We start from the raw sequence: 60,948 nt of genomic DNA, 5'->3' as shown, positions 1-60,948 counted from the left end.
GCAAATGTGGGGGAAAAAAAAAAAAGAAAAAGAAAAAGAAAAAGATACCCACAGGGTTGGTTCCTTCTGAGGGCTGAGAGGGAGAATCTGCTCCATGCCTCTCTCCTAGCATCTGGTGGTTTGTTGGTAATCTTTGGTGTTCTGTGGTTTGCAGACGTATCACACTGATCTCTGTCTTCATGCTCACTTGGTGCTCTCCTTGTGTGTACCATGTCTCCAAATTTCCTTCTTTTTTTTTTTTTTAATGATACTAGTCATACTGGATTAGGGACCCACCCTATTCCAATATGATCTCATTTTAATTAATTACATCTGCAATGCCCCTATTGCCAGATAAAATCACATTCTGAGGTACTGGGGATTAGGGTTTCAACATATGAAATTGGGGGGGGCACAATTTAACCCAATATGTTTCCACCATGTTTTCTTGCATTTAGTGTTTCTGACTACATCTAAGATCCATCCGGTCTGGGCCTGAATGCTGAAACCAGCTGCCTCCCTTTTTCCACTGCATGGGCTAGGAGGTTGGATGAGACCATCTCTAGGGTCTCTTCCATATAACTTTGTGATGCAGTGTGTGGAGCCTAGGAATCAGTCCTGCTGCCTGACTTCACATCACAGCCCACACTCACCTAGCTCAAGAACTCTGGGAAAGGGACTTAATCTCTGCAAACCTCAGGCTCTTCAATCAGTAAAATGAGGATAACAGTCCTTCACTGACTGGGTTGTAAGCTAGATACATAGCTCTGTAAATGTCAGTCAGTGTGACTGTTCCACCTTTTCAAAGATGTGAGGAGAAAAACCTGCCATAACCCCCAGAGTTCTCACCCTCTGGTGATAATTCAGCTCAACCTCTTCCCCCTGAGGTTCTTTCAAAAGAACATCAAGAGGGGGAAGAGTGCTTTGTTATCCTGTAAACAGGAATTCAAATTTGGTTCAGGGAACACAACGTATTTCTCTCTCTCCTCTAAAGCCAGATGTCATAAATTCTGAGCCAACTGCTTTTCTCCTAGGCAATGTGATTATGAAATACCTGTCCCCTTCAGTTCCCACTTATCTTTCTGGTATCTTGTTTTCTCTCTTACAATTTGATCTTTCTCACCATCTTTCAGATGTGGGCTGGAATCAGTCATTTTATTTACAGTCTCTTTCTTTTTGGCTCCATAAATTTGGGGAAATAGAACAGACATTTATTTCCCGCTTTCCAAGGTGCCACATCTTTAGTTCTTTCATGACTTTCCTACATAGTCTAATTTGGCTTGTCTAAATGCTAGGACTTCCAGTTCTTGCAGGTAGCAGAACCTATTTGATAGAGGTGTGTTAGGCCTTCAAGATCAAAACACGAGGAGGTGCAGATCAACTTTAAAAAATGTGATCACTTTCATTTAGTGCCAGGTGTTGTTCTAAGCACCAGAGCCATAACAATGAACAAGAGAGCCACCATCCCTGCTCTTGAGTGCACATTCTGGGGACATTTGTTCCTGCAGAAAATATACAATGAGAATTTACTACATGTCAGATATTGTTCATCATTAAACAAAACAGAAACAATACCTGCACTGATGGTTATGTTGTCTGTGGGGGTGGGGGAAAAAAGGGCAGAATACAATACACATAAATAAGTTTCTATATCATGTTAAAGGTGATAAATGCTATAGAAACACATAGAGCAGGGTAAGGGAGATTAGAATTTTGGAGGGGGTTTGCAATTTTTTTTTTTTGTCTTTTTCGTGACCGGTACTCAGCCAGTGAGCACACGGGCCATTCCTATATAGGATCCGAACCCGCAGCGGGAGCGTTGCTGCGCTCCCAGCGCCGCACTCTCCCGAGTGCGCCATGGGGTCGGCCCGGGTTTGCAATTTTAAGAAGGGTGGCCAAGGTAGGTCACATTGAGGAGGTGATACTTGAGCAAAGGCTTTAAAGACGATGAGGAAGGGAACCTCGATATTTTGGGGAGGAGAAAGTCCAAAGGCCCTGGGATATGAGTGTGTCCAGCTTTTTCAAGGATAGCAAGGAGGCCGGTTTAGCTGGAGTAGAGTGAGCAAGGTGAGAACAGTAGGAAATGAGGTTAGGGGCAGATGAAGCAGAGCTTTCACCCGAGTGAAATGAAGAACCACTGGATAAGGGCTGAGCAGAGAAGTGACCTGATCTCAGACTTTGAAGGATTGATCTGGCTGCAGTGTTTAGGCTAGACTGTGCAGGGTGGTGGCAGGGAGGCCAGAGTACCACACGGGCGAGGCGGTAGTGATGACACCAGAGGGGTGACGGGTGGAGATGGTCAGAAGTGGTTGGATTAGGGATCTATGTTGAAGACAGGGCCAACAGGATTTTCTGGCAGACTGGAGGTGGGGTGTGAAAGAGAAGCGGCAGGGATGACTCCAAGATTTTTGGCCTGAAAGAACGGACTAGCCATTGATTGAGACGGCGTAGCCTGGCTGAGAGCGTGTACGTTTCGTTTCCGAGCATTGGTCCAGGAGCTCCGTTCGGACTTGTTAAGTTTCAGGGGCCTATTAGCTATCCGAGTGGAGCGGGCAACTGGATTTTGAAGCTGTCTGGGGAAATAATTTTGGGGACATATCTAAAGCCTCAGGAAGTGAGACCCTGCCCCAAAGTCTCGAAGACCCTGTCGAAACTGTTTCAGAACTGGCCACGTCCCCTTCCTCTCAACCCTCCTAAAGGCCGGAACAGCCCTGGGACGGCAGCTCGTCACGCCGCAGCGCCTTCAGCCTGCCAAGCCCTTCTTTTCCCTCTTTGGGGAACGGCGAGAAAAACGGGCAGCACTGCCGGCGCGCCGCGGAACGACGTCCTTTCCGGAACTCACTACGGGGACACAGGCCACACCCGCCGGCCCCCCTGCCTCAGGCCCTCGTGCGGCGACCGTGAAGCCCGAGCCCCGGCGGGTAGGCGTGGCCTGGCAGGGGGCGGGGCCGCGGCGCGAGCGCACGTCATGGGCGGGGCGTGGCTGTTCCGGCGCGCGCGCCCGCCTGCCCTTCCGCGAGTGATCAGCTGGTCTGCGCTGCCCTGACGTGGGCCGGGGCACGTCACCGCCGAATGGCAGCCTCCAGAAAGCCACCGCGAGTAAGGTGAGGCGACTCTGCCGGGGAGCCGGCGTCCGGGCAGCGTGCGGCGCCGCCCTCCCGGACGCGCGTGTTGCACCCGAGAGGTCAGGGACGAGCGGGTAAAGAACGGCGGGTCGCCAACAGTGTCGGGTGAGGGTCCCGGCTCGCGGGAGCCCCCTGAGCGGGAGCAGGGGGAGGGAGCCATGCCGCCGGGCAAGATCCGGTTCCTTTCAGGCGGAGCCGCGGGCACCTGGGGCAGCCCGAGTCCGATCCAGGACGAATGTGCCCGCGAAACTGCAGCTCTCGGCCCGAGGGGGTGGTGGCCGTCGCCGCCCCCCGACCCCGCAGGAAGGCCCTGCTGTTGCAGGAAGTTGGTCCCTATTGGCTCCTCCCTAGTCCAGGGAGGTGGGCGAGCCCCTGCACACCCCTCTCTTCCCTAGGAATCTAATCCTCAAGTTACAACCCTGAAGATACTGACACCTGCAATTTGCTTTACTGATGTCATCGTCACAAAGACAGGCAGCCGGGGGCTCTTCCCCACCCAAATGGCTATAGAGGCATTTTAAGGGAATATAGTATAACTGCCAGGAAAATCCCACCAGTAGCCTGCTCTAGGCTTTTCTTGGGCACCGAGAGGTGAGAAGGATAATCCTCGGTCCTCACATTAAACATGCTTTAGTTAATTCTACCCCCACCACCATGGTACACTTATTATCAGAGCAGCTAACAAAGTGGGAAACAGAGAGATGCTCGGAGTTCACAGAGGTCAGAAGCCAGAAGCCAAACACTCCCTGGCGATCCACAGGGGTCACCCACTCTCTAATCGGTTGAGACTTGAGTGAACTCACTTGGCAACGTGGCCAGGCTTACTTGCTGAACACAGACCATGGCTTGTGCTTGTGAGTAGACAGATCCCGAGCCCACCTGGCCTCGACTTGGCCTTGCCACAGCATGTTAGGGGTGAGCAGAGAACCAGACCTGCCCTGTAGAAGGTTGTGATGAGGAGTGGCAAACCTCCATGTGGAAGAAGCTTACTGTAAGTTAAGTGCTGGAAATGCAGTCGGGCAAGTGGATAATGATGAGTTAGGCTATAGGCTGAGAGGTAGCCTTTGAAGACCAAGGTGGTCTTTGCTAGATTCACAGAATCACAACATTTTAGGGGCAGAAGAGTCAACAGCTGCTGGTAGAGCCTTCTTACCATACCCAAGAATCTACTAGAAAGGCTGTGAGAGGGGAGGCTGTTTACCCCAGTATTTTAGTCTGTTTTGTGTTGCTATAACAGAATTACCTGAGACTGGGTAATTTATAAAGAAGAGAGGTTTATTTGGCTTATGATTCTGGAACAGCTGCATCTGGCACGGGCCTCAGTCTGCTTCTACTCATGGCGGAAAGCGGCAGGCAGCCGGTGGGTACAAGCAGATCACATGGCGAGAGGAAGCAAGAGAGAGAGAGGGGAGGTGCCAGCGTCATTTAAACAATCAGCTCTCTCAGGAACTAATAGAGCCAGATCTCACTCACTACCCCTCCTCCCCCAGGGAGAGCATTAATCCATTCGTGAGGGATCTGCCCCCATGATTCAATCATTTGCCAACACTGCCACATTGGAGATCAAATTTCCACATGAGTTTTGGAGGGGACAACACATCCAAACTCCATCACCCAGACACCTCTCCTAGTGGTAGAATTTGAGGGCCATCCAGTGTAAAAGAGGACTTCTTTCAGTTTAGGTGCTGGAAACTGAACTCAAGTTGATTTAGGTAAAATGGGGTTGAGGTGGCTTGTAGTATAGCCAAGTCCAGGAACAGCAGCACTGGCTGGCATCCGACTTGGCTTCCCTTTTGTATCTCTTGGCTCTGATTTCTTCAGTGTTGGCTTCATTCTCAGGCAGACTTTCTCCTTATGGCAGGTTATGACAGTCTTAGGCTAATAGCCCCAGCAGAAGTAGAGTCTTCTTCCCTACTGGTTGGTGGAGAAGTCCCAGATCTGATTCGTTCTTATGTCTGTCTATACTTGAATCAGTTATTGTGGTCAGAAAGATGAATTGACCAGGCCTGGGTCCCAGAACTCAGTGGACGAGTGGGTGAGACTCATCTCCAACCACTTGGACTGAAATGGAGAAGGGACATTTCAGAAGGAAAACCAAGGTACCCATCAAAAGAAGGAGGGATGGATTCTGGGTAGGCAAATACAACATCACTTACTTTCCCATTCTAGAACTTTTTCCATTTTATCCTGTCTCATTTCACTAGGTGAGACTGAGTATCTTGGTCTTTGTTTTGTCCCATCCTCAGCACTAGACATGTATGATTTTCATCATGGACTGTGGGTGAGTGGGGGTGATTGGGTATTTAGAACCCTGCTGGGATATCTTTTAAAAAGAGAAAGGGAGAAAAATGTGTAGTTTTTAGTAGTTTGTCATATCCATCTTGTACAAAGATTGAACAAGAAGTGCTCTGCATGCTTCTTACCCATGGTGTGGCTCATCATGACGTTGAGAAGGTGTAGGCTGAAGGAGTCTGGTAGGGGCAGAACATTGAGCTGGCAGTTGGGAGCACTGGACTCTTGTTTTAGCTCTGTCACCAATTAGCCTTGAGTTCTTGAACAAGTCATTTGATCTCTGCTTCTCAGTTTCTTTGTCTAGAGGAGGGAGTTGAGTTAGGTGGTCGCTGAGGTACATTCTTCCAGCTCTAACATTTAATGATAGTCCTGCTTTGACAGGGAGCTTGAGAATGTTAACTGTCCAAGTAAGTGAAGGGTGGATGGATGTTGGACTCTGCAGAGATCAGAGAAAGACAAGAGCAAAGCAACTGTAGTGTTTAGCTGCTTCATGGCTCCTTTGATTCTGAAGGAGGTAGTCATGCTCACATAGAGGGCTTGAGCTCACCTGTCAGACCCGGTTTCTGGTTTTGGTTTTGCAGATACTGAGGTGTATGGCCTATGGTAGTGTATCTTTGTCTCTTATTCTGTAAAGTGAGTGAATAGGACTACCTCTGGATAACTTCCTTCTACCTCTCTAGTCCTGTGTCTGAACCACTCGTTGGGACCAGTTAGCTTTATATATGTAGATAGGAATTAACTTCTTTCACTCACCATCTTGTAAACTTATATATGAAGTTATGGGAAATTGGGTGAGAATGAGACTTGTATTTCTGTAGAAGAAAAAGAGGTATCTTATTTTGTAAAATTTATTACAGCTTTATTGAGATACAATGCACACACCACACAATTCATCTATTAAAGTGTACAATTCAGTAGTTATGAGTACTTTCAGAGTTGTACAACTATCACCACAATCAATTTTAGGACATTTTCATCACTACAAAAAGAAATACTGTACGCATTAGCAGTAACTCCTCATTTCCCCCAACCTCACCTAGTCCGTGGCAACCACTACTCTACTTTCTGTCTGTATTAGATTTGCCTATTCTGGACATGAAATGTAAATGGAATCGTACACCGTGTGGTTTTTTGTGATGGGCTTTTCCCCTTAGCATGATGCCTTCAAAGTTCACTTATGTTTTAGGTGTGATTTCTTTAATGTTATTTTTTGCCAAATAATATTCCATTGTATGGATAGACTACTTTTTTTGATCCATTCATCAGTTGATGGGCATCTGGGTTGTTTCTACTTTTTGGCTATTACAAATAATACAACTATGAATATGTGTTATGAGAATATGTTTTCAGTTTTTTTGAGTATAAATCTAGGAGTGTAATTGCTGGGTTATGTGGTAACTCTGTGTTTAATCTTTTAAGGAACTGTCAGACTGTTTTCCAAAGCTACCACACACCATTTTACATTCCTACCAGCAATATCTGAGGATTCTAATTTTTCCACATTTTCACCCATACTTGTTCTTGTCTGTCTTTATTGATTATAACCTTCCTAGTGGGTGTGAAGTGGTTGGTACCTCACTGTGGTTTTTTGATTTGCATTTCCCTAAAGACTAATGCTGTTGAGCATCTTTTCATGTGTTTCTTGGCCATTCGTATATCTCTGTTGGAGAAATGTCTGTACAGATTCTTAGCCATTTTAAAATTAGGTTGTCTTTTTATTGTTGAGTTGTAATCGTTCTTTATATATTCTGGATACTGGACTCTTACCAGATTTGCAAATATTTTTTTTTTCCATCCTGGGAGTTGTCTTTCCACTTTCTTGATGGTATCCTTTGAAATACAAAAGCTTTTAGTTTTGATAAAATCCAGTGTATCTATTTTTTATTTTATTGCTTGTGATTTTGATGTTGTATCTTAAGAAATTATTGCCTAATCCACGGTCAGGCAGATTTATGCTTGTGTTTTCTTTTAAGAGTTTTATAGTTTAGCTCCCATGTTTATATCTATGATGCATTTTGAGTTAATTTTTGTGTATGGTGAGGTGGGTCTAACTTCATTCTCCTGCATGTGGATGTCCAGTTGTCCCAGCACCTTTTGTTGAAGAGACTGTTCTTTCCCAATTGGGTGGTCTTGGCACTCTTGTCAAAAATCAGATGACAGTAAATGTGAGGGTTTATTTCTGGACTTTAGTTTTATTTTATTGATCTGTAAGTCTATCCTTATGCCAGTGCTACACTGTCTTGATTACTGTAGTTTTATATTTAGTTTTAAAATCGGGAAGAGTGAGTTCTTTTCAAGATTGTTTTGGCTATTCTGGGTCCCTTGTATTTCCATATGAATTTTAGAATCTGTTTGTCAATTTCTGCATAGAAGCCACCTGCAATTTTGATGGGGAAGGCATTGAATCTGTAGATAAGTTTAGGAAGTATTGCCACCTTAATAATATTAAATCTTCCAGTCCATGAACATGGAATCTTTTCACTTATTTATGTCTTCTTTAATTTTTTTCAACAATCTTTTGTAGTTTTCATGGTATACATTCTGCACTTCTTTTATTAAAATATTTACAGGAACCAACCTTGTATTCCAGGGATAAATCTGACTTGAGATAGTGTATGATCCTTTTTATATTTAAAAATATTTAAATCATTTTGTTAAAATATTTATTCCTAAGTATTTTATTGTTTTTGATGCTAGTGTAAAAGGACTTCTTTTTGAAGTTTTCTTTAAAAAAATTTTTTTTTAATTGAAACATAATTGATTGTACATATCTGTGGGGCACAGTGTTGAATATTAATACCTGTGTGTGCAATATGTGATGCTCAAATCACCATAATAGTATATTCGACCTTACACATTGTAATTATTTTTTGGGGCCCTTTACCAATTTATTGCTAACCACCCCCTCCTTTCCCACCTCTGTTGGCCTCAGTTCTGTTCTCTCCTTTTGAAAGGTCAACGAATTACTGTGATTATTGTGTCTTTCTTTTTAAAATTTATTTGTTAATTTTTTTAGTGCCCATTTATGAGTGAGGGCACATGGTATTTTTCTTTGTGTGCCTGGCTTATTTCATTTCACATAATTTTCTCCAAGTTCATACATGTTGCTGCAAATGGCAGAATTCCCCCCCCCCCTTTTTTATTGCATTGTGTATGTATACTACATTTTCCTTATCCAGTCATCCATCCACGGACATTTAGTTTGGTTCCAACTCTTGGCTATTGTAAATAGAGCTTTGATATACATGGGAGTGCAGGTTTTCCTTCTACATGATTATTTCCATTCTTTGGATGTATACCCAGCAGTGGGATTGTTGGGTCCTATGGTAGTTCTATCTGTAGTTGTTTGAGAAACCTTCATACTGTTTTCCATAAAGACTGTACTAATTTACAGTCACACCAACAGAGTAGAAAGGTTCTCCTTTCTCTGCATCCTCGCCAGCATTTGTTATTCTCTGTCTTTTTGATAATGGCTAATCTAACTGGGGTGAAATGATATCTCAGTGTGGTTTTGATTTGCATTTCCCTGATGCTTAGTGATGTTCAGCATTTTTTCATGTGTCTGTTGGCCATTTGTATATCTTCATTTGAGAAATGCCTGTTCAGGTCTTTTGCCCATTTTTAAATCAGGTTACTTTTTTTTTTTCTAAGTTGTTTGAGTTCTTTGTATATTCTGGATATTAATCCCTTGGATGCATAGTCTGCAAATATTTTCTCCTGTTCTGTAGGTTGTCTTTTTGCTCTGTTTCTTTTGCTGTGCAGAAGCTTTTTAGTTTGATATAATCCCATTTGTTTATTTTTTGTTTTGTTGCCTGTGCTTTTGGGGTCTTATTCATAAAGTCTTTGCCCAGTTCTGCTTCCTGAAGTGTTTCCCTTATGTTTTCTTTTAAGTGTTTTATAGTTCAGGTCTTATATTTAAGTTTTTAATCCATTTTGCATTGATTTTGGTATACAGTGAGAGGTACAGATCTAGTTTTCTTTCTTCTACATATGGATGTCCAGTTTTCCCAGGACCTAAATTGACTTTTCTTAAAATCATTTTTGGATTATTCATTGCATGGGACAGAAAAAAATAGATTTTGTATATTGATTTTATATCCCGCATTCTTAATGAAGTCATTTATTAGCTCCAATTTTTTGTTTGGATTCTTTAGGATTTTCTGTATTCAAGATAATGAATGCCATTTGCAAATAGAGATAGTTTTTCTTTTGTAATGTAGTGCCTTTTGTTTCATTTTCTTGCCTAATTGCCATGGATAGAACCTTAGGTACAATGTTGAATAGAAGTGGCAAAAGTAATCATCCCTGTCCTGTTCCTGATAGCAGAGGAAAGCATTCAGTCTTTCAACATTAAGGATGATGTTAGCTGTGGGTTTTATAATACTTTATCAGGTTTAGGAATTTCTTTTCTTCTAGTTTGCTAAATACTTTTATCACAAAATGGTGTTGGATTTTGTCAAATGCTTTTTCTGTGTCTGTTGAGATGATCATGCAATTTTTGGTTTTTATTCTATTGAAATGGTGTATTACATTAATTGATTTTCATATGTTGAACCAACTTTATATTCCTGGGATAAATCCCACTTGGTGATGGCATATGACCCTTTTTATATTGTTGCTGGATTCAGTTTGCTGGTATTTTGTTGAGGATATTTGCATTTACATTTATAAGAGATATTGGGATGTCTTACTTTTTATGAAAGGATATATGGTTCCCCCAGTTAACATCTAATTCTGTCCAGTGAAACTAAAGTAGAAGCCATATGAGAGCAGGCCTGGAGTGATTGGTAAAAATGTCTGGTCTTCTGTCTGGCCATGTGGTAGACTGAGCTAATGTCGACGTCCCAGCCTCTACCAACACATAAAAATGTGGTTAAATTACAAACTTATAAATATAAATTGTAACTCAATTACCTTTAAGGTCATAGCTGAATAAAATCCCAAACTCTTTCTATGGCTTACTGTAGGTCCCCTGGTGCCTCTTTGATTTTATCTCCTAACCACTTACCTTCCCATCCCCTGGCACTCAAATACACTGGCCGCCTTGCTTTTCCTCAAGTATACCAGGCATACTCCTGCCTCATTGCCTTTGCACTTGCCATTCTCTTTCTCTGGGGTGTTCTTCCCCTAGCCGTTCTCATGGCTTGCTCCCTCACTTGTTTGCTCCCTCATTTGTTATCAGAGAGGCTTTTCCTGTCTACCCCACATGAAATAACCCTTCCCCTTAACCGCCCTGACACTCTCTTCTCTTTGCTCTGCTTTACTTTTTTCCCATAGACCATGTACTGATTGCCTGACATTTGTGTGCTTGTTTTACCTCCTCTCTCCTCTATCCTCCTCACTACCTCCCCTGTCCCGTGTAAAATTCTTGAAGTCAGGAATGTTGTCTGTTTTGTTCACTGTTATGTCTAGAATAGGGTGTGGATTATGAAAGGTACTCAATAAATATTCTTTGAATGAACTTGAAAGAGAAATCCACAGGTGTTGGAAATTTAGAGGGAACTTAAAGCCCGAATGGTACATTGGTGGTAAGCTGAGCCTGAGAAGGTTATCAGGTGCAGATGTGGGTCTTCACACTTGGAGTCTGGGTATTAGACTGTCTCCATATGGGGTCAGGAAGCTTGTGCACAAATCTTCTGGTTAAGAAATTAATGTGAAAATTAGTCTCAGAAGCAAATAATAGTGACAGTAATGCTTTTACAAACTAGGACACATCTTATTCTCATAGATAAATAGTCTCTACTGAAGATAAGTTCCTAACAAAAGGTTACAAAGCATACAAGGAATGAGCCAGTAAGAGGGAGATGCAGCAGACCCAGCAAGCTGGACGGTTATTATTCCAAGACTTTCTAATGGAAAGTCTGAAATAAATTATAAAATAAGGGGTTAAAATGCTTAAAGCACTAAGAGAAAGAATGGAACTCAAAGTAAAAGAATCAGACACCATAAAGAAAGCAAAGACAAATGTGAAAAAGAACCAGGTAAAAGTGGTGCAAGTGAAAAATGTAGTCTTTGAAAATAAAATCTTCTTCATCTGGTTAAACAGGAGATTAGACATAACTGAAGAGAATTCATGAACAGTAAGCTAGAACTGAGAAGATTAGTCTGTCATCATGATGTTTTACACCTGCAAGTTTTATCTGAAATGTTTATTCCATCACTGATATTGGGGTGAGAGTTCTTCTGACTCATTTATGAAAACTGCTAAATCAAGTTGATGTCCTCCTGACTGAGCCTTGCCACATTTACTGCGGTCAAAGTCTACAATATCCTGTTCTCTCTCATTCTAAGGGCGAATTACCAGGATTTTCAGCTGAGAAATTTAAGAATAATTGAACCTAACGAGGTGACTCACTCAGGAGACACAGGTGTGGAAACAGGTAAAATTTTGTCTGTAAATTAGATAGAACATCTAACAAGGATTTTAGGTCTCCCCACCCCATCCCTGAGTTGGGTGAGAAGAGTGGGTAAGGAATTGGTAATTGATCATGGCTGGGGGTGAGGGAGTATCTGGAAGTTAAAAACCATTTTGTCCTTTGGCTTCCTGGGTGGTTGATTCCTGTTTCTATATATTTACCACTTTTTTAAGGTAATAAATTAGAGAATTATAGGTTTTTTTTGCATTTCCCACTTTTGTGGGTGGTGATGGTGGTGGAGGAGATAGGTTATTATAGAAAATGTACTATTCTTGTTTTTCTAATCTTGTTCTCTGTGTCTAATACAGTCCTTTATTGATTACTTTAGAAATTAGCTTTTAACTTTCATTATAAGATGATGAAAGGAGAAAAGTTTATAATATATTATTGTGCTTTATTATTTGAGTGTGCATTTAGGAAAATTATTTTGGGAAAAGTTTCTGGGACCATTCCTTCTTCCCAGAACTGGTTAATTGTCTGATGGGTTGCCAAAAACCTGAAATCTGAAAAGTGGTGTATTACTATTTCTGTCTCATGTAAACCAGTGCTTTTCTGTGGACTGCTCAAGAGAAACACAGCATTTCCTTTCAGCTGACTGAAAAATTAATCCCTTGAAATGCATGAGAAACTATGACTATCTAATCTCTCTTTGGAAGATCAGTGCTATAACTGTGTGCAATTTTAGGTCCTTTTTCTTTAAAAATATAGAGGTATCCAGCACATTTTGGGCCATATTAGGAGGTAGGAGAGGAAGGAGGAATAGGAAAAAGAGGAAGTAAAGAAAGAGAAAAGATAGAATCATCAAATTTAGAGTTGGAAGAGAACTTTTCTTTCTTTTTATTATATATGAGGAGATAGAGGTAGAGAGCTTCAGTCGTTTGAGATTGTAGATCCCAGCTGGAAACTGGAGCTCACTTGTTTTGATTCTGTTGGTCTTAGGACACTTTAAGCCTCTATTAAGTCCCCTAGATAATATGGTTTAATAGAGCATGGATTGGGAATTGGATAGACCTTGGGTCTTAGATCCCAATGATCTAGCTGTCTTGGGCCAGTACTTAATTCCTTTTAACTCTCCTATTCTTTATGTGAAAAATGGGAATAGTGAAACCTCCTTGGAGGATTATCATGAGAATTAACTGCTAATGTATGTAAAGCCCTTGGCCCTCCCTCAGCTGTGTAACAGAGAAACAAACTGCTACTGCTAAAGCTATTGATGCTGGAAGAGCATCTGTGCATGTGCTAAGATGCTGAAATTGGAGTAAACTAGCCCCTTCTATTCTTAGAACAAGATGTGTAGCAGATGGCACTTCAGATCCAGATTCAAGTATTTTTTGAGCTCCTACAATATATTTGACGCAGTGCATGGTGCTTTCATACACGTTATCATGTTTAATTATAGCCACCCAGTGAGGTAAATGTGGTATACTGTTCATGTACAAGCAGTGAAAAGTCTTGTTTGTGAAAAATGCAGAAGGTTTGGGAACTTATTTTTAAAAGCAGACCCACATATGCAAAAGACTTTTAAATGAGTCATTCTCTTTAAGGCATGATTTAAAAATATCTGGCAGTGTATAGGCTAATGCTACATCATGGACTCAGCCTGTTGCTCTTGGCTTCCCACTTTCCTGCACATTCTGTTTAGCTCTTGGCTACTTTTAACATTTCTGAAAAGTAATAGGATGTGGAATGAGCAGATGTTATAATACTGCATCTTCTAAGATCCTAGCTTTCTTCTTTCACCGAAGATTCATTACTGTTTATTATGCTGGGGTCTATGAAAAGATCTTAGGCACAACTTTGTGACATTCTTTTGGCCATCTTCCAGTGAGCATATGTATGTGTTAGGTGCTGGGCTAGATAAATGCATACAGAGGTGACATGGTCCCTGCCTTAAGGAGAAGCAGAAAACTCACCTGTTACACCATTTATCACATTGCATTTATGGTTAGTTAATTGTGTATCTAATTCTAATAACTGCAGACACTTCCATAACATTTACTATGTGCCAGGCACTGTTTCTAAGTGCTTTATATATAGCAACTCCTTTAATCCTCATAACAAAGACCTCATGAGGGTGACCAGCCACAACTTTCACTTCCTCCATCTTGGCTGCCTTTTCAACCGCCACCACCTCAAATGGCTTGGATTTAGAATTGTGCCAATATTGCCCTCTCCTCAGCTCCAGCTGCTCACCCATTCAGTGACTTTCAAGGCCTGTTGTCCTCGTGGCCACAGCTGCCTTGGCCACCATGGCTCATTGTATTCACCTCAATGATAGCTGCCTCCACTGCCATAGCTTCTTGCCTCAGCCATGGCCTGTTGCTATCATGGGTACCTTTACTGGTGCTGTTACCTTTTCTGATGCTGCCACTGCCCTTGCCACATCCTAACAGTTGGCTGTGGTATTGGGAATTCTTTAATCATGTCTCATGTAGGTGACAGAGAAGTGGCTGCATTTGACCAAGGACACCAACCAAATGTGATGTGCATGAAGGATGAGGAGGAAGGTAGAGGGGAAGTGTTAAGAGTGGTGATAGGAGCAGGTGGCAACATGGAGGGAAGTATGAAAATGCCACTGTAGTAGATACATTGAGACTGATGGTGCCGACGATTCTGAGGAGGGGTCAGTCAAGAGGAGGAATGTGATGATGAGGCGGGTGATGGTGTTGAAGTTCTGGTTATGGTGACCGGAGACAGAGGAGGTCTTTGACCCAGGCCCACTTTGCCTTTGATGGTGTTCAGTTTGTAATCGAGGATTTTGTGCTTACCGTTGATTATGGTGACTTTATTGATGAAGTTAGTGACTGATAAGGTTGATATATACTGTGTCAGTGCTATAAACACGCCGTTAGTACCACCAAAACCCTTGAGTCAGACTGTGCCCAAAGAGAAGCCAAATTCTCAACACCACACTCTCCCGAGTGAGCCACGGGCCGGCCCGAGAAGCCAAATTCTATAAGGAAATTAATGTTCTTGAAAGAAAGTATATTGGACTCAATCATACATATGCTTTTTAAAATTCCAGATGCTCAGGCTGCACTCCAGACCAATTAAATCAGAAGTTCCCCAGGTAGTTCTAATATGCAGCCAAGGTTGAAATACTGCTCCAAAGAAGCCTTCAGTTTTGCTTGACTCTTTTAAAGAATGTTAACTTGCTCAGAAATATGGTTCAGAAACATGAGAAATCTATTCTGAAGCTCTTGAAAGATATCACAGTAAAATTTTCAGATTCTGACAAGCTTATGAGGTCACAATAATCTTCATTTTGAGGTGTTGATATATATTCTTAGATCAGACCTTATACTTCCAATCTCTTTCTCTGACAGGTGAGAAATTATAGGCTCAGTAGATCAGACAAAAGGAAAGGATTCCCCTCTGAATAGTATTCAGAAGCAGATGCAGTGCAAGGAACATGGACCTGCTTGAATCATGAGTAGGACAGTGTCCAGGGACTCTCCCTTTGAGTATTCTGTACTTCCAAGACTCCTGAGGTAGAGCCCAGAGGCCTGAGCTGAAGTTGCCCTTGCTGCAGATGGTGAAAGGGCCACTTTTTCAGTGAGTCCTAAGATCAGTATGGTACCTTACTAGAAAATCTATTGGAGATAACCATAACAACTGAGGTATAGAAGCCCAAGTGCTGGTGATAATAAAGGGGAAGAAGCAAACAAAAATGTTAAAGAAAAAAACCAAAAAGGATCCATACCCAGCAGGGGATAAGCCACAGTGAGTCAGGATATCAATCCTTGAAGATAACCTGAATATAATTGCCTCTGTAACTTTCCATTATGTATATAGCATTGTGCATTAGAACGTTTTTGGTTAAATAAAAAATTTTTTAAAAATTTGTTTTAAAAATGAGTTGGCAAAATCCAAAACACTCACAGCACCAGATGATGGTGAGGGTGTGGAGCAATAAGAACTCTCATTCATTGCTGGTGGGAATGCAAAGTGTTATAGCCACTTTGGAAGACAGTGTGGAAGTTCCTTACCAGATTAAACAAACTCTTAACATTTGATCCAGCAAATATACTCCTTGGTATTTACCCATATGAATTGATGTCTATATCCATACAAAAACCTACACAGGGATGTTTATAGCAGCTTTATTCATAATTACCAAAACATGTAAACAACCTAGGTGGCCTTCAGTAGGTGAATGGGTAAATAAACTGTGGCACAGCCAGATAATGGAATATTATTCTGGGCTAAAAAGAAATGAGCTATCAAGCCATGAAAAGACATGGAGGAACCTTAAATGCATGTTACTAAGTGAAAGAAGCCAATCTGAAAAGGCTACATAATGTATGATTCTAACTGTATAACATTCTGGAATATACAAAATGGTGGAGACAGTGAAAAAGATCAGTTATTGGCAAGGGTTCGGGACGGGGGAGGGAGGGATGAACAGACTGAGCACAAGATTTTTAGGGCAGTAAAATACTATTTATGATACTATAATGGTGGGTATATGCCATTACACTTTTGTCAAAATGTATGACACCAAGAGTGAACCGAAGAGTAAATGATGGACTTTGGGTGATGATGTGTCAATATAGGTTCATTGATTGTAACATATGTACCACTTTGGTGGGAGATGTTAATAGTGGGGGAGGCTGTGTGTGTGTTGGGGCAGGTGCTGTAATTGAACTGTGTGTTTTGCTCAATTTAGTTGTGAACCTGTAACTGCTCTAAACAAATAAAGTCTATTAAAAAATGAGTTGGAAAAACTCATTATTCTACTTTGAATTCTAATAGTATAGTTTTATGCTAGCATATGGATGTAGTAAAATAGGCACGATCATTATTCTATAATTGGTTTCTTGTGAATTTGTTTTGTTATGTAGCCATCGGAGTACAGCTATGATGTTTATCAGAACTGTTAATCTATATCAATATTTGTGGAGAAAAAGTCCTTTTGAAGAAGGAACTAAGGTGGTTTTAAGTCAGCTTATATTATGTGTGCCTTCATCACATAGAAATAGAGTCCTCTTGTACTCATTAGGAGGCAATGCTCTTTTGATTTTGACTACTACAAATTCCTAACAGTTTAAAAATTTCTGGTAGGACCACATTTAATGTTCCTAATATTTCTTTTTAATGACTTTTGTATTTTTATTTCTATTTTGTATTTTCTAGAGCTGGAACCAGCTCTGGTTTTATTGAGATGATAAGCTCCCCTGGACTCCTAGGACTACTTAGGGCTCAGTTTTAAAACCCTGGGTCCAGTCCATCCCACCGTATTTTAGAGAGGAGAACGCAGAACACTGATGTCCTGGTCCCCTTCTCCCTAAGGTTGCACAGCTAGTTGGTAGCAGTTTTCACTAGAACATAAGACTAAAGACTTTATTATTGGGGGGAGAAAATATTTGCAAAGCATATATTTAATAAAGGATTTGTATCCAGAATATATAAAGAATTCTCAAAACTAAGTAATAAAAAAATGGCCCAATCAAAAAATGGACAAGCTATATGTACAATTATTATGGGTCAATTAAAAACAAAATAATTATGATTAAAAAAAAGACTTAACTCAAAGGAAGACATACAAATGGCCAATAGGTACGTAAAAAAAGCTCAGCATCACTAATCATCAGGGAAATGCAAATCAAAACCACATTGAGATATAGTTTCACCCCAGTTAGACTGGCTGTTATCAAAAAGACAGAATGACAAATGCTGGTGAGGGTGCAGAGAAAGGGGAACCCTTCTACACTGTTGGTGGGACTGTAAATTAGTACAGATTTTATGGAAGACAGTATGGAGGTTTCTTAAACAACTACAGATAGAACTACCATATGACCCAGCAATCCCACTACTGGTTTTATACCCAGAGGAGTGGAAATCATCATGGTGAAGGGATACCTGCAGTCCATGTTTATTGAAGTGCTACCTACCTACAATAGCCAAGAATTGGAATCAACCTAAGTCCATTGACTGACGACTGGATAAAGAAAATGTGGTATATATAAACAATGGAATACTACTCAGCCAATAAAAAAGAATGAAATTCTGCCATTCATAGCATCACAGATAAACTTGGAGAAAATTATGTTAAGTGGGATAAGCCAGACACAGAAGCAGAAATACTGTATGTCCTCACTCATATGTGGGAGCTAAAAAATAAAGAAAGAAAGAACTGACACAATAATACTTGGAACATTTGGAAGGAGAGAACAGAGCTGTGGTTATTAGAGGGAGGAGAGGGGGAGGCCGAGGGGGGGATGTGGTTAGGGAGAAATTGGTTAATGGACACAAAGTATGTTTTATAATGATGAATATGCCAACTGTTCTGATTTGCTCATCACATATTGTACACAAATACTGATAGTCAACTCTGTACCCCACAAATATGTATACTCAATTATGTTTCAATTAAAAAGAAAAAAACCCCCCAAAATCTTAAGACTTTTGACTCCTAGTGGACTGACCTTTCTACTCCGAGTCTGGGGTTGGCTCTTTAACAAAAAATATTTATAAACCAACTTCTTTTCAAGCAGTCACACTTAAAAAGCAGAAAAAGACAACAAGAAGAAAATAATAATTACTCTGAATTTACCTACCCAAAGGTAACTAACCACTATTAACATTCTGGTGACTCTCCTAGAAACTTCTCTCTGCATATGCACATATACAATTTTAAATAAGTAAGAATAACCTGTACGTGTTATTTTGTTATCTGTTTTTAATCACCCACCAGTGTTTGGGCATCTTTACAAGTGAAGTATAGGTCTGTGTAACTTTTTTCTAGGTCTGTGTAATTTTTAATGGTTGTATAGTGTGCTTTTGTATGTATTATAGTTTATTTAACCAATCATGTATTTCCCCCATTTTTTTACTACTGTAAACAGAGATAAACACTGTATTTTTATGTACTTGTTCAGTTATCTACTTAGAAAGTCCTAGAAGTGAAAGAGGTAAACAGTCAATTTGGGAAATGAGTATTATTAGCTAAAATTTTCTTGCCACATAATGGCTATTTGGAAGTAGTATTTAAGAACTGTAAATATTAGTATTTATGGAAGCTTTGGGCTTGATCTGGTGGTGAGGTGGTCAGTTTGAAGATGCAGCTAGAAGTGGGGCAGAATGTGGACAGCACTTCTCTCTATTGCTTGCTTTGAATTGGTCATTGACTTGCAGGGGGCAGGCTGGTTTTGGAACATACTCTCCTGTTGTTGCAGACAGCAGAATGGCGCCAAAGGTGACTTCGGAGCTGCTTCGGCAGCTGAGACAAGCCATGAGGAACTCTGAGTACGTGACAGAGCCTGTCCAGGCCTACATCGTCCCGTCAGGAGATGCCCACCAGGTATTGAGAGGAGATAGGCTGACGATGAAACTCATCAGCCTCTCCTTTCTTTTCAGTCTTTTCCCCCCAGCCCTAACGTGTTCGTAGGATTCTAGTTGTCAGCCCACAACCTAACATGTCTTGTAGGACTTGACACAAGGACCCACGTCTGATAGGGTCTTACTGAATGCTTGTGGATTTGGTCCTGGCTTGCTTTTTTCCAATAAATTTAGCCAGCTTTCAATAAATTGTGGAAGAATTAGTGGACAAATTAAGGGGCAGAAATCCTGGACCTTTCTGTTGCTGACATACTCCACCCCATATCCTCCGCCAAACTGTCCCTTGCAGAATTGTCTTCCTTGCCTACCTTTTGCCTATCCAGACTGCCCCTTCCCTTGGACATGGCCAGAAAAGCAGTCAGAAAGTCATCATGGATCTCTACCCTAGCAGATATTAGGAATGATACTGAATCCCCTCACCTGTAACCACTACCTTTGATGAGAGCAACTCAATAAGTGCCCTTTCCCTCTGAGAACACTAGTAACTGAAATAGGAGAGAATTGGGTTTGGAGAGGCAGAGACCTCATGTGATAGGGCTGAAGGGCAGGAGGGTGAAATGATTCCAGGATCTACACTGAGGTTGTTGAGTCAGCAAGTATTTAAGTGTCTATACCATGATCATGGTACTGTAGGGTTACAAAGATGAGTTTAAGATTGAATTTCTGCCCTCACTGTGGTTGTGGTTTTAGTGGGAGGTGAAACAGTATACAAAGTGCTATTTATCCGTAGAGTCATCTGTATGTATGTTTTTTCTAGCCTTTGCTTATGTGCAAGGCACTACCTTAGGTATTGTGCATAATATAAATATGAGAATTTTTCCTGGTCTCAAGAAGCATACAGTTTAGAAATGGAGTTAAGATGTGCATACACATGTCTGTATTGCAAAGTAGAATGTGGTAAGTGCTATCAAGAAAATCTGGACAGAGGTCTGTGGAAGTTTGAGGGTGAGAAGTGGATGACAGAGGGCTTCATGGGGCGGGGGAGGCATTTGAACTGGACCTTGAAGGATGGGTAGAGTTTCAATAAATAGAGGTGGGGAGTGGAGGAGGAGGGAAGGGATCCTGGGTAGAAGGATTAGTAGGAGCAAAGGCAGAGAAACAGGGAAGCTTCGGGGGTGGGCAGTGGGGGATTGGCAGATAAGGGTATTACTATGAGCTGAAAAAGATGTTCACTCTGGCTGACTCTTTCTGCCCCATCCCCATAGATCCCAGCCCACATGGTTGTGGCAATGTCAGGCCTGTGGTAACCTGGGGACAGTCTCAAGATTGGACCCCTGCCAGGAGACATGGGATTGCCTGTCCTTAGGAGCAAATGAAGGGCTGAAATGAATAAACAAAGGGATTGGATGATTTGAGGCAGCAGCATGAAGTCTGACACTTTGATATTTAAAAAAATGTTCTCCAAACCATGTTCTACAGCATTTCTTTTGTGTCTTATAAGATATTCCGCAAACAATGTATTAGTGGTCAAGAAAATGGTGAAATGAGCTGAACAGTTTTTATTGTGGTAAAAAAACATAACATGAAATTTAACATCTTAACCACTTAAAAATGCACAGTAGTGTAGTGTTAACTGTGTGCACATATCATTGTGCAACAGATCTCTAGAATTTTTTCATCTTGCGAAAGTGAAACTCTATACTCATTAAACAACTCCAACCACCATTCTACTTTCTAAGAGTTTGACTGTTTTAGATACCTCATATAACTGGAATCGAATCATGCAGTATTTGTCTTTTTGCCACTGACTTATTTCACTTAGCACAATGTCCTCAAGGTTCATCCATGTTGTAGCCTAGGACAGGATTTCCTTCTTTTTTTAAGGCTGAATGATTTCATGTTTTCTTTATTCATTCATCGGTTGACAGGCATTTCTGTTTCTTCTGTCTCTTGGCTATTGTGAATAATGCTGCAATGAACAGGGGTTTGCAGATGTCTCTTGGAGATCCTACTTTTAATTCTTTTAGATATATACCTAGAAGTGAGATTGCCAGATCATACGGTAATTCTATTTTTAATTTTTTGAGGAAATTCCATACTGTTAGCAACTGCACCATTTTACATTCTCAGCAATAGTGCTCAAGGGTTCCAGTTTCTTTACCTTCTTACCAACACCTGTTATTTTCTGTTTTGTTGATAGTGGCCATTCTAATGGATGTGAGGTGATACCTCATTGTAGTTTTGATTTGCATTTCCCTGATGATTAGTGATGTTGAGCATTTTTTCATGTGCTTGTTGGCCATTTCTGTATTTTCATTGGAGAAATATCTATTCAAGGCCTTTGCCCATTTGACAATTTCTTAACTGCAGGACTTTTCAGGGCCTTTAATACGCTAATGTGTACTGTGCAACTCTAAGGAGGGGATAAATTATTCAGCATTTTGCAGACTTAAATGTCCATGGAATTCCTGCAGTCATCTCATGTGTGGGCTAGGGGACTCTGGTGTTACATGGAATACCTTTGTATGTTGACCACAATAGCACTTTTCATACCATGGTGTGTTAGGACTTGCTCCTCGAGGAGGGGAGAGGATGGGGAGATCAGTGTGAGATGATGTCTTGCAAGTAGAGGTGGATAAAGTGGGAGGTGAGAGAGCACAGGGTGTGTTCAGGGAACAGCCCCACTGTCAGTCCAGCCTGGCTGAGTATAGGAAAAGTGGATCAAGCTGGAAAGGTTGGTGGCTCATGAGGAAGCTGTGGAGTTTGGATACATTAATGTTAAATTTAGCAGGCAGTGGGGAGGTGAGGATAGACTGGTGAGAGGGTTGGGTTTGATAATGGAATCTTTCCATTCATGTATGTTCACTAGAATAGACATACAAGATTCATCAGCTTTGTAGGAAACAAAGGTTCACCTTGACTGAGGATTGGGTGAGTTAGTAGGCTGGCCAACACAGCTTGGGCCTGACTCATAGTAGGAGAGGAGTTGGGTACCCCCTTATTTAAGAAGGGCAGACCCTGGCCTTGTCTTCAAGGAATTTCTTTTTTCTTCTGCCGGGGCCCCTCTGATGAGCTCTTCCCTTCCTCCTGTTGGTCCCAGGCCTCAGCCTTTGGACTTGAGCTTCATGTCACATGGCTTCTCTGCTGGATTCACCAGTGGCGTTTTTCATTTTCTGCCTTACAAACATTGGTCAGTTGCCCTAAGCTGATTTGATTGCAGCCATCCTGTCTCAGTATGGGGCAGGATAGTGGTTCCTGCGACTGGAGCACATTATTTAGCAGTTGTTTGGGCTGTTCTGTAAATCTTCTGGCACTGTTGTCTGAAATTGAATCTCTCCTCTGAAATGGGTCTCACGGGCTCTCATGGAGCCCCAGCTAAAGGCTCCTAATATCTCTACTTTATTTGCACACCATTACCTCCAGAGGTGGCCTCATTGTATAGAAAGATTTGACCTGTGAATGTTACTTAAATTAAAAGTTGAACGTTTTTGGTTAATGGTGTGTTGGAAGCTTTGTAGACTTTGTATTTCAGTTTGAGTTTTCTTTTGCCTGGAGTTAGGATATAATTTGTATGTTTTACTAGTAGGGGACATTCTAAGCCAGGCCAAGTTTATCTTGATACTGGGTGGTGTTCCTGAGCCATCTTTTTTTTTTTTTTTTTTTGTCATCATAAAGCTGAGTTTTGGATACCCTGACTGATTTTTAAAAATGTTCTATCTTTGACATTAGGTGTGGCCTAATATACCCAAAGCAGTTCCTTTTGGGAATGGCAGTGAGGCTGGCCAAACCACAGGGGATATTCCAGGCTTTCCCTCAGCTCTTCATTTCCTGTTAATGATCCTGGAATATCAGAATTGGATGGCTCTTCCCTAGATGAGGAAACTGAAGGTCCAATCCCAGACAAATGTGTTTTCCAGCAGCATCTTGAAAACACAAAAAATCAGGCTTGCTCGATATTAACTGTCATTCTTATTGCAGAAGTCACTGTTGAGACTTCACAAAGTTGTACTCTTGTACCCTTGCTGTCTCTCCATTTTCACCACTTCTCTGCTATTTTTCTTTTATAATCTTTGTCATTTCTATTGCTGTAGCTTAGCTGTCTATGCTGCCTATGTGAGGGAAGTTGTATTTTGGTTGTTTGGTGAATGTTTTCTGATTACCTGCTCAGGGCTAGGTTCTGGGGCAAAAGCAGAGGGCAGGCAATTAGCATGTAGGTGAGTGTTTGGGCTCTAAAGACTATCAGAGGCCAGATTTGCCACTTACTGGTTGCTTGCCCTTGGGCAAGCTACTTCAAAATCATTAGCATCAGTTAAACTCTCTGTGTCTCAGTTTCTTCATCCAGAAAAAGAGATAGTGACAGTATCCATCTGATAGTGCTGTTGTCAGGATTAAATGAGTTAAATAGATATAAATGCTGAAAGCATGTTTGTTACCTAATAATCTTATCACATTATCTGCTATTATTGTTGTTATGGTTATTACTATTACAGAGATGATGAGATTCCCCTTAAAGAGATTAAAAGTAGGTAAGTCACAATTACAAATGCTAACACAAATGGAAACTGGTAAACATCATAGGAAAGGACTCAATCAGCACTGACTACTGGAAATATGTGAGGCACATATGCATATGTAGTTTTAAATGTTTTCATAGCCATATAAAAAAAGTGAATGAAACAGTGAAATTAATCTTAATAATATATTTTATTTACCTTAATATATCTAAAATACTTTCATTCAACATATCATCAACATAAAAATTATAGTAAGATATTTTACATTTCTTTTTTTCATACTAAATCTTCAAATATGGTGTGCATTTTACATTTACATTTACATTTTAAATTTCTCAATATGTGAAATTTTCATTGGAAATATTTGTGTTTAGATTTCGTAAAATTTACAGTTGAAAAATGGACTCACAATACCCGTTGTTCTAAGCATACTTAAAAGTTTTCCAATAACTGAATCTTGAGTATCAGTCTAAAATTTATACCTAAGTTAATTAAAGTGAGATAAAATTAAATATTCTGTTTCTCAGTCACGTTAGCTACATTTCAAGTGCTCAGTAGCCACATGTGGCTGGTGGTTACCGTAATGGTCTGCACTAGTTTCCATATTGTGTACTGAATTCATAGGTGAGAAGGAATATTTTAAGCTGTCAGGATCAAGGAAGGCTTCATGGAGGAAGTGGCATTTAAACTAGAGTGTGAATAGGTAGAATTTGGATGCATGAGATAGAGATGTACAAGAAATACCATGAAAGTAGGAAAACATGCATAATGATAAGCTTGAAGAAAAAAGAAAAGTAGGGACCTGATCAAGGCCACTCATGAGTCACTCATGACTGGTCATGGGTGGCTTTGCCCACCAGAATTAAGAATTTAAGTTTTTGTTTGGTAGTAGGGGCCCATTAGAGTCTTTGAACAAGAGAGCGACATGATCAAAGAGAGCAATGTTTAGTATGGGCTGGAGAAGGGAGACACTGGAAATAGAGAGAACTGTTATGAGGTCATTGCAGGCTCCCAGAGTTGGGGTAAAGAGGGCCTGGACTTGGGTACTGGTGTTGGAAGCAGAGAAGAGGGGAGGATTTGGAGGAGAAGTGGTAGAATCTGGACTAAGTGTGTGGCAGAGGGGCTTGGGAAATTTGGAGTCTGAGAGTGTGTTACTATCAACAGAAAGCAATGGGTTCCTTGTTTTAGTTCCTACGGAGAGGAGGGGCATAGTTGGGGTGACTCTATTAAAGTGCAACTCTGGGTCCTTACAGGAATTGTGAGAACAAGGAGTAAGGGCTGGCTTTGTGTGTGACCTGCTGTAGCAGCCGCCTCAGTAATAGAGAGGCTGCTGTTGTCGTGGCTCCTGTTCCTAATTGTTTCATTTCAGGCTCCTACGGGTGGGAAGGGAGTATGTTGGAGAAGTGAAGGGAAGTCTTGAATTCTGTCCTTTGTGTACTTTCTAAAACAAATACACACACCCACACACTGCTTCCTGCTAGGGAGGAACTGTACCCCAAATGTATAATGAGCAAGGACTTGGCACTCCAGTGGTCTTCTTCTCTCTGTCTTCTGCAACTTTAAGGGTTTCTTCTTTTTAAACCCAGAACAAAGGTTGTGTTATTCATGAGTTTGAGCCCAGGAGGGCTTTTACAGTGAGGAATTGTTCATTTTCTCTGGTAATCTGGATGCTTTCATGTACTGTTTAAGTTAAACATTGGGATTTATGGGCACCACTGGCCCCAAACCAGGAGAATCATTGATTGGGACCAGAGCTGCACCAACACTGCATTTTAGAAATCCTAGTTCCTCATCCTCCCCATCTGTAAGGCCCCATGTTATGCTCTTGGGCTTGGCTTAGTCAAAGGGTCACGTTTTGTCAGGATTTGACTCTGCCAATGTGAGTTTTTGGCTGTGTTTATGTTTCTTCTTTCTGGAAGACATGAATCAGATTTTCCTAACCTCTTTGGACCCTACTCCATTCCTGCTGGAGCCTGCTTCCCATTTTGCTTGTTTTGTAGTTCTTAAACAAGGTCTCTCCTGAGGTGGGGGCAGTGATTTTTATCCCTGAGTGATTTTATCCACTGTGTTAATTAGAGTAATGCTAGCTGTGGTAACACATCTCAAAGTTCAGTGGCCTGGTATTGTGAAGCCTTATTTCTTATTCATGTGCAGTATATAGTGAGTGTTGTTGGTTGGTGGGGTTTTTTCCTTTACCAGGAGGAAAAGTGATTCAGGGATTCAGGCTCTTTCCATCCTATGGTGCTACCATTCGAGCTGGTGGAAGGGAAAGGAGTGTGGAGAGGGCACATCCATTTTTAACAGCCCTGACTCAGACATCGCTTCTCACCACATTTCATTGGTCAGAGCTAGTCATGTGACCTCACCTTGATGCAAGGGGCCTGGGAAATGAAGTCCTCGCTGGGCAGCCACTTTCCAGTGACTCTTCTATACTACGGAAGGAACATGAATCTTTGGACAGCTATTTGTTTTCCCCACATGTTTTCCTTGACTTGGTTTTATTTAGGAGAGAAAAAAAAAATGCTAAAGACTGGGAACAAGGAGCCCATGCCTCTGTTTGCAATCTAACCTCTGGTATTTCCTGTGGACAGGCAGCCATTTACGTGTTCAGTTTTATTTTTGTTGAGAATTTGGTATTTTGAGGCACTGTGTCAGACTCAGGGAGGAGGAAACGTGCCACCCCAGGGTGAGCTCTTATAACTTTAGTCATGCTTATCTTGTGCTCAGCCATCAGCCTTACTTGCCCTGTGCCATTTTTTGTATGTGGTTGTGTTAAGGACTCTTCTTAAAACCCAGCTCTGGTCATGTCACCACCCTCTCTCCAACTTTTAATGTCTGTCCAGAACTTGCAAGATAAAGCTAAACTTCTTAGTATGCTGTTTGAGGTCTTGGACCATTTGTCTTCAGACTACCTTTCCTTCAGACTAATCTTTGCTGCTGCTCCCTTGAACTTTTGTCAGGATAATCGACTCTCTGCCCCTTCACAGACCTCTTGCCTATTGCTTCTGGGCTTTCTTACACCTTCCCCTTCTCTAGATCGCCTCCTGCTCCTCCTCACTCGTCCACGGTGGCTCAGGTCAAACCTCTGAGTTTAGACTGACAGATTTAAGGCAGATTGGAGTGTCCTTGAAACTGTAGTAAATACCGTATTTAGTATAGTTTATGTGGCTGTTTATTAGTGCTAATGTTTCATGGAATATCTGTCTTATTTTGCTGGTTAGATTATCCATTTTGAGAAGATACTTTCTTATGTTTCATATAGAGTCTAGCTCATTGCCTGGTGCATAGTAATAAGTGCTGTAGTTCATCAAATGCTTGGCATGTGGTAATTGCTTTGTCTCAACCCTCTAAGGTGGGCATTTAGTATCATCCACATTTTACAGATGAGAAGGTTGAGCTCAAGGTTTCCCCAGCTCGTAAGGGGGGAAGCCAGGCTTAAACACAGGTCTGACTCTTGGTTGTAGGAGAGGTCTGTTATGTGGTTGATGAAGGTAGAGGTAAGTGTGGGCGTACCTTGTATTCTTTGTTTCCTCAGAGTTCATAATCCAGTTGTGCAGCCTAGGTGTGCACACCTCTGTACAAAATTAGAAGAGGTTGCTTGGAGCATGGCAAGCATGTGGGCTTCTGAAAGTCAGACCTGAGTTCAGATCTTGAGTCTGCCATTTATGGTGGTGGTGCCTTGAGGATGTAAGTAATTAACTTCTCTGAGCTTCATTTTTTTTCATTTGTAAATGGAGAGGATGATACCTTCCAGAGCTGCTGTCGGGCTTAGAATGAGAAGAAATCAATACAGTTATTGGCAACTAGTAGGTGTTGAGCCGATAACAAACAATACTGGCTAAATAGACATAGCCAGTATTATTTGTTATCATCATCCAAGGCAGGGTATGGATAAATGCCAACACGGATGGTCTTGTAAAATTCAGAGACGTGGGAGACCTCTCTGAAGGCTGGAGTGGGTCAGAAAACTTTGTGGAAGAGGGTACATTTGAGCTGGATTTTGAGAAGTGACTAAAGCTTCTTTTTTTTGTAGTTTACAGATAGGCTTTATTTGGCTATGTATTATTTATATCATTGAATTAGATGCCAGCATTTCATAATTGGGTGATTTCTTACGAACGCTTGTATTTCTAGATTTTCCTGAAATATCGAAGGTTGCCAACATGTGGCCTGCATTCCAGCATGACAGGAATTAGAGCTGAGTAAGAACTGCTCTCTTTAGAAAAGACGCCTCCTTGTCCTGCTGTCCTCGTTTGGCTCACCTGCCTGTACCCTGTGGTACTTGAATTTGAAACCCCAGTTATAATCCCTTCTGATCTTTTTCCTATTAGATAATGCATTAGTTTCCTATCATGGCCATAACAAATTACCACAAATGTAGTGCCTTAAAACAAATTTATTGTCTTACTGTTCTGGAGGCCTAAAGTCTAAAATGATTAAGCAGGGCTATGTCACTTCTGGAGGCTCGGTGGGGGGGGGGGGGGAATCCATTTCCTTGCCTTTCAGAGGCCACCTGCATTCCTTGGCTCATGGCCTTTTTCTCCGTCTTCACAGAGATGATTAAAGTTTTAACTGGGTAGAGGGAAAAGGGTTCATCTCTCTTTATGCTTGTTCATTTATAATGAAAGTGTTGAGGACCTACTATGTGTCACCTGTGCTGTATACAGGGACAGTGACAAATAAGACAAACGTTCTGATCTCATGGAGATTATATTTGGGAGCAGAGGGCAGGAACAATACAATAAAAGGGTAAGAAGTTCATTAAGAAGAGAGACATCTAGAAAATGTGCTATATAGAGAGTTAAAAGTGGCTGGGTGGCTATTTTAGCTGGGTAGTCTAGGTAGGCTTCTCTGTGGAAGTGACATTTGATCTGAAATGTAATGACAAGAAGGAACTAGCTGTGCCATGATCAGAGAGAGACCTTTATAGGCACTAGGACAATCATGTGCAAAGGCCCCGAGGCAGGAATGAGCACAGGATGCACAAAGAGCAGAAAGGAGGCCCGTGTGGCTGGAGTGTTATGAGTGGGAGGGAGAGTGGGAGGAGAGCTCTGAGAGGATGACAGGGCCAGATCAGGTGGTGCCTTCGGGACTGAACTGGGGTTTAGATTTTATATTAAGTATACGACAGGAAGCCATTGGAGGGTTTTTAGGAGGATGCTAACATGCTCTAACACATGCACACACACACGCGCGCGCGCGCGCACACACACACACACACGTGCATGTTTTGAAAAGCTCTCTCTGAATGTGTATGCAGAGTGGATTGTAGGGCAGTGGTCCAGGTAGAGATGATGGAGGTTTGGACTTAGTGCTTTTGTTAGAGATGGAGAGAAGTGGGTGATTTTGGAGAAAAAGCCAACAGCTGTGCTTCTTTTTCCTAGCATGCTATGGCTTTGGTTTATTTTAGGCCCTCTGCTGTGTTCTGGGGAGAGTGTTCTTGGGCTTTGCCACCTTCATGGCTGGAGAAGAGGAGTGGCCGGCCCAGGCCCAGTGTTTGCCTGGCCTCTGATAAGCCTGTCGCTATGGAGGTGAGGCTGTAGCCAACCTCACTCAGCGATGTCTTTCTGGAGTGTTGACCACTTAGGTCATGTCTGGATGTTCTTTCTCCAGACCTTGTCTGGATCCCAAGTTAAACATGTCCAGCTGTTGTTAATTCCACCTCCCCTTGGTGAAACCCTTCTTGTGCCTTTGCTGATAGGGAGCTCTAGGTGAACACTGTGGATCCTCTGTCTGTCCTCCCAGGCTTCCCCAGATAGGGTGGGGCACTGCTAGAGAACGGTGTCCCTGAGTGGATTCCAGCCAGGCCAAGATCAGCACTGCCTCCTCTGCCAGCCTTCGCCAGCATCCTCACTCTGTCATAGATAGGAGATCCTATGTTGTCAGTCAAGAGTGTCCTTGCTGTGTGTTCCCCATTGTACGCAGTGATTTTTAGCATAAGAATTGTTTTGGTTAACTTGGTTTTTTTTGCCTCTTAGATGTTTTCTCGCTGTTCAGGAAGAAGAGATTAGCAATCTCTCTTCCATTGCATTATGGGCAGTACTTTCAAGTTTCTGGTGAGATTTTTGTCTTTTTTTTTTTTTTCACGGCTGGCTGGTACTGGGATTGAACCCCCTGGACCTTGGTATTATCAGCACCACACTCTAACCAAGTAAGCTAACCGTCCAGCCCCTTCTGGTGGGATTTTTTATAACATTAATTTATGATTCCTCATAACAATCCTAGGAGAAGGAGGGGACACCCTTCCCCCATAGTTGCCTGTTTATTTTTTGAAGTCTTTCATCCAGTGATTGCTGGGTTAAGAAACAAACAAGTTTTCTGCAGTTCATAAGTGATGCCGGTGGCCATTTCTTTTTGTTTCCATAGCGCTGTCTATTAAGTGTTCCTTTATGTTTTGGGGATAGAATACGTACTTGCCATTACATTTAGCAATCTGAAATGACCTGTTTTAGAGATGAGGAACTGAGGCTGAGAGGGGTGCTGGGACTTGTTGCAGACCACACGGCCGGGCCTGGGCTGAAAGGGCAGGTGTGACTCAGAGCTCCTTCATCTTGCTGTTGTGGTTCTTTCTGCTGGCCTTTCTGGCATCTCCCTGGAGGGTGGTCCTCTGGCTGGTTTGAGGCCGTGATTGTGGCTGCCATTGTGAAAAGGGCAGTTCTCACCCACATAGCAGGAGTGGGACATGGATGCCTCTTTCCCTCGACATCACGTTGAGTGACCTAAAAATGCCTTCCCCACCCTAAGCATTCTTAACTCCTCCAGGTCCTTTGGCTTGGGAGAAAACTGCTAACAGTGGAAGGAACAGCAGCTCTGGACTCAAGCAGACATGGCTTTGGATCCTGGCCTGCTATTTAACCTGTCAGTGGGCAAGTTACTTAAAGATTCTCTCCTTGAACTCAGATTTCTCATTTGCTATTGGTCTTATCCTGGAGAGTCATTACAAGAATGAGAGATGATGTGTTATGTGGGGGCAGCATGGCATAGGGCTTCAGAGTCCAGGCTCTGGAGCGGACTGCCTGGGTTTGAATCCTGCCTCTGCTACTTACCAGCTGTGTGACTTTGGGCAAGTGACTTAAACTCTCTGTTCCTCACTGGCTGTTACCAGAAGTTGCACATCCTGGCCTTGTACCCTCTGCCCAGGCATGAGAACCTCTTACTTTCTTCACTCCCTAAGCCCCTTCCATTCAGAGGCAGGGGGATTATCAACTGGAATGGACTTGGGTTTTGGACATGACGTTTTATTTTGCTGAGGCTTTCTGGGTTGTAGGAAGCATTTCCGCTCATTCCCTAACAGGAAGGGACCAGATCTGCATGGGAGAGATTGGTGATGCTACCTTGGAGGGGGACACAAACAGGAAGTTCAGGAACAAGCTAATGTCTAAAGAGAGTTCAGTTAGAGAATTTCTGGTGCTTAAAACAGAAATTCAGCTCCACTTTTCAGAAAAATAACAGATGCCTAAATGTCAGGGACAAGTGAGGGAGAAAGCTATTGGTTTGTTTTTTGAGTAAGATCTCAGTGAGGAAAGAGCAATTTTTATTGGTTTCTCTTGACTTGCTTTGTTCTCCAAATGAGGAAATAGAGGCTAAAGGGAACAGCTCTTTTAGCCCTTAATTAGAGGCTTCTGCAGTGTGTTCTAATTTTTTGTTTTTTTTTTTTTAGTGTTCAGCTTGCCTTTTCAGCTAGACTGTTGTTGGCTCCTTGAGGGAAGGTGCCAAGGATTCCCAACCTTTGTCATCCTTGCGGCTCCCAGTGCAGTGCTAAGCATGTGGACAGCAGTCAGCACACAGCTGACTGAGGTCCAATTCGTTGTTGGCTTTATTTTCCAGAGTGAGTATATTGCTCCGTGTGACTGTCGCCGGGCCTTTATCTCTGGATTCGATGGCTCTGCGGGTGAGTCACTAAATTCTCTCTCTGTTCTTGCCATACCTTTGTTCATCTCCTAAAAATAGCTGAACCAAGTTTCAGCCTGTGATATAGAACCAAAAGAAAAAAAAAAATGCAAACCAGATTTTCCCCATTAAGCCTCTGCAGAAAGTTGTGGCTTTCCAATCTTTCCCTGCTCCCCAAGGTCACTTTAGTGACTCTTTGCACTTCTCTATGCCTTCACTTTCAAAATTTTAAAAATGTTTATTTAAAGTTTTTGAATTTTTTATTTATAAATTCAAAAAGTTTTTGAATTTTTTATTTATAAATTCAAAAAGTTTTTGAATTTATACAGAAAATTGCATCAATTGAACTGAGTATATCTGTGTAACTAGCACCCCAAATAAGAAATGGAATTTCATAGCATCCTAAAACACCTACCTTAGCTTAGTTGTCCCATATAATTCTCCAAGGCTGGCTTTCGGTTTCTCTGTTTTCACTTTTGGCTTAAATAACAAAGGTTAATGCTGAGCTACACTGGTGTCCTTCACTAACTTTTCAAAAAGTGTTGTGCCATTGAGTTATAGGTGCCATTCCCCCTTCAGGATCCCATCCCTCAAGCAAGCTAGACTAGCTGGGAGCCCCTCTCCCCTCCCAGTTAGCACTCTGCTTCCTTTGGTGTAAACACTTGTGTTATTTGGCACATTAGGATTGGTTTTGGCTGACGCCTCTGCCAAAAGCCCCGAGTCCTGACATGCCTGTGGGAACCGAGGGCACGTAGAGGTAGGAGGAGGCACAATCTCCCTGCTAGTGACCACTGAGTTACCGTGAACTCTCATAGGGTCCAGTTGGTATCTCCAAGGGAAAGGTGAAAGAGTTCCTTTGGGATATCTGGTAGAACAGAGAGATGGCTATGATCACTGAGCAGGAACCATTTCCACCCCTGTCTTGTTGATAATGAGACCACTTTGGCTATAGTCTACAGTCCTCTGTTCTGCTGGTCTTGACTCTTGCTGCACAAGTGGGCCTCTTCCTGTGCAGGGACTGGTGCCCACACAGCCTGGGTTTCAGGACTGTTTCCTTCAGAGCCTGGCCCATAGCTGGTTCTCATTGGTGTCTTTGCTTGCCTGGAGGTCTCCCTGGAGTTGAGGACCTATCTGTCCCACTAGGAGCTAGTGCCTGTCACTGCTCTCACCTGCCTGCTACCATGTTGTGTGGCTTCTGGGCAGCTGTCAGAAACCTTTCTCTTTCTTTTCCTCCCTTGCTCTAGGCACGGCTATCATCACTGAAGAGCATGCAGCCATGTGGACCGATGGGCGCTACTTTCTCCAGGCTGCCAAGCAGATGGACAGCAACTGGACACTCATGAGGATGGGTGGGTAAAGGCATTTCCAGCCCAACCTTAGTTATCCTGATCTGGGCAGGGACAGACTCTAGGGCTTCTCAGGGCTCCCAAATCTTAACCTCTTTATGGGGTCATGGACCGTTTTGAGAATCCAAGGAAAACCTAGAAAGTGGCATGCCTATATATACATACATTGTACATTCAGATTTGGAGGGTCCTGATTTGGGATACCCCTCTTATTGAGGGGAATCTAAGAACCAGAGAGGACATTTAATTTGCTGAGATCACATGGCTCCCCATACATTTCACTCATGCACTGGAGGCCTTTCTACTGCTTTTGCTGCCCCATGACTCAGAGTGAGATAAAGGCAAGGGGCCATTGGCAACAGAAACTGGGAAGTTCTCCCCCTGAGCCTCTCTTCGAGGACCCTGGAGTCGCTTCTGACAGCTCCGTTTAAGAGAGAAGCAGTGCATAGGGCAAGAGCATGGGTCTGGGACTTTCTTGGGTTAGTTACTTCACTTTCAGTGCTTCAGTTTCGTCATCTGTAAAATGGGATAGTCATAGTAAGTACCACATAAAGTGGTGAGGATTAAAGAAATAATATATGGAAAGTGTATATTGAATAGTAAGTGTGTGTGTGTGTGCTCTGCTTTTTCACTTAAATTTGCGCTGTGTGTATTTTTCCTTGTCATTAAAATAGTCTTTAGAAACACGATTTTAGTGATTGTACAAAGATCTTTCTCTACTGTGTTTTGAACTTGGGGAACAGAAGATGAAGAAGGAGAAAGGGCTACCAGGGCTGAGTGAGAAAGAGAAGATGAGACAAAGTGCCTCATGTTTCTTTGTTGTGGAAAGTAATGAGGAAAGGAAGTTGTCACCAGACTCACAGTGCAGGGAACAGCGGGCTGGCCTTTGGCACTGCGGTCCAAGCAGCTGGCCGACTGAGCAGGCGTGTGCGCTCGTGTGTCTGTGCCCTGCACTCTCCACATACCTGTGTATGTGCTGTTTATCTTAGGGAGGAACTAGGAACATTTTCGTCCAGGCAATGGGATTATTTTACATTTCCGTTTCTCAAAAATCTTTCCAGATATATAAAAACACCAAAGCCATAGGTTGATTGTTGCTGCAGTGTTTTCTCCTTCCTTCCCTCCTCCCTCTCTTTCTTTCTCTCTCATTTTCTGTCTTACACACACACACACACACACACACACACACACACACACACACACACACACACACACACACACACACACACACACACACACACACACACACACACGCACGCACGCACAGAGAAAAGCAGGCATTCAAAGCCGCTATAAATGGACAGGCTAGTGGCCTTTAATTTTTTTTGATTGCGTGCCTCTGTTAGTGGGGTCAAGCTCCCTCAGCATATATGTGTGTATTTGTATATATGTCATATAATGTGCTACTGTCCATCTGTATTTCAAATATTAGCAAAGACTAATTTCTTAATTTTTTAGAAAATATAAATACAAATAAAAGTTTTAAAACTTTCTTCTTTGTACCCAGTGGATCGTTGAGTGTACCCCTGGGAGTGTGGGTGTCTCTTTGGGGCCTGCAGACTCAAGCTGTTAGGTCTCTTAGCACTTTGGTGGTCAGAGCGTCAGAGGAGCAAATACCATCTATCTGTTCCCTAAAGTAGGTATGTGGCAGCACTGGGGGTGGGGGAGGCCGTGTGTGTGAGTTCTCCCCTCCAAGCTTCTCGCTAGTTTGCCATCTCTCCCTAAACCTACCTTTCCCCAGGCGTGTCTCCTCTGTAGGGAGATTCTGGGGGGTTTGGTTGGCTAGTGAGTGATTCATCCCCAGGGTTTTGCCAAAGATCTGTCTGCTAGGAAATGACATGATTGCATTCTGTGAAAGTTATACTATCAGTGCTAAGAAAAACTTTGTTAATAAGTGGCTTGTTTAGTGGTTTGAAAAAAAAAAATAGGAAAGAGTCATATAGCAAAATAAAACTCAGTGCCAGCTTCTAGGCAGTTTTTTAGAACTGGGATTCATGAGCTCATTTCTTTATAAACCTTTGAACTTCCCTTCTGTGGTTCTGTGGTTATACTGGTAGTCAGTAGAGAAAATAGTAAGGATAAGTACTGTTTTAAAATATGTGAACTTTTACCTCGAAGATGTTAATTGTTTAGCAAAAATCCGAATAGTTAAAAAAAGTATACATCCTGAAGATATTGGCTAGAAATGGAAGATATTGGCTTGGATGAAATAAAAACTGGACTATAAGAATACTTTTATTTCCTTTCTGGAAGGTTATTCAGTGTCCTGTGTCAAGTTTCTTAGAAACAGAGAGGGCTGTCTGATCTTGGGAGTTGGGATACTCAGGGGGGCATGTTAAAAATGATGGTGGTGGGCCCCTGTGTGGCCCTCTCATAATCTTTGGAAAGATTTCTTCGCTGCCAGGACTTGTGCTCAGCCCTGCAGTCAGAGGCTGGCTGTGGGCAGGGGCCCTTCTCTCTATGACCTTGTCCTAGTAGCTGAGGGGAAGCACTGGTAGCATGTTGTCTCCTTCCCTGGTGTGTGACATGAAGGAGGCTCCCAGCTCCCATACTTCCCCAAATCACCACCCAGGTTTTTGTCGAGTGACCAATAGTGAGAAAGTGACCCAACGCTGATGAGATGATCTTTGCACCGTGCACCTATGTTGCAGTGATCCCCAGGATGATGTTTTTACCAGGCGTTGAGCAAAAATCGTGTTTTTTTTTTTCCTTCTGTCTCACGCTTATCTTATGCTTTCCTCACACCCCATCTTACACTTATCTCCCTCTTTCTGTAGCCTTCCAGGATTAAGGGAGTTTCAGATTTTCCAAGTCCTGCCAATCCACCATAAAGAAGGTGCTTAATAAAGACACTGATGTCAGGTTTTTAGTGAATTACATCCTTCTGGGTGGAACAATGAGCTTAGGCCCACTGGAAATTGTTTCTTATCAGTTCTGCCCTCCATAGGTCTGAAGGATACACCCACCCAGGAAGACTGGCTGGTGAGTGTGCTTCCTGAAGGATCCAGGGTTGGTGTAGACCCGTTGATCATTCCTACAGGTGAGTGAGCTTGGTCCCTTCCAGATTGGGTATGGAAGTGGGTTCTGGACTCTTCCTCATCCTGCTTGATTGCCTGTGGGGTGTGGAACATTTGGGGGCTGTGCATGATTCGATGTCAAGATAGAGGTTGAGGTGAGGAAAAGAGTTCTGGCGTGGAGGCAGGGGAAGGCCATCTGTAGTGAAGATGTCCTCTTACAGTTCCTTATCCTGGGCCATGGGAGGGTCACCTTTCAGAAGGTGCCGGGCTCTCAAGGCCCTGCTGCCTGCCTTGGCTGAAATGGACATTCGGTTCATGGCTGGGCCATGTGTGTGTCTCATCAGATTACTGGAAGAAGATGGCCAAAGTTCTGAGAAGTGCCGGCCACCACCTCATTCCTGTCAAGGAGAACCTTGTTGACAAAATCTGGATAGACCGTCCTGAGCGCCCTTGCAAGCCCCTTCTCACTCTGGGCCTGGATTACACAGGTCAGAACCATGGTTGGGCCCAACAGGGCCCCCAGCTGCCGTTCCCTCCAACTCTTACCATTGTCTTTATCCCAGTCCTTGGAATGAAAGTTGAGTTTGAGCTGATGGGAGGACTGTGCCTCACCTTGGCACAGTGGAACACTTGATGAAAGCAAGAGCTTTACTTGTTTCCACTGTTGCTACCTATTTGCCACTTACTTTGGCTTAGTTTATTTTTGCATAGCTCTTCTGGGTGGCTTTTTAGGTGCTGCTGAGAGAACTGAGTTTTTTTTTTTTAATCACTCAGGTGCTACCTGCCACTCTGACATGTCTGATATTGGAAATAGAGCCTGGAGATCTCTAGGTTTCATTTCCTTTATATCTTTCTAGACCCTCCATCTTGTGCCTTCTGCTTCAGAGGCTTGGGGGTGTTTCTTTGGCTTGTGGGATAGTGGTGGGTGAGGAGCATGTTCTGTGAACTGTCTGTGTGGATTTATGAAACAGTGAAGGGGAGGGGCCAGGAAGGCGGGGCAGGAGCAGGAGCCTTGCTATAGAAACAGAGGTGGATGGGAGATGGCTGTGGAATGTAGGCAAATTGCCCACAGGGGTCCTGGGAAGAAAGCACTGCAGCCTAGACTCTTGGCCAAGTTTTAAACAGCATTCCTGAGCTGATCTTCAAAGCAGCCCTTAGGTGTGGGGGCACCCCCCAGCTTTCCTGTGTGACCCCCTCACCAGAGGGTATTGCAAATTGGGGAGGATGGGTCCAGAGAGTGGCCCAGGGTCAGCTAAATATTTCCCATCAGCATGGTTTGAATTTTTTTTCACTGAAGCAGAGGCTCTGACATATTGCTTGTAGGAGAGCAAATGTTACTGGTCAATCTTGTGTTCAGGAAATATTTGAGTGCCTACTATATGCAGGACACTTGGACTAGATGCTGGGTGAATGGCAGATGGTTGTAACCTGCATTGCAAATGCCACCATGGCAGGGTGGTATAGTGGTGATGGGGTGAGCTCTGCTAGGGCCACAGTTTAATTCTGGGGAGCAGAAGGGAGGCCTTGGCCGTCCGTGTCTGACAGGGCAAGTGTGTTTTGGAAGTGGTAGTAACAATGAGTCAGACGCAGGGATTCCTAGGTTTTAGCACTGAAAGGCGAGCCTTGCCCCCCTAGGAATATAAAGTGGTGGGTAATATTCCCCTGATCTCTGAGACTGGGTGAGTGCACCCTTCTGGTGGTGTGTTCACATAGCTCCCTAAGCTTTCCCTCTTGCATATTTATGCAGTAGTGTAATTAATTGCTGGTTTACCTATCCTTCCTTTCTGGATTGTAAGCCCCATAAGGACAGGACTGGGTCCAGCTCAGAGCTATGACTGCAATAACCAGAATAGTGCCTGCAGAGGTCTATGGCATTTTTGGAATAAACAAATGAATTAATTTGCTGGTGAGGTAATCAGAGTTCAGGATAGTCAAGTGGCTTAGACAGAATCACACCTCTTGGGTAGGGCTTGAATCCTGGCCTCCCACTTGCACAAGCAGCACGCTTCCTGTAAGATGTGGTGCTGGTTAAGAATGTTTGGGATGGATACTTTCACTTGGCTCCTGTGGCTTTCTGGGACCAGGGCCAGAGTCATAAGCACATTTGTTTCTTGCAGGCATCTCCTGGAAGGACAAGATTGCAGATCTTCGATTGAAAATGGCTGAGAGGAACGTTGTGTGGTTTGTGGTCACTGCCCTGGATGAGATTGCGTGTGAGTACACTGGTTTCACTGTTTGGGTGTGTTATCTGATCTCTCCTTTGGGTCTCTGGGAATCTGTATGTTCATGCCTTTCAACTTTCTGAGTGGCCAGGGAATAAGCAAAAAGACTGTATCACAAATGGGTATAGGAGATACCAAGGAATTAGAGGGAGTGGAGGAGGGGAGTGTAGCCTTGCCCAGAGCAGTATTACAGCCAGGGACTCACGTGGAATCCATGGGTGATTTCTACCCCTGGCCAGCCTCTCAGGACTGTGGTACCTCTGAGGAAGGGCGTTTCTTTCAAACACTTTGTATCCATCAAGCTCTCTATAGGTGGGATCATAGGAGATATATTTTTCTTTATATTTTTTTCTTTATACTTTTCTCAGGGTCTTCACAGTGAGAATGTTCTAGAAACATTTCTACCTCAGAAAACTTAGGAACTGAAAGTTCTTCACCAAGTCCTTTGATATAATAGCAGTTTCTCAATCTTTAGGCCTTAAACTGTCCTCATTCAGTACTTTCTGTCATCTTCAGAACCTGAAGGAATCCTGAACCTTCCTGTCCTGTCTCCTGATTTCTGAGTTGATTTGACCTGGGGCAGCTGAGAAGAGGCACTGCTTTATTTTTTCACTTTCTCACTAGAGAAATAGACCCTACTACACAGTGTCCTGTCTCTTCTCTTTCATTCCCCAAACTTTGTCAAGTGCATCAATGATTTATATCCATAATTAACAACCTCAGCATCAGAGAAAAAATATATAAAGCTAGTTTCTTCCTTTGATTATAACAAAAGTACATTCCCATTGTAGAAAACCTGGAAAATGCAGAGGAAGTAGAAAGAAGAAAAAAAATCACCTATAATTCTGTTACCCAGAGATAATCAGTGTTAATATTCTATACATATATCATTCTGTAGTTTGATATTTTTCAAGGTACAATTTACTACAAGCATATATAAGCTTAGTATTTAAGTGAGTATTAAATATTCCAGCATATGGTTATAATTTATTTAACCATTTCCCTAAGGGTGACCTTTGAGTTATTTCTAGTTTTCCCACAATTTATTATAATGCTACTATCAAAATCTTGGTTCATAAATTTGTGTCTTAGTTTCTCATAGTTTTCTTCTTCCTATTTCTGGTTGGCTTTTAGAGGTAGGGTTACAGGTTAGAGGGTATGTGCATGGTAGGGCTTTTGGACCTATCTTGCCATTTACCTTCCAGAAAGGCTGTATGGTGGTATATGAATAAGCCCATCCTGCTACACCCTCGCCAGCTCCAGGTACTATCATTTTTCAAAAAGTGCTAGTCTGATAGGTAAAAAATGTTGGCTTATTGGTTTACTTTGAGAAGCCATTATTTTAAAATAGAGGCAATTCTTACACGCCAGAACCTTTTTGCACTCTGATCAACACGAGACCAAGTATGCAGGAGCTGGAAGCCCTGGGACCAGAGCTGTGCTCTTTGCTGGTCCCTCGAGTTTCTCAGACATTCAGTGACCTCACCAGAGCCCCTGATGCTGGCTGCAGGTGGGCCCTCCACCCCGCCCTGGTAGTACAGCAGACCCAAGGGTGCGCTGCAGGCCCTGGCTCCAGTTTCATTCATGGGACATAGCCTGCTGACTCACTGCTTTTCTTTCTGCCTCTTATGGAAAGCTCCGCCTCTGTGGGACTCATGGCTCTTCCAGAGGGGAACTCATTTGGCCTCCCCTGTGGGTGGGTCTTAGTTTTTCTACCCTAGGTCATTTGCCTTAGAAGAGAGAGAGTGCTTGTTTCTTTCCACTTTATTTGGCAGTGCCAGAGGTTTGTCTGCGGCAAGGCCAGACCTTGCGGGTCACCACTAGGAGGGCCATTTCATCTTTTTGTTTGGGGGCATTTCTCATGTTTTCTGACTATTAACTCTCCAGTCCCTTCTCAGGGCAGCGATGTGGCCATATAGGAAACAGTTCTGGTGCCATCATGTGGTGGACGTGAGCAACTGCAGCTCAGAGGTGGAGCCAGGAGGAAGGTTGCCTGCCTTTCTGAGGTGCCACTGAATCCTTTGGTGGCAGCTGGACTCCCAGCCAAAGCCTTTCCCTCTTCCTACTGGCTTAAAATTCCAAGTCAGGCGGGTGACAGGGACTTTGATTTCTTTTTTTAGGGCTGTTCAATCTCCGAGGATCAGATGTGGAGCACAATCCGGTATTTTTCTCCTACGCAATCATAGGACTAGAGATGATCATGTGAGTGTTTGCCCCACATCTGGAACTTCCTTCTCCGCAGCTCCTTGGAGCCCCAGTCTCTTCTTTCTGGTCCAGGCCCACCACTCTCTCTCTGCCTTACGTTTCACTAATGCACTGTTTTCTCCTGTTCTTTTTTTCCTTTCTTTTCTTCCTTAGCTTTAGGTATTTATTTATATTCTGCCTTTATTTTAAATCCCCAAATGATTTGAAGTCTATGAAGGTATCTACAGTACTATGAGATTAAAAAATGAGTAGGCGAGGACAGTAGGGCAAAGCCACAGTGGTGTTAGTTCACAAAATTCCTTCTGTAGGGTCTTGTTCAGGCCACACATTTGATTTCAGTTTTCTAGCAGGCAGTGCAAAGGGCTATGTAGGCTTGATTATACAATTCTAGGTCCACAATGGAAATAAACTGTCATTTTGGAGGTCAGAAATTATATGGGAAAACCCCCTGACCTGTGCTTTGTTGAATTGTTTGTGGCCTTCCTGTCATTGCTGTTTTATTTGGATGGCTTTCTTCATTCAGACAGCACATTTATCGAGTGCCTATTATTTGCTAGGGGTCTCTGTTAGGTACTAGGGTAAATGAGAAAGAGAGTCTTGGGTTGGAGTTGGGGTGATGAGCACAAACATGGGCGCAGCAGCACATCAGTGGGATGGGTAGAGGTGCCAGGAGAGGGGCCTGACTTAACCTTGGGGTTCAGAGGAGACCCTTGGGGAAAGTAATTTGAAGCAGAGATTAAGGAACGTATGAGTTAGCTAGGTGACTGGCAGGATGAGGAGGAGTGGGGAATGGTGATCCAGGCAGTGGGAACAGCATTTTCAGAGGCCCTGGGCAGGAGAGAACACAGTGCGTGTAGAGGGCCTGAAGTGGTTCAGTGTGGTTGGATAACAGGGTGTTCGGCCAGAAGGGGAGCATGCACACATAAAAGAAAGGCCTTGTGGGCCAAGTTCAGGAGCTTGGGCTCTTGGCCTCAGGACAACGGGGAGGTAGTGAATGAATTTTTCAGAGGCAACCACACGATCAGGCTTGTAAATTATAAAGAATATTATGACTATGAAAAGTAGGGTGGATGGGGCAAGACTCAGAGGCTGTGACATTAATCCAGGCGGGAGATGGTGGTGGCCAGAATCTGGGTGGTGACAGGACATGGCTATAGATAAAGCTGGACAGATCTGACGGAGATTTAGGCTGTAGGTCCCAAGATCTTCATGAAAAAGAGGAAGAGGGCCATCAAGGAGGATGATGCACTGGTTTCTGGCTTAGGGAATGAGATGGATGATGACAGTAGACACAGAGATGGAGGACACAGGACAGCAGGATTTGGGAAAGGAGTGGGGAGGCAGGCAAAGCTCCTTGGTTTTGGTTGCCAGGAGACAGAATCTGATGTGTGTGTGTGTCTGTGTTCTTGCCTTCTCACATGCACTCCTTTTTCTGTCACCTGCCACCGGCCCCTCTGCAGGCTCTTCATCGATGGTGACCGCATAGATGCCCCCAGTGTGAAGGAGCACTTGCTTCTTGACTTGGGCCTAGAAGCCGAATACAGAGTCCGGGTGCTTCCCTACAAGTCCATCCTGAGTGAGCTCAAGGTGCTGTGTGCCAGCCTCTCCCTGAGGGAGAAGGTGTGGGTCAGCGACAAGGCCAGCTATGCCGTGAGTGAGGCCATCCCCAAGGTTGGTGGCTACACTTTGGCCCATGTAAACCCTGCCACCCCCTCCCCAGTTTTACCATTGTGCAGCTTTTTCTCTGAAGCAGAGGCTGTTCAGGCAGGACTGGCTATAGGACCAGAGCTGTTGTATCCCTGGCTGAGGCCTCAGAGCTAGAGCCGTATTGAGAGTCTGAGGGCCCTTAGAGTCACTGAGTCCTGTATTTTCCAGAGAGTAGCATGAGAGATGATTTTAGGTGATTTTAGATTAATACTTCAATGTATTTAAGTATGTCTGTTTTAACAGCATTTAGTGTATACTAGAAAAAAAAATAGCTAGCATATGAGATCATGATATTATAAAAATTATTTAAGACAAAGTTGAGTTTAATAAGTGATGTTAATTCAAAGATGGTCTAAAGAAAAGTACCAGTGAATAAGGGAAAGGAGATGGGCAGCTGTGCAGGTGGTATGAGAACGCCTGAAGTTTGGGAAACATTTTTCTACCACTACCCCTTCCCCCACTGCCTTTTATAGCTAAGGAGACTTGAGGTCCAGAGAGGCTTGGAGAATTGGGGATTTGTCAAAGGTTAAATGATATGATAGCCTTGCCCTTTACTGAGCCCCTGCTGGGCAGTGCTAAGCAGCTGACACCTGTTGCATCATTTTAATTAGGGTCTGGAGTAGGACTGGAATCCAGGCCTCTTCAGAGGTAGGCTTTTCTACTGTCCTTCCCTGGGCCTCTGGCTACCAAGTGTCCTTTGGCAAGCCCAGCGATGTCCTCTTTTCTCCACTGAGCAGTGGGCCATTCTGGGAAAAGCCCAGGCCTGGCCCTCTAGACCTGGCTTACCATTGCACCCCTGCCATTGTCACACTGTGTATGAACTCTAGCAAGCCACTTAGAGCTTTACTTCCTTAATCTAAGTGGGGATCACTTCTGCCTTCCCTGTTTTGTGAGGGGTATGTATGAGAGACAGAATAAGAGTGGAGAGATTGAAAGCAATTTGAGAAGCTCTGTGCAAGGGCCAGGTGTGCTGAGTCCCTCCCGCTCCCTATCACACAGGGCTGGGTTTTGGCTTGTTCTTAGACTGGGAAGGGATTTTTTTTAGCCCTTGAAAATCAGACCATTAGCAGTATCTGGGGTGTGATCTCTGAGTGGGAAAGGGGAGGGAGCAGGAGACTTCCCTCATCAGGTTATGTGCATCCTCAGATAGGGAGAAAAAGCCTCCTTTGTGCAGCATGAGGGGTTATTTTGGTGAAGCTTTGAGTGGTTAGTGAACTCTGACCACAATCATGGAGGCTTGAGAATGCAGTGTCTTGCTGATGGCTGGCAGCCTGCAGTCTCAAAGAGCTAAGGTGGTGGGGGAAGGAAGGGAGAGATCTTGTTTGATGTACTTACTCTTTCAGATGACCTCAAGCCTCTTTCATTGTACTCAGGGTCATCAGCCAAAAGGGGTAGATCTTCAGGTCCCAGGGGACAGTTGGGGGGTCCCGAGTGTGAGCTCTTTGAATGCTTTGTCTCATGTGCGCTTTTCTGGGCAAAGAGGTAGTTGCCTTGATCTTGGATGGGTGGAGCAGGCTTGATTTCCCATCCTACTGCCTTTTGCCCCCAGGATCACCGCTGCTGTATGCCTTATACCCCCATCTGCATCGCCAAAGCTGTGAAGAACTCAGCCGAGTCAGAAGGCATGAGGCGGGCTCACGTGAGTAGAGCAGCTGGTGCAGGAGACGGAAGGGAGGTGGTCAGAAGGCCCAGCTGCCTCACCTGTTGTGTGGCCTTGAGCCTGGCCCAAGGTTGGAATCTCTCTGAGCCTCAGTCCTTCTGGCCTTCCAGAATTAATGAGAGAATGAAATAAAATACTTGATAGGTTGGATCTTTACAAAGTATAATACACAACACGAAAAGTGATATTGATGATGATGTGTGGGTGATAGTGTAGATGATGGTGATGATGAAGCCTCTTAAAAGAGCCACATTGTATTTCAAGGCAAAGGATGGACCTAGAAAGATTTGGGGCCCAGAAATGGCTTTTGACTGTGGCCTGTCTTTCCTGGCCCGTGTAGGACAGGAGTTTAACCCTTTGGGGGAGTTACCTGTGCTCTGAGGAGGGGCCCTTCCTACTGTGCCTGAGCTGTTGAATAGCAGAGGAGCCCTTTCCCTGATAATGGGTATTGCTCAAATTGGCCTCCAGAAACTGCACACATAAAGCGCTGACTGCTGATGGATTGGGGCCCTGTAGATGCAGCCCTGTCAGTATTGCATTAGGCCTGGGCTCTGAATCTGGCCATCTGATTTTCAGTAATAGTTTAAAAAATGTTTCCATTGTTTGTACAGATTAAAGATGCCGTTGCCCTCTGTGAACTCTTTAACTGGCTGGAGAAAGAGGTTGGTTCATAGTCTTCCTTAAATACTGAATGTAGATTATTCAGAAATATCTACATGTGATTCTAACTGTGGCATCCTCTATGCTCTGTTGTCCATGAGGTTAAAGAGCTCAATCTAGTTTTAGTGCTGTATTTCAATAGTTCTTTCTGGAAATTTGGTATGTATATGCTTAAAAATTCTTTAATTGTAGAACATAGTAACAATGATGAAGAAAGACATTCCATGACAGAGTGGATCCTTTTTGGGCTAGGGAATCATAACTAAGTGGAATTTCATTATGAGGAAAAATGACCCTCATAATGTTATTTTTGGCAAGCTGATTGTATTAGGAGTAAAAGATCTTTGTGTACATGTTGAACTTAAGTTTAAGCCATAAAACTTTTATATTAAATTGACTCTTGGCCATTTCTTGTCTTTCCACTCCCTGTAGTTAACAAGAGAGTGGTTTCTTTGTGTTATTAAACAATATCATGTTCCCTGTAAATATTATATTACATAAACAGCTCTTTAACTGGAAAAACAAAAATATTGCCTTTATTCTCACCAGTGAAACTATTTCCCCCATATTTCCTTCTGGCTGTATAGATCATTTTTAAAAATATAAGTCATTTTTACATGTCTCTCAGTGTACAGATGCTATTTTGTATTTTGCTTATTTTATTCACTTAGAACCATAGTGTGAGCATTTTCCATGTGCTTTGAGGACTTAAAAAAAGATTCAAATAGAGACTGCATCTAGTGTCTAGACCGATTTACTTACCCATTCCTCCTATTTTTGAATGTTTAGATTGTTTTTCCTTTTTTCTATTATCAATAACCTTGCAATAATATTTTTGCATTTATCTCTTTTATTTCTTCAGGATGATTTTCTTAGGATGATTTCCTAAGAGGGGATGCTTTTGAATTTTTAAACTTAGATGCATTATTTTGAGAGGTTTTAGGGTGTAATATACTGAGGCAAAATGGGTGAGTGGAGAATGAAATGAATAGAAACCCTTCTACTTAAGACAGCTTTGGTGAGAGCCCTTGGAAGTTCTTTCCTTGTTAAAGATGAGTCATAAGTTGTGTCCCGTGGATATGGAAATTAAAGAAAAAGTAAGCTTTTAATGTATCCTCTCTACCATGTATGAGGCACACATGAATTTGTCTCAACAGATGATTTATAAGCAGTTTTCTCATAGGTTCCCAAAGGTGGTGTGACAGAGATCTCAGCTGCTGACAAAGCTGAGGAGTTTCGCAGGTAAGGATCTGTTTGGGCGACCCAAGAACCTCATGCTGATTTCCGTGGCAAGTTAAATGAGGCTGGTAGGACCCTGATTCTGTGTGCAGTAAAAAATCTTCATGCTGCTCTGCTCTGTGTCTTTCCGTTGCAGGCAACAGGCTGACTTTGTGGACCTGAGCTTCCCAACGATTTCCAGTACGGGACCCAACGGCGCCATCATTCACTACGCGTAAGGCATGCGGAGGAGCATGCTGCCTGGCTTTGCTGCTGCTTCTGCACAGGAGCCTGAGCAGGGGAGCAACATTGTTTTACCAGAGACCCCTGTGCCCACCTCCATGTGTCTGCTGAGACTGTGAAAATAGGGAAAATAAGACCGCTGAGGCCTGTGTTCTCTTATTTTCGCTGAATCCTAACCTCTGCCTTTTGGGAGCCTTCTCTTAGGCTCAGTATGGCATTGGCATTCTCCACAATGTAGTCAACTGGGTGTTCCTCTTTCCTTTTTAAGGTTGCAGAAACTGTATTCATAATACTATAATCTTGAAGACTGGGATTTTTGAGTGTTTTTCTTTCCTGATAACAGCAACCTTCCTGATATACCAGTCCATACATCTTGTGATCTCCAGTACCTCCGTACGAAAAAAAACTTAACACTAGGTTGTTTGTCTACCTGTTTTGGGTTGGGAGATAATCAGTACCCTATCTCCTCTACCCCTGGGCTTGAAGCCTGGCATCTCAGTCCTTGGGAATTTTTACCACATGATCTATTTGGGCCCATGGGCACCCAGGGCTGAGCCTCCTTGATCTGTGAGACAGGTGTGGTGCTGATATGTTTAGACCGACAGATCTGCCTGCAGAGATAATGGGAAATGTAGTTAGGTGTGGCCAGCAGGCTTCAGCTTCAGCTTCGCCCAGCTCAACCATTTGCCATGCATGGGCATTCTGAGTCCCACGCTTCCCCATCTGTGGTGTGCACGCTCAGGGCAAGAGCATGTGGGCTGCCTCTCTGTGCTGTGCTTGGACACACATTGTTTTCCCCCTTTTCAGTAATTGCTTTTAGAGTTTTTAGTCTTGGGACAGATTTTGAAGCTGTGTGTGGGAGACAGTCATGAATGTGATGGTACAATTCTCCCTTATTAGTGCTTCTCTTCCAACATAAAAATATCAAAGGGACTTCAGTTTTTGCCTTATGTTTAACTCAGATGGTGAATTTCCTGGCTGGATTCTATCCTAAAATTTTACATATAATGAAAACATTAAAAAATTTCAAATCAAGGGGGAGAAATTTGTTTCCTCTCTGGCATTTCTTCTGTTGGAAGCCGGTTTAAAGGCAGGGCGCTGGGCCTGTGTCTGGTTGTCTTTTGTAGTTGTTTAGCTTGCTTGCTGGTTGCCCTTATTGCTGAACATGGGCTGGTCCCTGGAAATGAAAGGCAACCTCCATTCAGCTGCCCCGTGGACATGTGGCATGCTCTCATCCTTTCGGTCATTTCCCAGTGCAGTGTCTAGAAAACGGCTTGGGGAGAGCGGATCACTTTTTGAAAATACTTCATGTTTATTTGAAAAAAGTGCTCCAGAGTAAAAGTATCTCAATCCACTCCTTTCCCCAGCAAACATCCCTTAGTTTTTCTCCCAAGTTCAGACATTCACCCCCTCCCTGTAAGTGGCCTCAGAGGACTGAAGGAGGACCCTGGAGGCTGAGGCAGGGGCCTAGGGCTCCCAGAGATGAGAGACTGCAGTGATTCCAGGCTGCTGCCATCCCAGTGCCCAGGACTCTGGTTTGGATCAGTTGCTTCAATTGATTCTTATTTTTGTAGTTTTTACGATTATCTCTTGAACACCTGTTTTGTTCCAGACACAAATAGAGGTAGATATAAAGAACTGTGTTCTTCCTTCTCTTGAGCTCTTTAGTTGGGAAGATAGATTGACTGGGTCTTTAAATAGTAGATGTTTAATATTAGCTGGAATAATTAATTTATTGGGTAATTTTTTATTTTGATGTAATTTTAGACTTACATCCATTGCAAGAACCGTACAAGGAACTCTTGTGTGTCCTCCTCCCAGATTCACCAATGTTTACATTTGTGGAATAATTAATTTTTAATTAACTTTGTTAGGCCGGTTCCTGAGACGAATAGGACCTTGTCCCTGGATGAGGTGTACCTTATTGACTCGGGCGCTCAATACAAGTAAGTGAACCAGGGCTACCGTGGATTCGAGGCAGTTGAATAGGTGGACACGCTGAGCTGCAGCCAAGAGTGCTCGGCTGCTAATCTCATTCTGCACTGATGGAATTGTTGTTGTGTCTTGTCCTTTTTTTTTTTTTTTTTATCCCTACTTGAAACAGCACAGTTGTGACAAAAGACTGTTTGATAGAAATGTTTAATCCTTGGCCGGAAGTCGTTAAAATACTAAATAAATAACTGAAATAAAACAAGCTTTTGGAACCATTGGAATGTTTTCTGCCCCAGCCCATAAACTGCTTGCAGCTGCCCCAGGGCCTTAGGAAGTAAGCAATTCATTCCGAATGAATGAATGAGAAATGAGGGCTGCCCCTAAATTTTTGTATTTCCTTTTTCATGTCTTGCCACTTTCACAGTCATCCCCTCTAGAATCATTTCTCAGAGAAGAACATAAGGTTTGGTTGGGTCTTGATATGGAACCCGTGAGAAGGAGCAAGACCTAGGTATTGTCTGCACTAAGAGAGCAAAGCAAGGCCTTTTAATGCTCCATTATGCCCCACTGCAGTTTGGACTATGGCTATGGTAGAACCGGTTTATTAAACGAGCTTAGCCAGTTACATGGTAACCTACCCTTGGGACACGTGTTAGAATTAATAATATCAGCCTAGAGCTAAGGATACTGGGATTGCTTGGTAATGTTATACCCTTTTGTTTACTTCTGAATTTGATCAGGATTCTGGAAGTTATCCTTTTTGTGAGTGATATGGTGTGTTAAAAGATGTGCTTGGGTATTTTTAGAGTCTGTCCAGTAAGCCCCTTGCCATTCTAACAGAAGGAATTGGATTTTGACCCTCTTTTGCTAGAAATGGGCTCCTGTTTACTTTGTTCTCCTCTCTCTTGTTCATACCCCCAGTGATGGTGTCTTTTTTGAAACAGTCCTCACATTATAGACCAGGAGTGTGTGCGCCAGGGTCTGAGTTCACTCTCACTTTATTGAGCCAATCTTTCATTCATGCTTTGTCCCATTTTTTAATAACAATTATTGAGATATAATTCACATATCATACAATTCACACACTTAAAGTGTACAATTAGTGGTTTTTAGTATATTCACAGATTTGGGCAACCATCACCACAATCAATTTTAGAATATTTTCATCACCCCAGGAAGAAACCCCATACCCATCAGTAGTCACTCCCCTTTTTCCTTCCTCTAGAGAACCACTACTCTACTTTCTGTCTCTGTGGATTTGCCTATTCTAAACATTTCATGTAAATGGAATTATATAACACATGGCCTTCTGTGTCTGGCTTCTATCATTTTGTATAATTTCTTCAAGGTTCATTCATGTTGTAGCATGTATTAGTACTTCATTTTATTACTGAATGGTGTTCCATTGTGTGGATATTACCCCATTTTGTTTATTCACTTATCAGTTGATGGACATTTGGGTTGTTTCCACATGTGGGGTAGTATGAATAATGTTGCTGTGAACATTTATGTATATGCTTTTGTGTGGACATATGTTTTTAGTTCTCGTGGGTACACACCTAGAAGTGGAATTGCTGGGTCATATGGTAACTCTACATGTAACCTTTTAAGGAGCTGCAAACTGCTTTCTAAGGTGGCTCCACCATAGTCACACCCAGAAACAGTGTAAACAGTGTATGAGAGTTCTAATTTCTCCATGTCCTTGCCTGTTTCACATTCGAGTAAAAGCTTATTTTGGCTGAAAACTAATTTGTTCTTTCTTTTGGAAAGGGATGGAACTACAGATGTGACCCGGACTATGCATTTTGGGACTCCTACGGCCTATGAGAAGGTAAGGCTGAGGCAAAACACTCAAGAAGCCCTCTCTGCTTTCTTAAGAAGAGCATTGCTTTTAGGAAAAGGGATTGTATAAATAAGTAAAAATTATATGTGGGATAGTAAAATCACTCATTTCTGTGGAGTCAGGCTTATCTGCTTTATGAGGTTCATTTAATTAGTTATTGGAGGATAAGACATTTGATGAAATTTTAAGAGCATTCTCTTAAGGTCAAGGCAGCTCAGGTTGAAGTTTAAACAGCTTTGGCCCTCTCGAGTCTAGAAGTCTCTTTTAGGATGGGTGTGGGGTAGTGAAATGTATACTTTACGAGCAGTGTCTAGATTTGATTCTGAAAGCTGACACCTTCTTTTTTCAAGTTCAGCATTTCTGTTTACAGGCTCAACTCTCTAGTAACTTTCTAAAATGACAAACCCTGTTCAGTTTCTGGTGTGACTGGCCTAGAAAGGGGAAACAGGGCTGTGAGGTAGAGAGATGTATACCAGGGACCTGGTTTCTGATCTTCTTTGCTGTTTCCCAGCTTCATGACCTTTACCATCCATAAAAATGGGGATGAAAATAGCCACCTCCCAGGCTGGTTGTGAAGTTCCATGAGCCCAGTGAGTTCCTGGATCACAGTCACTGCTCAACGAATGTTGGTTGAGTTTCTGAGTGAATCTGTTTGTCTAGGGAGCTCCTGCAGGAAGATTATCCGTGGAAAAGGGTTTTATGCAATGTAGTGGGGCAGATTTTATCGTCTTGGTCCCTTGCCTTGTCTGTTTGTAGGTACCAGCACTTTAGAGATGCTTGGACCTTGGGTCCAGGATTCCTTTGGTGTGGCTCTTTTAGTGCTGTGGAGAGAGTCCCAGCCCAGGTTGAGAAGTATGGAGTTTTAGTTCTGACTCTGCACCTTACTGGCAAGCAACCACCTCCTGAGCAGCACTTTTCTGGGCAGCAGGGATAACCCCTGAGGACAGTATAGTGGCAAGGAGCAGTGTTGAAGCAAGACTGCCTGGGTGATGTGGGCATGCTACTTAACCTCTCTGTAAAGTGAGGATAACGATAGTGCCCCCGTCATGAAGTAGCATGCCCCACTTGCCACACATCACGCAGTGTGGAATTAAATGTACAGCGCTCAGTGTAGAGACTGGCACAGAGGAGCAGCTCAGTAAATGTTAGCTGGGTCATCAGCACTTCTTATTACCTTCCCAGTCTTTCTAAGCTCACATGACATAGAATATATCAGAATGTTCATTATAAGGTAAAGTCCTGTGGAGTCATCACTCTGACAGTCTCTTTTACTAAATTTAATTTCAAGATTTTGTGGAAAATTGGTCTCATGGCCAGGCTTTTTACCCACCAGGTTTTTTTTTTCCTTTTGATTTTCTCTGTAGTATTGCTAAAAACTTTAATAGGCAGGGTTTTCTGAACTACCAAGAAGCTATGGGATTAAAACGACTGTCCCCATTCTGTCACATGCCCCCTGGCTTTTCTTTGGCAGGAGTGCTTCACGTATGTCCTCAAGGGCCACATAGCTGTGAGTGCAGCCATTTTCCCCACTGGAACAAAAGGTAGGTGGTTCCTTCTGTTATATAGTAGTCTCTTTTTCTGTTCAAGAGTCAAAGTTTGGGTGAAAAAGTATGTCCTTCCCTCACTATGTCGGTCCCCAGCCCACCTCAGGCTCTGCCAGGGCAAGTAGGGGCACGTGCTGCATGGAGTGAGTCTCCTGGGCACACTGAGCTTGGCGGGCCTCCAGGGCACCAGGTTTAGGACTGGGCCTGCTTTCAGCTGTGTACCTCTCTCCTGACCACTTATGGTATTGGATCACACATGCGGGCAGCTCCTGGGAGAGGGCAAACTGGGCATGAAGGCCTCAGGGCCTGAGTGGAAGTTAGTACAGCCTCCTGTCTGCCCTTCAGCACTGGGCCAGGGCCTCCTTTCAGGGATTTATTTTACTGGGATCCTGACTTTAGATATGTACTTCTTTGCTTGAGGACTGTTGGGTGGGGCTTTGGGCTGGGAGTTGAGAAAATCTGGGCCTTGGATTTGCTAACATCAGGCATGTACTCATCTCCCAGAGCCTCACTTTCCTTTCTGTCATGCCTGCGTGCGTGCCTGCTTGCAGTCAGTTAGAATCTTATCTTTGTACTTCTGAAACCTTAGAGCCCCAAAGCTGAGAAAGGAAGGACCTTGTCATCTAATGCAGTCTTATCTGCCGCTGGTGTCCATCCCCCACCAGCATCCAGGACAAATGGTCTGCAGCTCCAACTGAGCTCTGACTGGTTGGGGGGCTGCTTTCCTCAGGAGCTCTGATCATTAGAAAGTTCACCTTTGTGCTGGGCTGAAATCTGAACCCTCCAGTAACTTACCTGTTGATTTCTATTTCACCTTCTGGAGTCAAACGTAATAAGTGAAATATCTAAAGTGCTGTACATACATTATCAAATGGTTCTTATGTCTTTTAGGCCATCTTCTCGATTCCTTTGCCCGCTCGGCTTTATGGGATTCTGGCCTGGACTACCTGCACGGAACAGGACATGGTGTTGGGTCTTTTCTGAATGTTCATGAGGGTCCTTGTGGCATCAGTTATAAAACTTTCTCTGATGAGCCCTTGGAGGCTGGCATGATTGTCACTGATGGTAGGTGTTCCTCATGTACACGGCAGGTGTGGATCTTTGAGTCTTTTTGAAAACTCTGTTTCTTTTTTTTAAAATTTAAATTTAGTAAATTGAAATTAATTTCCCCCTTTTGTCTTCTTGAATTAAGAACAACAAACTTGTCTGATTATGAAAGCGTACATGTTTATTTTAGAAAAAGTGAGGTTATGGAGCAGTGTAAAGAAGGAAAACGAAAATTATTTGTAATTCAACCACCCAAGAGAAACATGACTTAATATTTTCGTGTATTAGGTGTTGGTCTTTTATGTATGCATATATCTTTTTAAAAAATCATTGAGATCATATCAGACATATTATCTGTATTCTGCTTCCTTACTTAATTTATTGCTTTTTCCCATGTCATTGCCAAACCTTTGTAAATATATGTTATCAAATTATTGCTTTTCTTTTTTTTTTTTTTTTTTGCTGGCTGTTACAGGGATCAAACCCCAGACCTTGGTTTACCAGCACCATGCTCTAACCAATTGAACTAACTGGCCAGCTTGTAAATATATTTTGATATATTTACCTTCAGCATTGTGTCTGTGTGATATACACCATGATTATTTAGCAGACCCTCTGTTATTGAACTACTTTCCCTGTAGCCAGCTTTCAGGAGCTTCAGAGCCTGCTTTCTGTACCTCAAGTGCCTATTCAAACAGGCCGTGTGGGAGAAGGCAGCATCTCTGGGCTCTTGAGCCCAGATTGAGTGGCCCCTTCACCTGTTTCTTCCTTTCCTTTGGGGCAGGGAAGTCATCCCAGGAGTGAAAGCTACTCCTCTCTGTACACCTTCATCACGGGCCACTTCTCATTTTGGGGTTTGGTTTGTTTTAGAGCCAGGGTATTACGAAGATGGGGCTTTTGGAATTCGCATTGAGAATGTTGTCCTGGTGGTTCCCGTGAAGACCAAAGTGAGTATTTATTTATTTATTAAAAAACTTCCTTATTCCTTATCATAGGAAGATGAAGACTTTTGTCTTTGGAGCCAAGAGTGTGCCCTTCTGGGGTGAAAATGGAGCCCCATTCCCCTGTTATTGGGGACTTTCCTGGAAATCACTCTCCTGTCCTCCAAAGCCAGAAAGGAAATTCCTAATGAACTGGAGCCCAGAACTGGAATTCAGGGAACCCCAGGCTGGCCCCTGCTAGATGTGATTTGGGGCTCAGTTTACTAGAGGTGGCTTGTCCTGAAATCTCCTCTGCTGGGGGTGCTTGTTAAAGGGGCCACTTTCCAGGCAGAGTCTCCAGGGAGGGGCCTTGCACCTGTGATGTCACCACACTCCCCAGGTGACTTTTATGAGGTAAAGTTGAGGAACCCCGAGTTATTTGGGTCATGCCTCAGTGGCAATAAGAGATGAGTGTTTACCCTCTTCCCTCATCAGTGTTGCCAAGAGGTTGCAGGGTTTTAGGTGCTAGGCTTTACCTAAAAGAGCAGCTTTCTCCTCCTCTGCTGATAATGGAAATGGCACAGTTGGAGGGAAGTAGCTTCCTAAGCCTGCAGGGAGGTTGACTATAGGGATGTGCTCTCTGCTTCCAAGTGGAAGTTGCTCTTCTTAGAAGTGGCCTTCCACCTCTCTCCCAAAGAGACCCAGCATGCTCTGTGACCCCCAGTGGGCAAATGTGTTATCACCTGATGGGCCTGGCTGGGTCAAGGCAGGCCACACAGTTGACTGTTAAAAAATGATTTGGGGGACTTATATCCCAGCAGTCTCGGGAACCAAAACCAGAGATGCCCCTGAGCCCAGATGCCTGCCCCTGCTTCCTCTCCATCACAGTAGCCCTTAGCCTGTGGGCTGCTGCTGGGGGCCCCTCAGCACTCTTTGTTTGGCTTTTCCAATAGCACAGGCTGCTCTTTTTCCAGCAGAGCAGCTCTTGGAAAGTGGCATCAGCTGTGCTCCTCATCTGCCTATTAAACATGAGGACCACCTAACTGCTTCTTGGCTCCCAGTTACACCTGGCTTTGAGGGGCAGTCATGTCTGGTGGATTGACCTTATGGTGGTTCATTGTGGCAAAGAGGAGTAAAAGTTCTGTTTTCTTCCTTCTCCCACAGTATAATTTCAATAACCGGGGAAGCCTGACCTTTGAACCTCTAACTTTGGTTCCAATACAGACCAAAATGATAGATGTGGATTCTCTTACAGACAAAGAGGTAATGGGGAAGTCTTTGGGGGCAGAAACGTTAGTAGGGGGTTGGAGAGCTACTCTAAATTCTCTACTCTGTTTTCATGTTTTAATTTAGAGGTCTAGGCTAACTGAGTCTGAAAATCCTAGGTCTCCTGAGAACCGTGGGAACTATTCCTGTATTTGGTGGGCCTCCAGGTAGAGATATCCCTGCTCCCCAAGCCATTGTGGGGCTGTAGGGTTTTGTGGGTAAGAAAAGTATGCTATTGCTTTTTAGGAAAATAGCTGTACTATTCCTCCATGGCTGCACTGAGGTGTGTTTAGCAAATGTGGGCCCATGTATCTTCCCTACAAAAAACCAGATGAGTAGTAGGGCCTCTTGGCCATTGCACATACCAGATTGTTTTCTTCTGTTGCATGAAACATTAAGGGAACGAGAAGCAAAATCTATTATCGTATGCCCTGTTTTCACACAGATGAAGAGCGGGGTGGTACCAGCTCTTCTCTGTTACTGCTGCAGTCCTTCTGGGGATGTGAAACCCTTCACAAGGCTTGGGGCCCAGCAGTGCTTACTTACCAAACTTAGGTCTTGAAACCCTTTTATATCCTAGAATAGGTCCCTGGGTTCATGAGGCCAGGTGAGATGGCAGGCCTGGGAACCTAGAGTAAGGCTTGAGGGATCAGGCAGGTAATCAAGGTCAGAAATGGGGCAGGAACAATTAGCACTGGACAGACAAAACAGTTCCCAAACTAGGAAGCCAGAAGCCGGGAGGACACAACTTCCAGAGCAAGGCAGGGGTTAGAAACCCCAGCAAAAGCAAATGACTGGTAGGAGCCAAAGGAAGGACAAGCGTGGTGGGTTACTCTAGGAATAAGAAGTTTTTGTTGCCCAAAGCTGCCAGCCAGTGGCCTCCTCCCAGGGGCCTTTGAATGCCTCTTGAGGCAGGAACGTATCCTCAGTGGAGCCTTCTGGGCCTTGTTCTTGGCAAGAAAGGAAAGAGCCTTTGAGGTCTAAGGAGCTCCCCTTCTACAGGAGCTGTGAAATGGGATTCTCCCAGCTTGAAGCCTCTTCTGCCTTCTCCAGCTCACAGATGGGTGACAGAGCAAGGTCTTCCACTCCCTGCTTCGCTTTCCTCTGTGCTTGGACACCTTTGCCTGACCATCAGTGCCCTTGGTTGAGCCAAACATTCCCACTCACAGGACTCAAGTGAGCCCTGCTAAACCTGGTTTATTCTTGTGGATGGATACAGAACAGGAAAGTCAGCTTATCAGCAGCACAGTGTCAGTGTGGTCCAGCGGTCCAGGGGCTCTTCTCCAGCCCCTGTAAGTGATGGCTTAGGTGAAAGGGAATGAGAACACGTGAGTGGGCGTGGGAGCTGCCCTGTGCCTGTAAGAACCAGTGGCCCTTGTAATGGCCCTTCTGTAATGGCCCTTTGGCACTGCTTCCAGGGTCTTAGTAAGGGACTCTCCAGTAAGAAGTCACTTTGCACTTTCGGAATGCAAAGGCTATGGCTTCCTACCAAGTGATTCTAGGTTACACAGTCCTTCCCGTCCATATGAAGTGTGGGAATCAGGAGGCATTTCCTCTATATGATATTCCACTTTATCTAGGGAAATAGTGCATGAGGAAGGTTAAGCGAGGCCATTTTCTTTGAAGAGGAAAGAGTTTTGTTAACCTGTGACAGTCTACTGCATGTCATTGGACATAGGCCAGAGGGATCTGTCTTGTCCAGTGGTTCATTACTGTAACTTGCATACCCAAGTCACTGAAATACTGTTTTGGCCAATTACTCTTTATAGGGCAGATAATATCTTCTTATCCTGGGGATTATAAGCAAGTTTCTACCAATAACAGTATGTATAGGGCAGATGATTTCTTCTTATCCTGGAGATTATAAGCAAGTTTCTAACAATAACAGTATGTAATAGTGTTTAACATACCAAGCAGAATACAGTATCATTTATATCTCTTTTAGCAAAAGATGGTCCCTTTCCTATATATCACTTAATAAGCTCAGGGCTTCAATCAGTCTGAAGGCACAGGATACCTTGCAACAAGCTCTGTCCTTTGGGCTTTCAAAATAATTGGTTATTGCCCTTTACTAGCTCCCAGTCTGTCTTTAGCAGTCACTTTAGGGAGTTTTTGGTTTGGGTCTACGTTCCCATTATTTATCACCAGATGGCAGCATAGGACCTTGGTCAGAGGTGAACATGGGCAGCTGCACTGTCAGGGCCTTGGGATTTGCCCTGGCCCCGCTGAGGCTGTCCCCACTCCCTCTTTTCTCTCTTCCCCCCCAACCAAAAGGGCCTTAGGAGTTTCTTTGTGGCCCCAGGGTTGCACCAGGCTGCTGCCGTTGCCTTCACTGTTGAGCTGCTTTGGATGGCAAGCTGCCTCTTAGCCCTGCCTGGCCTTGCTGCTGACACATGGCAGTTTACCTGCTTTCACACGTTCCCTCCTCTTCCTCAATTCCCAGCAGGGGCTAGTGGGCTCCCGTAAGAGGTAATTGGAACCCTGGCTGGGTCAAAGCCAGCAGGCACTACCACCGTGTGTCTGCCCTCCATCCCTTGTGGGTTCGTGCATTCCTTTTGACCCTTCAGCTGGGCTTCAGTACTTGGCCAGACTATAGTCCCCAAAGACAGCACTTTTGAACCACCACTGCTGCCCCACATGACATTTGGCTTATTTATAACAACTACAGCAGTGGCAGTATCAATCTTGTCAGCCTCACTGCAGCCACGTTGTGGATAGTGAAGAGAGTGGCTTGTTCTCTTGGTAAAACTTCCTTCCCTCCAGCTTTCCTCTCTCTCTCTGTCTCTCTCTGATCAAGCAGAGATCTCACACTTTGACCTGCCACAGAGCTTTCCCCTTCAGGTCCAGTGGATCAGCCCCCACCTAGGCACCAAGTCCCATCAGCACCTCCTTCCTTCTCATCTCTTTTTTATCTCCCACTGTGGTGGTGCATTCAGATAAGCTCTGAAAGTCAGGCTGACTCCCACAACCCCACTCTGCAGCACTGCAGTCCTTGACCATCAAAGGTTTTGGGCTCATTTAGACAGCCACGCTCACAAGACCCACATGGTCTCAGCTGATCCTTGCTTCTTCAGCTTGTTCAGCGTTGGATAGGAAGCTCAGCATTTTGGCAGGATAGCTTCAGGTGTGTCTCTTAATGGGAGTTTTCACAGGCACTATCAGGTCCCCGCCTTCCCCCTTACTGCCCCAAGATGGCTCAGGTGTAAGGGAAGGAAGCCACACAGGTGGGTGCAGGAGCTACTGGCTTAGGGACCCCTGCCCCTCCCTTGTAATGGCCTATGAGTGTGGTATCCAGAGGTCCTGTCATGGGGAATGCATGGTTATAAGTTACTCCATACTCAGGGAATCCCAAAGCTATGGCTGGCCGCCAGGTATTTATGGTTCCCTCATAATCATTGCCAGTCTATATGCAGTAGACTGTTCTGGGAGCATTTTCACCATAAGTGATGTGGCCTGGTTCCATCTGTTTTCAGTGGAATGGAATACAAGGAAATCACTTATCTGAGCAAGGAGAAAGGGTTTTGTGCACCTTTATGCTCAGCTCGTGATCTCAGCAAGTGGGCCCCTTGCCGTTGGCGTGTGTGGTCTTTTGGTGAAGGTGTGATGGTGAATACTGTGCCCATCCTTCTCTCCCCTGCAGTGTGACTGGCTCAACAATTACCACTTGACCTGCAGGGACGTGATTGGGAAGGAACTGCAGAAGCAGGGCCGCCAGGAAGCTCTTGAGTGGCTTATCAGAGAAACGCAGCCCATTTCCAAACAGCATTAATACCTCCCTGGTTTTTGTTTTTGTAAAATGCTCTGGGGAAAGGAAGAAACATGGCAGATCCCTGACATCTTTCCCCTTTCCTCTCCTTCCTCCGTACTTCCCCTTTTTACTTTTAGGCTCTAAGAAAAACTGAAAATCTTATCCTCTTTGATATTTTCTTGCAAACTCTTAGTCTTTTATGATTTTTTAATTGTTGAGAATGAGCCAAGGAGAAAATTGCTGCACCAGAAGGAGGGTCCCCACAAAGCTGAACACTTGATAAGGAGGTACCCTGAGTTCTCTGGCCAGTGACAGTGACACAATGAGTGCTCTGTGAGGGTCACGTTCCAGGTGCTAGTACATCATTCATGATCACCTCAATGTTCATGAGACTATATTTATGATCGTGAATAAAAATGTCAAAACTGTGCTTTGTCTCAGCTGTGTCTTTCCTCATGGTCCTTTCCCCTGCCATGTCAACGAGCTGATCTCCAGGGCTGCTGGCCTCTGTGGCAGACATTTTCCAGGTGAAATTCCACCTTTGAGCAGAGACCCCTGGCCTCCCTGCACATTTGCTGCCTTAATTGTAATTTCTTTTTTCTAGAAAACCTAATATTTTGGTGACTTTTTTTTTATTATTTCAGTTTTTTCTGATTTTAAAATGTGTCCTTAATATACAGAGAACAATAAAAATTATGTCAAAAGTGGTAGTCTTCCATAATCCACCCTATCAGTGGATGCTGCAGGTGTCTTACCCATATTGCCACAGCCCTCATTGTTCCATTACTTGTGGACAGCATTCGTGACAAGAGCCTGTGACTCCGTTCTGCAGCTTTCTTTTGACTTGCATATGTAGGGCAAGACCCAAGGGCCAAGAGAATTATTGTTTCTGTGACCTCAGACTATCATGGTTGGGGGTGGGCAAATAGACTTTCTGATCCCTTGGCTGGGATATTTGAGGTATGTCCCACCTAGCGTTTCCCAGTGGGATTGAGCCCCAGTTTGCCTACCACGGAAACTTGCTCAATAACGTACCCTTTGTTTTCCTCCTCCTCTTCTGTCTCACTTCCTCTCTCTCCCTTCAGTGTTTCCTGGTACTATCCCCAATAAACCATCAACTTGCAAAACCTTTTATGGTCTGCTTCTTTGGGAACCCTAAAACCTAACTTCTTTAAGACATATTTTTTTAGGTATAACCACTATTGTCTACTGTATATTTTTGATTTCTTTCTCTGTATTTGGTATTCAGTAAAATGTTGAATGAATATGTGTGTATGTATAAAACAATATATATGCACACATAAGAACATACACATGTACAAACATTGGATCATTCTATACATATTATACAATTTCCTTTTTTATTTTTGCAGTATATCTGAGTTGTTTTTCCATATTGATATGTATAGATCTAATTATTTTTAATGCCTAAAGTATTTCATTGTATGGCTATATTCTTTTTTAAACTAGTCTCATTAAATTTTTCTTAAAACAATAATACTAGCTTTTAGACTAATAACTGTGTTTTTTAAAAAAAGATGTATTAGTCTCTTAAATCATATAGAAAACAAAAATGGGAGTCACAAACCATTGTTACAACCAGACTAGCTTTTACAATTGCTCAAGTATTTACCTTTATTGAGATCTTTATTTCCTCATATGGGTTTGAGTTACTGTAGTCACCTTTTATTTCACCTTGCAGGACTCCCTTAAGCATTTCTTGCAAGGCAGGTCTGGTGGTAATGAACTCTCTCAGCTTTTGTTTATCTGGGAACATCTTAATTTCTCCCTCACTTTTGAAGGATAGTTTTGCCAGATATAGGATTCTTGGCTCATAATTTTTTTCTTTCATCACTTTGAATGTATTGGCCCACTCTCTTTTGGCCTCCAAAGTTTCTAATGAGAAATTTGCAGATAATCTTACCAAAGATCTCTTGTATGTGATAAATCACTTTTTTTCTTGCCACTTTCAGGATTCCCTCTTTTTTTTTTTTGGCTTTTGGAAGACACATAATAATGTGTCTCAGTGTGGGTCTCTGACTTGATCTTACTTGGAGTTTGTTGAGATTTTAGGATGTTTATATTCATGTCCTTCATCAAATTTGACACTTTTCCAGCCATTATTTCTTTAAATGTTCTCTCTGCCTCTTTCTTTCTTCTCCTGGGATTCCCACAGGTGTATGTGGGTCCACTTGATGGAGTCTTATAGGTCTCCTAGGCTCTGTTCACTTTTCTTCAATCTTTTTCTATTTGTTCTTCACACTTAAACATTTCCATTGTCCTATCTTCAAGTTTACTGATTCTCTCTCCGCCTGCTCAAATCTGCCTTTGAATCCCTCCAGTGAATTTTTCATTTTAGTTACTGTATTTTTCAGTTCTAGAATTTCTTTTTTTTTCTTTTTTTAGGTTTTCTGTTTATTGATATTTTAATTTTGTTCAAACATTGATTTCTTGACTTTTTTATTTCTTAATACATCTTCCTTTAGTCCTTTGAGCATCTTTAAGACAGTTGTTTTAAAGTGTTTGTCTAGTAGGTCTGCCATCAGGTCTGTTACAGTGATAGTTTTCTGTTGATTTATTTTTTTCATTTGAATGGGCTACACTTTCTTGTTTCTTTGTATGCCTTGTGATTTTTTGTTGAAAATTGGGCATTTGAATCTAATAAAATGGTAACTCTGGAAATCAGATTCTCCCCCTTCCCTAGGTTTGCTGTTTTTTTTGTTTCTCTGTGTTACTGTTTATTGTTGTTGTTGTGGGCAGTATTTATACCAAGGATCAGCTTGAGGTGTAAACTTAAGGTTGTCTTTGGTCTTTTCTGAGCCTAAGCCTTTTCTTGGTTATGAGCTGTCACTTTCTAATTTTACCCCATATGT

General features: G+C 43.2%; 1 protein-coding gene across 7 annotated transcripts; it reads left to right on the top strand.

Annotated features, from left to right (window-relative positions):
- Positions 1–2,997: 2,997 nt before the first annotated feature.
- Positions 2,998–58,504, top strand: XPNPEP1 (X-prolyl aminopeptidase 1). 7 transcript variants are annotated; one of them, XM_063101863.1, is made up of 21 exons: positions 3,002–3,083; positions 11,688–11,764; positions 18,991–19,115; positions 31,435–31,498; positions 32,742–32,846; positions 35,791–35,883; positions 36,205–36,348; positions 37,978–38,073; positions 40,203–40,284; positions 41,748–41,958; positions 43,544–43,633; positions 44,266–44,316; positions 45,498–45,556; positions 45,690–45,767; positions 47,650–47,721; positions 49,478–49,538; positions 51,022–51,091; positions 51,986–52,159; positions 53,012–53,088; positions 54,226–54,324; positions 57,968–58,504. In XM_063101863.1, exons 1-21 carry the CDS (start codon positions 3,052–3,054, stop codon positions 58,094–58,096), a joined length of 1,989 nt encoding a protein of 662 aa, XP_062957933.1. In that variant the 5' UTR covers positions 3,002–3,051; the 3' UTR covers positions 58,097–58,504. The 7 variants fall into 7 exon arrangements, with proteins under 7 accessions (XP_062957935.1, XP_062957933.1, XP_062957932.1 ...); XM_063101862.1 differs by having other exon boundaries at positions 11,688–11,776; XM_063101864.1 differs by lacking the exon at positions 57,968–58,504 and adding an exon at positions 54,447–54,494 and having other exon boundaries at positions 11,688–11,776.
- The last annotated feature ends 2,444 nt before the right edge of the window (positions 58,505–60,948 follow it).

Source organism: Cynocephalus volans, chromosome 7 (genome assembly GCF_027409185.1).
Source record: "Cynocephalus volans isolate mCynVol1 chromosome 7, mCynVol1.pri, whole genome shotgun sequence".
In the NCBI taxonomy this organism is placed as follows: domain Eukaryota; kingdom Metazoa; phylum Chordata; class Mammalia; order Dermoptera; family Cynocephalidae; genus Cynocephalus; species Cynocephalus volans.
This window is presented reverse-complemented; position numbering and strand designations above follow the sequence as displayed.

Bases quoted from the DNA above. Each gene is read 5' to 3' on its own strand.
- XPNPEP1 (XM_063101862.1), top strand. From the start codon at position 3,052: ATGGCAGCCTCCAGAAAGCCACCGCGAGTAAG. The intron at 45,768-47,649 runs GTAAGGCATGCG...TAACTTTGTTAG, and splicing joins GGCGCCATCATTCACTACGC to GCCGGTTCCTGAGACGAATA. The intron at 47,722-49,477 runs GTAAGTGAACCA...TCTTTTGGAAAG, and splicing joins GACTCGGGCGCTCAATACAA to GGATGGAACTACAGATGTGA.